We start from the raw sequence: 72089 nt of genomic DNA on the forward strand, positions 1-72089 counted from the left end.
AATCCTACTGGATCTTCGTATCCTAACAGCCAACTATTATATGAGAGGAAGGCTTCCCGATTCACATTGTGAGGTAACCATAATGAGACACATGTCAGAAAAGTGGGTCATGTAGGCATGTGAGATGTTTGCTGTGTTCTTGCATAAGTTACTTGTTTGCATATACACACCAGTTATTATACTTGTGCATACAGTAACATAGAAGTATAGATTCATCTAACTAAAAATCAAGTAATAATATGCTGATATCTGTTGTGGATTTGCTTCAAATAGTATAGTCTAGACAAAATATGCTTGGAAAACACAGCCTCGGGTGTCTTTGGTGTCCCATTCAACCAGCCTATGATAGTTGAAAATAAACTGACCCTGCGCTGGGTACTGAGTGGAATAAGTGTGATGTTAACTTTTGATTCAAACATTGTCTTGGCTGCTAAGGGATCCAGGAATATATTGAATTCTGTGTATTGATTGGAAGGAACTGAAAAGACATTTCCTTTGTCATTGGCATTCCTGCTTATGTGTCCCCCCACTACATAAACCTATTGCAACATTTTGGAATTATTATTCAATCTCATCAGTATGCATATTATAATAATCATCAGAACTGTAATGTTAAATTCAGAATTAAGTTTGAATATTCAATTTAGTGTTTCCTTTTGGCAAAAAGTTAACTTTTATCAAAATGACTCAAAAAAATTTCTGGGATTTCTCTCAAGTCCACCTGCATAGTAACTTATTGCTCTTGTAGATACACAACTATTTCAAAAAGATGATAACAAATATATACTATAACTTGAATTCTAGAGCTTATGTTTTTCACCGCTACAACCTTTGCCAAATTAGTCAAGGGTTCATTGGTTAATACTGTAATCTTAGACCCTAGTTTAGTTGTTTGCAATATAGACTCCCAAACTTCCATAGCTAGTGGTTGTCTGAGTTCAGGGTGATCAGTATCCCGAGGAGCCCCGAATTTCACTGAGTTTTCTGCTGTATACCTGAAATAGTTCTAAATGTGTTAGTCCCTTGCTGAGAACAAACACTGCTAATTTTTAAAAGCGAGCAAACCAGTAAAAATACCTATTACAAAGGTTCCAAGGTTATAGACTGCATGGTGCACTTGAAAAATGAAATACAAGTAGTAACTATTAGTGAAAAAGCTAATAGTTATTAAATAACTTGTGTTAGTTCCAATCGACCAACACCACTAACTCAAGGTGGGCATTTTAAAATCATCAAGCCAAGCTTTGTTAGTATTTGGGTGTCCTAGAGACAATCTTATGATTAAATAAGGACATAGATGTAGACCTTTTTAATATTGTCGCAAATAAATAAAAACACTCTTTATCTTGTTTCATAATTATGTCTCGATATTAATATTAATATATTATGAATAACTTGATAAACCCCGTGGAATAAAATAGGTATCTCTTGAGTATCTGTGATGAGATCACAATCATGAGGATTCAAGAATACCAGATGTTTATTCCTAATTTTATGTTCCTAGTCTAGAGATACTGAGAATGAGGTCAGTAATCTCGGGTAAGACTAGCACGACTTATCTATTTGTATATGGATACAAGGTATAGACCTCATGTGCTACAGATATGGAGATGTCTTAGCTAAAGTCGTGGGTGGACCTATAAGGGTATAGCTCGCACTGAACGGACCCACAAAGAGACTCTATGAGGAACTCTCACAGAGAGTATCATTAGAGTAGTCTCTTTATATTTGGGTATGTCTTTCCTAAGACCAGAAGTTATTACCTAGACTGTGTTCTAGAAGGCATGCTTTGATTGTGCACCTCGTCTGCTTGAAACATGGAGACTCATAGGTATACTGTTGGGCTTGTCCAGAAAGAACACAGGGCTAGGGTGATAAGCTGAAGGAATTCGTCAAATCTCTGTGAGAGATTAGGTTATCTGTAAACCGGAGAAATCGGGATGACATTTACAGGGACTCGAGAATCTATGCATAGTAAAAGAGATCATGAGATGATCTGCCTTTAGAGTCTGTAAATTGAAGATTCCCTATTTCGAATAAAGCTTACCCTAAACCGCAGGGGTTGATACGCTTCCTTACCCTAGGTTTTATGGGAAGGTAACCGAGACGAAAGGAAATATATACGGCAACCAAATATGTTTAATAGGATGATCAAATCATTAATCTAACTAGTTCTGGGGCAACAAAGCATTGCTAGTGCTCTGTGTTGTCATTAGATGGGTTGTGGGCTTATTGGGCCCAAGCCCATTTATGTCAGTGGCTAAGTTGGACCTAATGGGTCACACACAAACACCTAATTGTCTAGATGCTCTAGCATTAAAGGTATTGGGCCTAATAATAGTTATTAGCCCAAGAAGTTGTTTGGAACTCCACCTAAAGGGGTGGAGGGCGCGTGGTTCATTGTAATAGGCTTGGATAGTCCAAGACATTACTAATTAATTTAATTAGTTAAATTAATTATCAAACATTTAAATTTTGAATTTTGGAATTTGAAAGTTGAATTTTGAAATTTTGAATTTTGAATTTGAATTTCGAAATTCGAATTTTGAATTTGAAATTTGAAATTTGAATTTGAATTTTGAAATTTGGATTTTGAATTCGAATTTTGAAATTTGAATTTTGAAATTTGAAAATTTGAAATTTGAATTTGAATATTTGAATGTTTGAATTCAAATATTTGAATTTGAATTTGAATTGCCTATGAAAGGTTGTTTCATAACAAAAGGATAAGATGAGATCTTGTTGGAACAAATCACTAGTATCATGAGAGAATCTTTTGGACAAGATCCAAGGCCATATATGGCGCTGATTTGGTTGTTGGTGAGCAAGATTTGCTCATCAAAATCAGCTCCAGAAGATTCAGTCAGTTGGGAGAAAATCTAAGTGAGTTGATTCAAATTTGAATGCAACTACTCAGATGTATCTGGTCACCTTTTTGGGCTATATGGGGCGCACCATATAGCTGATCTTATGAAGATTTCTGATCAGAATTTTGAATAGGTTTTGAACCAATTCTCAAGAGAATATTCTAGGAGGCTGTTAGCAATTTTTGAAATAAAACAGCTCCACTTCTCTCTCTCCAATCTGGCGCCTAATGATCAGATTTTTAGGAGAAAAATCTGATTGGTATTTTATTTTAAATACTTTCCTCTTATGCGCCTATGTGATCAGTTGTTCCTCCAAGGGTTTTTCTAAAAACCTAGCCTATTCTCTCCTTTCTCCTGCGCCACTTGTGAAACTTTCACATTGAGAGCTTCACTTTTTCAAACACTTTCACCTAGCCTCCACCTTCACACATAGAGCGCCTAGCAAGCCTCTTTGTGGTGATCATCCGGTGGCTTCACAAGAAGGAGTTCTTGCACCTAGACGAGTGGGTGGTGTGGATCAACGTTAGAGGGTCTGAACCCTTCAGACCGACCTTGATCATCTGGTGATTTCACGAACAAGGTAACATCATGCTTTCCTAAAGCATGATCTTGATGTGCATGTATATTCTGCAAAGAAAATTTTTGTTTTTCCCTCTCGCATGCATCGGCCTTCAAGGCCATTTCGAACTTTCAAGCTTAACCATATAAAAATTAGATGAACAGGTTAAGCATATAAAAATTATATTTACAACACCTAATGTTGTAAATATAAACCTAGTATGGTAAATATCTGATTTATTAATTGCTCTATTACACAGGATATAACCCCAAGTATCAGCTTGTTATTTTGTTTTTCTATTGAATCGAAAATATAGTATTTTCTTTATTGTCCATTTGATTTGTTATTTTCTCTTTATTTTGTGAAGTGTGTCAATACTGATTAGCTTTAGCTCTATAGTGAGCAATGCATTGTGTTTGTTGACAATGCTATAGTTGACTATATTACCAGGTACATCTTTTACTCTTTATTTTTACATTATCTTTTTTTAAAAAATAAATAAATTAAAATAAGTATTTATATATATTTTAAAAAGATTATTAGTAAACACAAATAATTTTGTTATTCACTATTCTATTACTTTATCATACTCATTTCTTAAACTGAACTTACAGTGATTAACTTTATTTTTGTTCAGATGATAAAGGAAAGATGAGAAAAGCTCATTTAACGATTAGCGATCTTTGGTTGCTACCAACTACAGAAAGGGTTATTATTCCTTTTGATGAACATACCCTATGTGGTATAGATGTTGATGGCCGATTAGGGATATTTCTGGGTCGGTTACGGGCAGACCATAAATTCCTTCCTATTAGTTTTAAAAGTAAGCGTAAAGTTCCCAAAACATCTTTTAAGGATAAAGTTTGGGTAGATAATAAAGGTATATGTTTTAGTAATTTCTTTACTAATTACATATTTTACATAATTGTTAGCATAATAACAATGTATTTTATGTTATTGAATTTATTTGTTAAGGCAAAATTATGGTGGGAACCCATCCACGAAGCTGTTGCATATGCATATATAATTAAGGATATTATAAGAAGTGGAAGGAAAATAGAAAAAGATTGTTCGATAAGTATCATGATTCGACCAAAAGTCATGAAGAAAATATTAGTAATCCCCCATTGTCAATCACAAAAACTGAGTGGGATTCATTTATAGATTACAGATCGAATAAAAAGACTCACATACAATTGCATTTAATATTTCTATATTTTTCAAATTCTATACAAATGTAATTTTTTTTTTTTGCAGTAGATATGTGAAAAGAATGCTCTCAATAGAACCAAGCTTATAATTAACCACACTAGTGGTTCTAAAAAGCTTAGGAAAAGAGCCGTAGAAATTGTAAGTATTAGATAACATTTCATAATAATGCTCTTTTTACTTCTTTTTTTACACCATTATGTGATGTTGACATTTGAAAATATTTTTAATGCAATAGATGAGTCAAACCAGACAAGTAAATAGGGTAACTTGTATATCATTACTCATAAGAAGAAAGATGAAACATAAATCAATAGAGAAGCTCAAACTGTTTGTGTAAATATTTTATTTGATCTTATTTTTGTAGTTTCAATTCTCATTTACTTATATTTTTTTAATTAACATAACTTTTTTTAGAAGTAAAATTGGCTCTTGAGGTATAGTGAATAAATTTTTCACAAACTTAAAAGGATAACACAATGAATAAATTTTCTTTGAGACAACTAGGACCAGGCAAATAAAACTGAAGCAGAAACTCATTTTCTCTCTCTAATTTTTGCAATTTACGCGTGTCATCTCATAATAAAATAAGTATCCGGGTCGTAGTCTTTTTTCTTTCCTTCCATCGAACACTCCAGAAGCACTATCCAAGGTCAGCACATTCTAAAGTAGTAAACAATTGATTTCCAAAAAAAAAAAAGTAGTACACAATTTAATAGATGATACTCTGTAATACCCAATCAAAATTTTATAGTGTTTTGGCGAAAACTATCCGACTACAAGGTTGGGATTGATGTTGAGTGTTGTGCTAACAACACTAGCAGAGGACCACATAACTAACATATGATAACTGTTAGAAGTATAACTTCCACATCGCTGGGTAAATTAAAGAAAACTTCTCTTGAAATTCACTTAGTTGTTTTTATCTGAATCAACAATAACTATTTTGGATAAAAATTGAAATAGTGGATTTATAAGTTAGTGGATGTGTATTTTTTTTCTTTTCTCCTTGAAGTATGTTATTAATGACTTGATTGAATAACGAGTTATTATGTTGTCCTTTATGGTTGTTAAACTCAAATGGAAAGTCGTGTCAATTTTGAATATTTATCAAATTATTTGTTCACTTTGATATCCTAGTAAAATTGGCTCTTGAGGTATAGTGAAAATTTATTCAAACCCTCACTAGATTGAGATATAGTGCAAAAAAGACCTCTTGAGGATAAAACATAACTAAAGCCCGTGGATCAACCAAGCCTCTCTTTTTGCTTACCTTGGCTTATTGATCTTGGATGACAGTTAAAAATGATGCAGCCAAGATTTTTAGATGGGTCCAATATTGAATAACTTGCTTAATAGCTAATAATATATTGAAACTATCATTTTGACACATGCATTTAATTTTCATAGTAAGTAATAGCCGCAGATTAACATTGGATACCCAAGTCTTTTTCATTCTTAGTTTGTTTCTATTGTTCGGATTTTTTTGTGACTCTATCATTATCAAGTATCTGTCTCTGGATTTTTTGTAGTTAGTTGTATTAATTTTTCTATTTTTTTTCTATATTATAAACGTAGAGGGATCTTGTATAGGTATTCATAATGTTAACAGAGTCTTTTTACCTAGTAGAGGAGAAATACGAAATTCATGATGGTTACATTATAATCATTTATTCTATATATATTTTTTCTCCAAATGTTCTTGTTGATCTAACTATTTTTGATTGACCATTCTTTATTTTTTTATTTTTGGATAAATTATTCTTTCTTGTAACCTTAATTATATAGGAGAAGATTAACGAGATTGAAAGTGAAGGAAATGTGACTTCAACGGTCGTACCTAATGATTCTCTTGGCCAAGTGTTTGGCAAGGAACATCCTAGACGAGTTAGAGGTGTACCTGGTGTTTGTCCTTCACAAATCTTTGGATTTGGTTATCAATGGTACAATGTTAGTAGTTGTTGTAATTCTATTGGAGGATCCTCTACCGACACAAGCATGCAACAAGAAGTTCAAGAGCTAAAGTCACAGCTATAGTTAAAAGTAGGGGTCAAACTGGGCCGGGCCGGCCTACAGGGGCCTACGGCTCGGCCTATGTCAGGCCAAACCTAACCTAGTATATTTCGTAATATAGGCCGGGCTTGGGCCTTGAAAAAGCTTGTTTAATAAAAAAGCCGTAGATCCACTTTCACAAGGCCGGGCCTATAAGCATACAGGCCGACCTATATTGTACTATTTATTTTAAATAAAATAAAATAGAATAAGTATGCCTTGAAGAAAAAACAAAAGTTATAAATTTATTCAATTGCAATTATTTATAACTTAATTATATTCAATTATATTTTAATAGAAATCTGATTTTACTTCTTATATAGGAGGAACCCACATCTCAGCATATTAGATTGTGTATATGAATATATTAAAAGGTTTCTGGGAGAGGTTATACTTACTACAAACATTGTGATGTGTCTGTTGGATTCATGTAGTTATTTTAATTTACATAGCTTGGATTTGTTTGTTGGATAAGGTGAAATATATGTTATTTAGTTTGAGCATTTTGCTTTTGAAAGTCACTTAATTACAGATTGTATAAGTATTGATGTGATTCATGATTCTGTTTGGACGTTAAAATTTTGATTTTTTGGTTTATTTGAGTATTTTGTAAAGTTGATTCATGGTTCTGCTTGGAAGTTAAAAATTAACAGGCTAACGGGATAGGCCAGGACATTTGTTTTTTTATAAACGGGCCAAGCCAGGCTAACAGTTAGACTCGTATTAGGCTTGGGTCAGGCCAAATTGAAATTTTTTTATGTAGGTTTGGGATTTTCGGGGCAAAGCTTGGCCCAGCCCACCCCACTTTCACCCATAGTTAAAAGTAGGGATGGCAAAAATGAGCCAACCCGTCGGGTTGGCTCGTAACCCGCACAAAACGAGCCGGGTTGGGTTGGCAAAAATGAGCTGCCAGCTCGATTTAGCCCGACCCGAGCCAACCCGAGCTCAAACGAGCCAGCTCGCAGGTTGAACGAGCCAGCTCGCGGGTTACTCTTTTTTTTTTTTTTTTTTAATAAAATACAATGGACTTTACTGATGGATTCTCCACTGATGGACTTTACTATATTGGTCGCTTTTGCAGGTCCTTTTTTTTCATGATTGGCTTTTGATTTTAGATGCTTATCGTTGAAATATATAATGGATTTCTTTTATTTTTTGGCTTTATATACGTTTTATGGTTATCGTGAGTTAGAGTAATTCAGAAAATCATGATAAATGACTCCTGTGATTAGTGGAGTGGTTTGTGTTTCATTTAATGTTTTTGGATTTTGTAAACTACTCTACTTGTAGTTGGACTGCAAAATACAATAATTTTATACAGGAGAACAAACCACAAAAATTAAAGTTTTTGAGCCAACCCGCGAGACAACCAGCGAGCCAATATTTTGAGCTAACCAACCCGCGAGCCAACCCACTAGCATCATTTCGAGCTAACTCGCGAGCTTTTTTTGAGCCAACCCGTAAGCTTTTTTACGAGCCAACCCGCGAGCTGATTATCGAGCCAACCCGCGAGCCAACCCTAACCCGGCTCGGGTCGAGCCGGGTTGGGTTTTCTGGCTCATTTTTTTTTTCGAGCCAACCCGACCCGACTCATTTTTTTCGGGCTGAATGCGGGTCGGGCCGGGTCGAGCCGGGTTGGCCCGTTTTGCCAACCCTAGTTAAAAGTTCAGAAAAGAAAATCAATGGGAGTCATGCTTGCTAAATTGTATCAAAATATGTCTTTACCTATACTTGTTGAATTAACTACTGTTATTAATGATCAAGTAAGTTGGGATTTCTTTTGTAAGTATTTAATTTTTTTTTTGTATTTGTGCTAAAAATATTATTCATTTAATTTTAATGCAGGTAGCGGAGCAATATTCTCGTGCTCAACCTACTTCACATTCTATTACTCATTAGCCATAATAGATCGCTTATGTTTAAACATTTGTAGTTGTATTGACATTGTGACTAATTTTATTATTAATTTGCAAAAGACTTATGTACTTTATTTTTGTAATATATTTGGATCTATTAATTTTTAATGTTAGACTTTTTAAATTGATTTTATTATGTGTATTTATTTTATAATTGTATTTAGTTTTTTTAATATATTTAATGTTATAATGAAGGTTTGATTATAAACAATGAATGTATTTATGATCAATGAAATCACTGCAAAAGTTTGAGTCAAATTATATAATTTAAATGAATTATATAATTCAGTGTATGTTTAAAATATTTATGTTTACTAAAAAAATTATATATAATCTTTGTAACCACCACAAAAATTTAATTAAAAATATAAAAATTAAATGAATTACATGATTAGACGGCGGTTCTAAACCGTTGCTATAAATACAAATTATTTATTTTATTCTAATAATTGATGGCGGTTTCAATACATTCTTCGTCGGTTTTTTTAGCTGATGTTATTTTGACGGTTTCAGTAAATCATCGCTTAGTTATTTAACGTCACCATTTTCAGAGTTAGTTTTGAATTGGCCACTGGATTTTTTAGTGGTGATTCAAACCGCCGCTAAATCCAAAACAAACTGCTGCTAAATCCCGCTTTTGGTGTAGTGATTCCTTAGTTCATTGTGAAGACCTTTGTGGTGAGAAAATTTTACTTTCATCTTGTTTTGTGGTGATTTAATATCTAGGTTTTCATGAAAGATGTAAGCTTGAATAGTGATGTCAAAGTGGTTTTTGAACTTGGTTGCAATTGGAAAGAATGATAAGGATTAAAAATAATCGGTGAAAATATGTTCAAAATATCGTTTGGAAAACCTTTGTGATTCTTGAAATTTTTGAAGACATAATGGATGTGTATCTTAGTGGGTATAGTTTAAGAGGTTTTATGGCTATGTCCCTTTGGAATTTATTGTTTGTATGGATAAATAAACGGTAGAAATCCAATAAAAAATTAAGTGATTTTGGTGAGAACACTTGGACAAATTTTTAAGGTGAAAGACTGATGATTTATGAAGGAAATTGTATGGTGTAATTAGATTGGTAGTTGTTTGAATCATAAATGATGAGGTTTAATAAGAGTTTTAAGCTTGTGAATTGTTAAAAATTATCTTGGCCCTCATTATGTACACATTCGGCCATATTGAGAATTTTTAGGAAAATTGTTGTATATTGTGTTGTGGCTTGATGGGAGGTGTGTGAATGTATTAGTGATTTGGTTGACAAGGTTATTGAAGTGATGGGATTGATTTGTTGATATTAAAACACCATGGAAGACATTTTTGTCTTGTTGGCTGTCAGCTAGATGTTTGTGTGTGGGGTTATTTTTTTGTAATTTGCTTGTGTTTATCAAGCATATGTGTTGATCATTATGTGTATAATCATTGTAGGTTGTCTTTCTCGGATTCAATTGTAGAGGATTGAGCTTGGAACTTTTTACAGATAAACTTCTTTGTCCTGCGGTTAGTCCATTTGTGTGCTCCACCGTGTCCTTAAGGAATGGTTGGAATTTGTGACCTGTGATAATGTTTAATAAAGTATATTCATGCATATAATATGTTGTGTGAAATATGAATGTTGTTTGTGAAGCCTGATTGCTTGTGGGGCCTGATTGCCCGTGAGAAGCCTGATTGCTTATGGGGTCTGATTGCCCATGCGACCTGATTTCTTATTCTTTGATCAGTAGAAATTGGGGGATTCTTTGTGAGGGTTCCCATTGGCGTTGGTCTTAGAGTAATTAACACTTTAGGAATATCTCGGGAGTTATATGATGGGGTCTTGGAATAATATCCCTAATGGATGCTCTCAGATTTGTGTCCAGTTGGTTGTTGATTGTTTGATGGTATGATGTGTGTAAGAACCCGCACCGTTAATTTAGGAAATTAAATTGATTTAAATATTAGAATTAGGAAATAATTCCATAATTGACCCTAATAATTATGAGAAGGCTTAAATAAATATGGTAAGTAATTAATAATGCTGAAAGTCGTTTTTCTGACGAAAAGTGCAGATACCAGTTCTGCTACTTCAGTATAAATGCGTACCGGCAAAGTATCCCGAAAAATTATAATAAGTGTGGGAATATTCCTAAAATAATATATAGGACTAGTATGTCAAATTTCAGGTCAAAATAATGAGAACTGGTGCCAGAACTGACATTGGCTATGTAAAAGCGTGTACCAAAAAGGTGCTGCGAAAAATAAAATAAAATTATGAAAAATCTTAGAAAAATGAGTAGGTTCAGAATTCTAAGTTTGGGATTAAAATGCTAAGCGTAGCTATTAATGCTAATAGAGTGTGGATTAACTTAAGTGGACTATAAATAGCCACTTGCACACAACCCTAGGCTGATACTCAGCCATTTCCTGCGTGGGTTGTGTGTGTGTAGCTGCTGCCTCTCTTCTTCTTCATTGTTCCATTGTCTTTTCTTCACAAAATCCTTCAAGGCACCACTTTTATGAGAGATTATCCACCTTTAACCTTGTAAACACTGAGTAGTTGGTCTTGTGAGGGTGTGTGATGCTTCATTCTGAGTTGTAGCATCTGTTCGGTGGGGTAGTGTTGTTGTTTTAGTGGTTGTGTACGGGAAGGAATAGTTTCATCCTCTATAGTGCTTCAAGGACCCATCTTGGTGGGGAAAGGTCCAACCTTGTAGTACATTTTTGTGGCTTGGCAAAGTCAGAACCTTTGAGCCTTGTTGGGAGCTTCAAGGAGGAGTCATTTTCTGAGTTTTGAGCATTGGAGGTGAGACATGATCACCTCTTTGTCATTTTGATGATTTAAGCTTGTTTAATCGGTTAAAAAGTAAAACTTGGACCATTTGAATAAAGGAATGTGTTTCTGAGTTCATAACATGCTAATGAACATCTGTTGAGGGAGTCTTTGGACTCGAAATCACGTTTGGACACTTAAAGTTGGAATTGTGCAGAGGACAGTTCGAATTTCTGCATTCTGAAGGAAAAGTATTCGAATACTTTTCGGGTAGTATTCGAATACTTGTCCTCTGGTAATCGAATACTCCTTGCTGGAGTATTGAGATACTTTTCTGGGAAGAAAAGTATTCGGATACCTTGAAGAAGTATTCGAATACTGTATTGCAAGTGTTGAGAGAAAAATAGTTGTATGCCAAACCGTCTAAGTGTGAGTTTTGGCTATCTAAGGTGCAATTTTTGGGTCATGTGATTTCTGCTAATGATGTTGCGATGGACCTTGCAGGCTTGCAGAAGAGTGTATTTATGTTTTTTTATAATAATCTTCTTCCTTTTGTATATAAAGGAATATTTGTTTCAATTCATTTGTTGTGTTTGGATTTTAGAATTGGGATCATAATAGAGAGCGGATAAAAAAATCCCAAATGTATTTATGGATCTATACAATTATTGTAAGTTGTGTTAAGAATATTACCTAAGTGGCCATTTTTTTTTTTAAAAAAAAAAAGATGCTATTTCTACATTCCACCAATAATGAGCAGTACAAAATCATCCCTTTTAAAATATCTATCATTTAAGGTAATTGTACAAAGGTTAAATTCATTCAATAACCTCAATATCATAAAAACATAGCTTCCTTTTATAATATTTTAATATAAAACATTCAAAATATTATCATATCATTACCGCTTTATTTTATTTCATTTAATGATGCCAAGGCAGAATAATTAAATTAAAAATTTTAATATCTTCTTAAAAATTTTAAAGCAACAGCTATAATGAAATTAATAAGTGCACTCACTCCCTATTGTATGACTTTTTCAACATTAATAATTGTTGTAATTACTTAAACTTATGATCTTTTATCCACATTTATTATCCTTCACATAACGAAAATTATATGACTAATTAACAACACGCATAAAAATATTATGTGATAATTTTTTTTCTTATATAAAGAAGTATCATTTTAAAACAGTAGATAATATATTGAAACAATAAAATATTCAAACCACACTAATAAACATATGGGACAAAATATGTATATTTCTTGAAATCGTAATCTCTCTCTTAGTGTCACTGTATGCATGTGCACACCTTTTTTTCACATGTGATTGCTTCCTTCTTAAACATCGCTAGCTTATCCAACAGAAACCCCAATTCATTAGAATCAAACATTTCCAAACCATTTAATTAAGCTACCCCATACTATCTCTCAATGGGGATAGGACTAGTGTGTGGTGTAACATCTCGTTCCGGACCGGTTTGTTAACTCATATATGATACATCTATACAGTTTTATACCTGTACATATTCTAGACCTGATAACCAATGATCATGACTGATGATCATATCACTATTCGAATATGATATCATGTACCATTCCTGATAGATCCTTATGGACAGCATAACGGCTGTAAACTTGACTAATCCAGGGAATTGTGATCCCACTAAATAATCAACATCTGATAGACAACAATTCTAAACCATATAAATGAATAAACATCCATAAGATAGCTCCACACCGGTACAGATATGAACCTCTATAATGACATACTTACTTACACTTAATTCGTACATATAATGTTCTACAAACCTTTTAATACGATAATCCTGATGACAACATAAATATGTCTACATACATAACCAAAATGTCTAAACATCCATCATCCTGATATATGTATCCCTGTAACACTTTGCACTGGTCCCTCGCCCTTTGAAGGCTCTCTGCTATTGATGTACCTGTAATTTAAATTACAGTCCAACGATGGGGTGAGAAATGAATCCCAATATGACTATGGGTTTATGGAGCAGTCTCCACTCAATAGTTCACTTACTGCATGAAAGGTCAGATAACATAGCATAACATACATCATATATTTCAACATACAATATATAATTCAACATATACAAACATATCTAGTGACTATACTCTAGGGCTATATCCCGCATTAGGAGAATCTAAAATATACTTATAATTATCACGGGCTGTACTCCAGGGCCATGTCCTACATTAAGAGTGACATTATATACTTTCCGGCACCATGAGTCCGACATATGGAATCTATTTCCCAGTATGGATCTGACATATGGAAATTTACTTCCCGGAACCATGAGTTTGACGTATGGAAGTCATACACATAATTTACAATCTATACATCACATAATAACATAACAAATCACATCACAACATATCACATTCCAATACATCATATCACAATATACCCATAAGCTACATGAGTGCAACTATATTATTATCTAACGTACAGTCACACAATTATAAAACCAAAGTCCTAACAGATCGTGGTGGAACAACATAGGTAAGAAAACCCTTAAACCGGAAGCTTACCTCTCGAAGCTTCTATATCACGCTTACTTGAAATACAAGAAAGCTAATCCAAATCATGTGAACCCTGATCTTGAACCACAATATCACCCGATTCATATCATATTACACTACTTGCTAACTTGATATACATGACAATTTTATTATTGACAATTCATGCTCATACCACAAGTCAGGCCTAATAACCCTTAACTTGACATTTGTTCACATAATGTTAAACCAACATAAACATATTGACAATGATAAGTTTAACCCTTGCAACCTACTTGACATATACTCAAAATAGGTTTCTAGGTTTCACTGTTAACTAATTAGGTTTCCAACCTAATTACCCACTGTATAACCAAATTACCTACATATAGATATCTTCACTTATTTCTTTACAATTCCAACTCATTACTCTTTGTACAATCCATCTCCATTTCACTTATTAAATATGATTTCACATGCAAACATGATTCAACAACTCATTCCCTAATCAAAACCATGATGGCCTAAACATATATATATGTTTCATATAATTCTTTTACACCTTTAATCTTTATTCCAATCACCTTTTACTTACATTTTAAGCATGTTTCCACACACTAGCATCAACTTACCAATCCCTAATCATGATTCCTCAGTAACATGACATTAAAACAACTTCTTAGACAATTAATCTAAGCATGGCCGAAATCATCACATAGGTTTCCAGCTTTGACAGTCTTCACCAATTAATTCACGAAAACTTCATTTCTTATCCGATTGCCCTGAATTTTTGATATGTTATACTAGACATGTGTACCTTTAATTTGCAAAAAAAACTCAATTTGGAGTTCTACAACTCCATATATAAATTTTCCAAGACAGGGCAGATTTGCCACCTATTAGGGTTCCACAAATTTTCAACAACTTCCAATGATTCTTACTTGCTTCTTTCAACTCCATAACCACTAAATACCATCAATACACATTAAAAAATATCTTAAACATATGATACAACATCATTCTTTTTCATCCATATTCAAGAAAAAACTTTAGAATTATAACTTGAAAACTAACCGTTTAAACTTTAATTTTTCAATTAATTCGATTATCAATTTTTCGATTATAGATTAATGAACACAACTATTAATAAACTTACGGACCGTTTTGGGAAAGTAACAAAGGAGCAGTTCCACCGCAAGTATTTAGATATACCAGTGCCATTTATAAAGTCGGTATGTAACAGTAGCACATACTTTTTTTTTTTTAATTGTCACATTAATATTTGGGCACAATAAACCATGTGTAAGTCGATCTTAGACAATTAGCTCCAATGAAATAGAAAACGTGTTTGATTAAACGATAGGAGCAGTATAAGGATAACCATGAACATGATATGCTTCACCATCAATTGATGTGACATTCGTTAAAATATTATAATTTAATGGTATTATAATTTGAAAATGATATAGAATTTTTGTCTTATTTCCATCGGGCAATAGTGGTTTTTGAGATAATACATATCACCTTGACTCAGCGTACAAAAATATTAGATTCAATCAATCTTCACAAAACCAGAAGGCATGGTAAAATACAAATTCTGAAGCTTATATGCGTATTTAAACTCTTCGACTAATTTACACAATTTATCATATTTTTTTATAAGAGCAGAATATATTTACCATCGAAAAAATGTATCACATTTACAACCAACCAATCACTGTTAATTTCAAATTATAACCGTTAGATTGAGAAAAATTAGTGATAATTAAATTAGTTGTAAAAATTATAAACTTTTTTGTGGTAAATATATCCTTCCTTTTTTTTAATATTACAAATGCTAGTTATGTGCTTATTTTTTTTATTGTATTTGAACCTATGCTCCTAATTTATTCAAAAACATTTCTTTTTGAAAGACAACTCATGAGATTTGGAACACCATCAACAGCAAGAGCATTAGCAAAACACGACTCAGAAGACGAAAAGTAAAGGTGGACTTTGATTTGACTCTAACTAATTTTTTTATTTTTATTTTATAAATCGAATCGAACTGATTTAAATCAGTTCTATTCAAAGAACCAAACTATTTCATTTAATCAAATCTCGTTCAAAACTAGCTAAGAACTTGTTCATGTTTCGAAAGCAATTCATAGTTTATAACCGATTCCAAACCAATTCGGATACACAAACTTGATCCAAACTGAATTTGAACCGATATCAAGTCGATTTTTCAAACCCGACTCTTTTGGTATGATTTATTTTTTAAACTGATTTATAAAATCAATTTGATTCTCAAAACTGATTCAGAAAAATGCATTTCCACCGCCCCAAATTTGAAACAATAATAGCATGGACACCTTTAACTATCAATAATATTGATCACTATTCTCACTTTAATAATGTAATAACAGAGCTTCAGTTTTATATTATTGTAAGAGACTAAAGTGGGGACCGTGTTTTTTGTTAGGGACTAAAAAAGGTATTTACTCGTTCTATAAATAGCCTTCATTATTAGCAGTCAATCCCCAACTAATCATTTACACTTTTTTTTTAGTAACAGAAATTTTAGTTTCATAAACTTTCGATAAGCACAAATGGTATACAACTTGGTGGCCAAAATGACAACACAAGGGTTATAAAATGAAGCAAAAAACTAAGTTCTCAACTAGCAGTACCCTGACTCTTGCTTTAATGGATAGACTCTAGACATTGCTTGGCTCGATGAACTTTGGACTGGAGGTAAAAACTACCATTCTTTGCATTTTTCTCAAACAAAGTGTCATATTTCTGCAAGGAAGAAATGTTTTTAGGCAAATCATTGAAACAATTAATGGGTCGTAACCACAAAATAGAGTACTAACCCTCGCAATCTCCTTCCAGGGAGTTTCCTCAGTAACACCAAGAACCTGCCGAGCCTCTTGCTCTGTCATCACTTTGCCAGCTCTGCGAATAGTATTTTGTATCGTTTCTTGTGCAACACCATTTTTTGAGGCATCTGGAACAACATAATGTTGAGAAAATGAGAACTCAATACAAGTTAATATTCTGTTATTAACAGAGTTAGGTCCTAATTCCCTCCTACCAACCCTCTTATTCTTGCTAACCTAGATCTTTCTAATTCGGGCCTCTGCTTATCAAAAATTTTGCCAACTATAAAGGAATGATGATAAGTCACACCATAAAGCTACAGAAGCAAGTGATATAACAGATGTTAAGGAAGGAGACTAGTCTATCAAAAAACAGTTTGGTTACTGCCTATAAGATACTACTACGTTGATCCATCTGCAGCGAATGATCATAGAGTGTTGCCACAGTAGGAGGCAAGATCTTTACAGTTCATACATTATCTATAGATTATAAAAAAGCCTGGAATAAAATCCCTAATAAGATTCCTCAAGACTTTTGCATCATAAGGGAGTATAGCAGATATTCAAACGAACATGGATACGTTTGAGGCAATGACATCTTCCAACATTTGGTGGTGTAAGAAAGGGGTTTCCAATACAAATAGGTGTATGGAGACCAAGGAAATACTTAAAGAGACAATAGTGATTCCAGTTGAGTGGATCAGAGGGCAAAGGGATTGATTATGATGTCACACATTGTACCCAAGTACAAGACAGATAGATGAAGATGGAAGAAACCTAAAATATCTTGGAGACCATAGTGCCCAAGAAATTGAAGAGAAAGTTTTACCAAACTTCAATTAGATCTGCAATGTTGTATGGAGAATGTTGGGTGGTGAATAGTAATCAGATTAAAAGTTTTAAGGTCAAAGAAATAATGGGTAAATGGGCACCGTAGAATAGATAACATTAGGACAGATCATAAGGAAGAAAGTTGGAATGGTTTCTATAGAGGAAAAATTACATATAACTGTTAAAGACGGTTTGTTCACACAAAACAACACAAAAGCCCCAATAAGTTGTGAATTTATAAACTATTGTGGTTTCATCCTTTAAAGCCAGGTAGGGGGAGATGCAAAAATGAAATGGTAGGAGAATATTAAAGAGGGTTCAGGTAAATGTAGCTGAATCTATGATACAAAATCAAGTACAGTGGCTTACTAGAATCCATGTAGCTGATTCTATCAAGTCGAAATAAGGTTTGATTGATATTTTGTATAAAAGCAGAATGATTACGAGAACGAAGGGAAGTGCAAAGGAGGAGGATGAGAAATCCCTCCTAGAGGTTAAAAAAAAAAGTGCAAAACCAAGTAGAAGAAGAAGAAATGAAAATATCTCTCTGATAAAAAGGAAGTTCCTTGGAAGGTTTATGAAAGGAGGCGTCATGCTGGATTACAGCCAAGTCAGAGTGCTAAAATTGGTTAATTATTTATCCCTTGCTGACGTGATTGTGCAAGAAAAAGTGGAGAATCAGGGAGGATCTTTTCTGTTATTTGTTTTGGGGATATTTGGTATTGAATAATTGGTTATACCTTGGGAGAGACGAGAGACACTCTCTGGGTATTTTGATTCCTTTTCTGTTATTGTTTCCTTTTATTGCATTTCCCTTCAGTCATTTTCAATTCTGGTGTAAGGATCCTTATTATATTAATACAGAATTTCCAGCTTTTGTAGTGTTTCTTTTTTATTTTCCCTTCTGTTACTTGGTTGAACCTATCACTCTCCAACTTGGATATACATATAAATGGGATATAACCCAAATAGAAGCCATGTAAACTGCTGTCTCATAAAACATGAGAAAGAAGATACGTCTGGTTGAATATTATGTCATTTTGTTTCATCCACAAGTACCAAATCCCTACCGACAAAGCACAATGCCAAAGGGCTTTACACTCCTTCCAACAAAAATGCTATACTATTACTGATTCCAAAGCTTCCAAGCAACTTAACAATACAAAAGGAGATGATTAATACTCTCTGAACTTCAACAACACAAACCACAAACATCAAGAGAAATAGTCATGCAAGGTTTGAGTCCAGAATACCACTTGTATTAATTCTAATAAGTACTACAATTCAAATAAAAGTTTTAACCTTAAATAAACCTCTTAAAGAATCAAAAGGTAAAGTATACTATCATGCGTGAATTTATCAAATCTTATTATACAGATTTCAGATGAGAAACTGTCATTTTATTCAATAAAAATTGGGATGCCCAGGACCTGATTCAGCTCTTGGGGTTGGTAACATGAAGATCAGAATTATGGGTGTATTTAATAGTTCCAAATAAAAAGGGAATTGGTCTATGATCAACTCAGTAACATAACAAGGTCAGCAACCTCTATTATTGAGGTTTCATTAAAATGAATGTTATTTAAAAACGCCCTAAAATGGAAATTTTATAAAACATCTTGTTGAGATATATAAAAACATTAATGTAGCCTCATCCAAGAACTTAATCTTTTGGGTTAAATTAGTTCTTTACATGGTATCAGAGCCTTGGTGTATCGGGTTCGACCCTCACCGCCCCCGTGGAATTTCTTTCTTCGCATAGGTAGGTGGGCCTGTACATTGTCCACTCTTCAAGCCAAGTGGACTCTCGTGTGAGGGGGCGTGTTGAGATATATAAAACCATTAATGTAGCCTCACCCAATAGCTTAAGCTTTTGGGTTGAATTGATTCTTTACACATCTGAACCCTGGAGAGTGTAAAATAAATAAACAAGGTGCTGATGCAAATTGGAAAGTTCAAAAAAGGGTAGAAAAGAATCAGATAAGACCAAATCAATGTAATGGTTCTCCCAAAATGTAAAAGAAGAACATACCTCTATAACGTAGAGTATGCAATGAGAAAAAGGATATAAATAAGAGATGAATTTCCGGAGACTTGCATGACTGTATGAGTACCATTAATGGTGGTTTTTTCATCCAACCATTCTGGTAAGCATCATAAATAAATATTGTTAATTACCTTGTGCCAAAGGGAATGTTCTTTAAAAGGAAATCACCATGATCATTTATCCCAATAGAGCAATGCTCTTCAACAACAACTTACCATAACCCAACACCCCATCCTTTTTGGACTTGCAACAAACTTCTAAATAATCATGCGATGCCTCTTTCAATCCAAACTCCAGATGAAAAGTCTATTAGAAATCACCTATAAACAATATTGGGCAGAAGTTTTGATAATTAAGGATATTATGTCTAGGTTCTTTGTATCGTGCAGATCCTCTATTTACAATATTGTACTTCCTTGTATTGTTAGCTTAATTATTTTAGACCGAAGAATCCAAACAACAAAGAATACATATATTTCCTTGTTTCTCCATTTGCATATAGACAACAGCATATACATGATTTGGTGCTTGAAAATAATTTAAGCAAAATTTGCATATGGTCAAGGAATTAAGGAAACAAACAATAATTAAACCAAACATCTAGAAATCACAGAATTGAATAGAAATCACACAAACAATTATGTTTTGCCACATAAATTGTAAATCTATCCGCAGACGTAAATTCGGAAAGCTTACTAGAAAGCGCTTGACGATATGCTAGAACAACTCCTCTTGCCAAGATTCCTCCACCCATAACAATCAAGTTCGCCAGAATCTTTGCAGCCTGCACAAACAATTGAGTTAAAGTTTCTCTAAGGAACAAAGAAATTCCATAAAATTTATTGAACAAAGACAATTTACAGATAGCAGATTCTAACTACTTCTAAGACCACCTCCTCAATCAATACTTTTCTCTTTCATTTTTTACTTTCCTTTGAGCACACACGTCAAAAAGTTATTGCTATGTCTCAAACCTATGACACCCCAACAAACTAAGCCATACCCAAATAACATTCATAACATAATTAGACACAAATGGCATGCTCAGGGCTATAATTCAAAGAAGCACAAGCTAAACTTCTGGATATTATAAGCTAAACTCCCAGTAACAACTTTTTCCTCCAGAATCAATCTAGGTTGGCCAAACAATACAAGAGAAACACCCTCTTAAAATTTGTCATCATTGTTCAGTAGTGTAGTGGCATTTCATGTTTTTACTGAATGGGCACCTAACATATTCATTTCCCTCGAGAGCCAGACAACAAAATTGATAAGAACAAAGAATAAATGCACGTATGAAGCTTACCATAGCTTGAGAATTAACAAAATGCCCCTGAAATCCAAAAGCTTGGATTTTTCTTCTATCTGAATCAGAAATTTTAGGGTTATGCGACCCAACGAAGAGTGACCGTCTGCAACAAGAACAACAACAACCTCGTATTATCCCCGAGAAGAAAAGGAAAAGATGGCGGCAACTGCGGACGCTATTGTCCCCGAGAAGGCAAGGAAAAGATGCTACGGTTCCAATATGGGAATTGTAGGCCTATTCCTCTTCCCCACGCAATCAAAAAAACAATATTTGGAAAATTTTAGAAATGGGACAATTATTTAATAATAATAATAATAATAATAACTTCTGTTAATAATAAAAATTTGGAAGACAAGTATTTTTTTTAACTTAATTTGTTGTGTTGGATTTTAGAATTGGGATCATAAATCATAATATAGAACGGATATAAAAAAAAAAAAAAAAAAAAAATCCCAAACCTATTTATGGATCCATACAATTATTGTGTTAAGAATCTTACCTAAAAGACTTTTTTAAGAGGAGGCTATTTCTATATTCCATAAATATTGAGCAGTGCAAAATTGTCCCTTTTAATATATCTATCATTTAAGGTAATTGCACAAGGATTAAAATTATTCAATAACCTCAATATCATAAAAACCATAGTTTCCTTTAAAATCTTTATCACGCCATTATTACTTTTTTTTATTTCATTTAATGATACCAAGACATAATAATAAAATAAAAATACATAAATAAATTATTAGGATTCGTTTAGTGATAAAGATTTGAATACTTTACATGAATTTATAGGTTCAAACTTTAGTGGTACTCTTTTATTGGATAGTTTCTATTTAAATTACTAAGTGCACTCACTCTCTATTGTATGACTTTTTTCAACATTGATAATTGTTGCAATTACTTAAACTTATGATCTTTTATCCATTATTGTTATCCTTCACGTAACGAAAATTATATGACTAATTAACAACGCGGATAAAATATTATGTGATAAAAAAATTTCTTATATAAAGAAGTATCATTTTAAAACAGTAGATAAGAAATTGAAACAATAAAATTTTCAATTGAATTAGATAGCAGAAGCCATATATGATTGAATTTTGAATTGTCTGTGCTTATTATCATAAGAAAAGTAATGTATCCGGATTTTTTTTTCTTTGTTCAGAATTTATATTTATAGTTAATTAAGACAAGGTGTCACCGTTAAATGCAACTAGAATGTTATTTACTTAAAAAAAAAATAAGAAGAAAGAAAGGGTAATGTTTATCAAACAAAATTCCCTCCCTATTGTATGATTTTTTTTAAAACATTAATAGTTGTTGCAATGAGTTAAACTCATGATCTTTTATCCAGATTTTTTATCCTTACAATGATCTCTTTTTATTAATAAAAAATGGATTTCATTCACCTTCATCTAAAATCCTTTATAAATAAAGGGTTGAGCCCATACATCATACATGTATATTTCTTCAAATCATAACATTTGCTGTACACGTAGACACTTTTTTTTTGCGGCTAGCTTATATATTCAAAAGAAACCCTCATCCACTAGAATCAAACACTTCCCAACCATTTAATTAAGCTACCCTCACACAACAAAAATCATAAGACTAATTAACAACATGCATAAAAAAAACAATTCTAATGAACATTTTTTTTTTTTTTTTGTGTGTACTTATTTGTTAAAAAATAAATAAATAACAAAGAACTTGAAACAAAATATTCAATTAAATTAAATAGCAAAAACCAGATTCATATCATTTCAATAATTAATCTCTCTTCACATTGCACATTGCACATTGCACACCACAATTCCTTTCTCCTCTGGCTGACACACATATATATATATATAAGAACCAAGTTTATTCATCAGTGGGAAGGTTGTTTGTTGCTAGAAAAGCAATTTTGCTAAGCAACATAATCTCACTGTTAATAGAAGCAATAGTAGGGTTGTTAATCTTCTCTGCAGCCAAGGCAGTATCACAAGTAAAAGGTCCATCACCAGCAACTTTAGCATCATAGTTAGCAGTTAAACCATCCTCTTTTATCTCACCCAATGAACTTTTGAATGAACCAACCACACCATCATAAAAGGTAGTTGCACATTGTTTGATAGCTGGTGAAGGGTTTGTCTTCATCAGTTCCTTCAAGTATTTTTGAGCTTCTGTTCCCTTCTTCAATGCCATCTGCAAGATGAGCTTTGAGAGTTCAACATTGTTTTTCGCCGAGGCGATTTTAGGTTCTGCTTTCAGAATTTGCAGGCAGCGAGCACTGTCCTCCATAGCCTCCTTGCATAGTGATTCACATAACTTGGAGCCTGATGCTGCTTGAGAAATGAGGATCAAGGAAAGGGTGAACAACAAGGTTGTTGAAAGGGTTGAGGAATTCATTTTCTTCTTGTGTAAGAAAAGTGGTGAATTCAATATCCCTTATGTGTTTGAGGAGGAGAGGTTGGATTGTTGAGAATTATGGAGTTCTTTATATATAGTCTATGAAAGTTTTTAATTTTAGGCTAATCGGGTTATTTTTAGTAATGTATATATATATATATAAATGGTTGGTTTAGGTGCATTGATATTACATGTCTTTGCTATTTTTGTTTATGGACCTGTTTCAATTTTTAGCATTGAATTCTTTGAGGTAAGGAAACATGTTTCGGTGTTTACTAATTGTGAGAAATTAATTCAGAATCCCTACGAAGGCTCTAATCCTTTTTTTAAGGGGATATTTGCCACCCCTTTTATCAATTTTAGTAAACTCATTGTTGTGGTCAAATGTGATGGAAGCTTATGCTAGTTAAGCGACAATTACGTATTATTTTAATAGTAGCTGGAATTAGTTAGTATAGTTGTAATAGAAGAATGTTTAAATGGTAGTTTGGAAGAGTTGCCATGTGGAAATATTATCATGTGAAAAGTAGATGGACATATAAATGGTCAAGTACATAGGAAAATATATTTTAATTATTCACCAAGATTTTTTAAATGATATAATCATATTAATAAAAGACAGAGAGAGAATTAATTATATTCAATTGAAGAGGATCGTGATGAATTTGTAAACTAGTAGAGTCTATGAAAGAGATGACCGTGAGAAATGAAAGATCATTGTGCACAAAGAGAAGACTTGTAACCAAAAGAATAGTGTGTGTGCATAGTGACATTAAAAAAGAGTAGGATTTAAAAGGTGTGTCCCTATAAGATTTAATCCTTTATTTTTAAAAATGGGTTTACCTAGAAACGTGAGAGTTTGGATAGAAATCAAACTCTTAATGGATGACTTGCCTATGAGATGGGTCCGGAACAAACTCCTATCACTAGCCACGTTCACGTATTATGTATAGCTACTATAAAAAGGGTCATCCCTGTATGTGAATGGTTAAGTCAAAGTTTCTCTTCTATCTTCTTTCTCGTTCACGAGTTCCAGAAATGGTTCCAATCACCCTTACATAAAAGGCATAATGTGAAGGATAGGGTGAAAGAGGCAACCATTCAGCCACAAATTTTGCCCAGTTCATTGACTTCATAAGCTACATAACTCAAGATCTCAAGCTCCTTAAAAGTTCCCAAACGCAAACCTTCATTGGTGAGGTCAGGATTTTATCTTCATGGTTGAACTAGAGATCAAGACTTTAAGCTGCTTGCCCAAATGAAATATAGCACGACATCTTGAGCCATTATTCATTTTCTTTTCAAACAAGAAGAAGAAACCAATAGCAAGATATTCTCAATCAACAAAAGAAATCACCCAAAGATATAGATGTTCTCCAATCTGTTGTATCAAATAAAATACGATAGTTCTCCATGATCAAGAGAAGAATAAACCAATATAAATTATAAGCTCAGTAGCAAGAACAACAGTAGCAAGAACAAGCCAATAAAGTAAGAGAGGAACCAGTTTTGACAGTACCTGAAACGTAGTACGAAGAGAAATTTTTTAGCATCACAACTGGTTATTTACGCAAAGAATAAAGCCAAGTAAAGATGCAGTGCACATACTAGATTGTAGCAAATCTTTTTTTTTTTTTTTAAAAAAAGACACTATTCCTTAGTCTCTGGAGCAATAACACACATTTCTATTCTTTCCAAAAGAGCTAAAATTACCAATAAAATGATCAAATAAGTTTTTATACTTAAACTTCAATCAATTCAATTCCCATTCCTATAAAGGTAAACTATGATCAAGGAAGCATTTCCTTCTCTATCTTTAATATCAAAATAACCCATCATCTAACGTTTTGATGCTGTCCAGAAAAAAGAAAGACAACCACCTCACCCACCCCCCCAAAAAGCCCCCAATCATTGGCGCATGCTCCTACTTTCAGTTACATTCGAATTGGCAAGGAACTCTGGCGCAATTTCAAAGCTTCCACTTCTACTTCTTCCCCAACTCGAGTGCCTTGCTTCAGATCGAATTGTTGGAGCTTGACGATCTGAGCCGAAAACAGAATCAACTTCAGATGTATTATGGGGAGCTCCATTGCTCCCTCTGCTCCGAATATCCTCATCAATTTGTTCAACATTCCGGCGCTGTGAAATCTTTTTTAAGTCTTCACCAATATCTAGATCATCTTCGACCTTAGGACGACGATCCCCACCTGAATCAGGTTCAGGTTCCTGGGCAATGACTGGAGGGTGTGGCCTCTGTACCTCTTCTTGAACAAAAGCCCGGAAATTGTTCCTTGATGGCTTCACTTTTGTACAAAATACTTCCAGAAAATTATTTAAACAACCGCGATTATAAACATTGAGCCTGTTATCAGACCTGTACCTGAAGTTTTCATAGGTGGTCTGCAAAACAAGGTATATAATAACCAACGCGATGAAGATATTCTTGAAACATGACAACTCTTGAGAATCAAATTTCCAGATAAAAAACCAATATTATTATAAGCTAAGTGGATATAGAACATGGTTCTATTTGGCCACTCAAGACACCACCCAGGAGATATATTGTGTGTATCTTCCATAACACGAAAATCAATTAGTAGAAATCTTTTCACATCTGGGTACAAGTGAATCAGGCTTAAACTATCTTTGGAGTTTTGGGAAGAAAATAGAGAACCAACCTTCTGAAAATTTAAAAATTATCACTCGTTTGGGAAATGAAAAGTATGAGGGAAAAAAATGAGTTTCTCAAACTTTCTTACTTCTCCATCATTAAGGCTAGATTTTTTGCTACCTTCAAAAACAACCATTGACTCTACTAAAAAAAAAAAAAAATTGAGTATTTTTATGCCCAATTATACTTCATGATTTTGTCTGTCCATCCAACATGAACTGGCACATGGATCATAGAAGAAAATAAATTGAACTGCTGGCCTTTCTACAAATAAGGTGCCTGGTAGATTAAGAAGTTCACAATCTTATGGCATATTAAGAAATTTTTTTTTCTTTCAATAAAGTGATTCAAATTAATTCCATCAAGTACAATTTTACTAATATGTGTCTACGTGTGGGCATACATACATATAAATATGTGTCTGCAGGTGCAATCAACAATGAGAAAAACAAGATATTAGAATCAGAAATGTAAAAGACATCGACTGACCTGATTTGTGCCAATAAGGTACAAATGAAAGCCAGTTAGTCCACCAACAAACCACAATGAGATAAAACAATATGCCATTAGTATGACAGATGCAGGGGATTCTTTCATTGCCTTCCAAACTGTCCCATCATAACGATCCATCAGAACCTTGATGTAAAACGCTGAGATGGAAAACACATAGATACATAGTATGGTTGCCGACGACACAAACAGAAAAAAGAAACGGTAGTTCCTCTGCGCATTGGAAAAAGCCAAAAATAAATTAATAAATAACAAGAAAACAAACATGTAACAAGCCAATTATGAAGGAAACAAGTATCATAAAATCAATAACATGGTCAATGTCAACTATCATACCTCTCCAATACATTGGCCTACCCAAGGGCAATGGTGATCAAAACGTTCAATACAATTGTTGCAAATGGAGCAATGCGAGCAACGAGGAGGCCGATACAGCATGCAAGTGTCACAATACTTTATCCTTACAGGAAGGCCATTGACCATTACTTCTTTTGATCGAGGGAACTGAAGGCTTGGTGTTTGTCGTCCCCCAATATCAACAGATACTGAAGAGTCATATCGTATCTCTTCCTCTGGTGGATGTAAATTCCTCGGAACAATGCCCGGATCACGAGAAGAAGTAAGAAAGAGAAGAATCAATACCTAAAGATATAAACAATAGAATTATATTCCATCAAGCCCTAGGAGATCAGAAAAGAAGATTAAAGAAGAAAACCAATATCTTACTAAGGAGTTTTGCACAAAAATGTTGGTTGAATTAGACAAAACAATATTGTTGGAAAGCATGAAAAACATCTCATAATATCTTGATTGTATCTTAAAGTAATTTAGAGTATCTTAGATTATCTTTTAAGATTGGTTTCCAAATATTTGTATATTTCATGATTTATTTCCTTATTTAATTAGAATTTGAAGTCTCATAATAGTATAAAAAGGGATTGGAACTTTGTAGTTTGTATCATATCATAACACATCCTTCATATGCAATCAAAATCACTTTCAGATTATTTGGTTTTTATTCTTTATTTTCTTCCTTCACTACATAAATCCCTATAATTTTTAACATGTTATCAAAGAGGAACCATCTTCCATGACCTCTCCTATCATTATTCACTTCCTGAGTTCCCTAAGATTTTGAGCTTTACTCATAAGGCAAAGTTTGAATTTTGGGGGGGTGATAGTAGAAAAGTTGACAAATAAGTCATCCTTACTGCCACTCTACAAAACCACATAAGACTTTCACCTCAAATGACTCCTAGTTCAATTCTTTCAAAGTCATTAGATCCGTTCAATAATCTCCCCCCTTCTTCCCTCGATCCCAAAGGGCAATTACAACCAATTCAGTTACGTTTTCATGTTCCAATTGAACACTTTCCTTTTTTAATTATTCTCATAGGAGAAGATTATTCTTTTTACCAAACATACGTGAATCCAATCATGATCTTAAAATAAGAACAAGAAATTTTATCATGGTATAGAGAAGAATCATCTTTCGTGACCCATCTCATCACTATTCAATTGCCGAGTTTCCTAAGATCAAGAGACTCAAAAGGAAGAGTTCAGGATTTTTTGGAGTGACAGCGGAAAAGTTGACAAATAAGTCGCCCGTACTGCCATTCTACTAAACCACATGAGACTTTCACCTCATACGACTCCTTGTTCAATTCTTTCTAAGTCATTTGATCCATTCAATAATCTCCCCGCTTCTTCCCCTCTATCCCAAAGAGCTACTAGGACCACTTCAATCATGTTTTCACGTTCCAATTGAAGACTTTCCATTTTTAATTATTCTAAAACGAGAAGATTATTTTTTTATCAAACATATTGTTGAGATATATAAAATCATTAATGTAGTCTCACCCACTAGCTTAAGTTTTTTGGTTGAATTGGTTCTTTACATGGTATCAAAGCCTTGGTGTACCGGGTTCAATCCTCACCGCCCCCCACTTTCTTTCTAGTAGAATTTCTTTCTTCGCACAGGTAGGTGGGCCTGTGCATTGTCCACCCTTCAAGCTCAATGAACTCTCGTGTGAAGGGACGTGTCGAGATATATAAAACCATTAATGTAGTCTTACTCACTAGCTTAAGCTTTTGGGTTGAATTGGTTCTTTCACATATGAAGACCCAATCACGATTTTTATAATAAGAACAAGAAATCTTTCCGACTAATCCTTAAGCCCCCATTCGTTGAGAATCAAAAAGATCCTATTCAATCAAGTTTGAATTTGTTCGTTTGGAATCTACTGCATTTTTATTCTTTTTTTTTTTTTTAACTTCCATCATTCCTTAAGTCCCACAGGTTTAATTCTATAGAAAGTGACCCACTTTCTCATTGAGTGCAAGGTATGAAATAAATCAGATTGATTTTCAATAAAAAAATAATAATGTGGTAAATCTTCAATTTTTTTCCTCTTTCTGTATCCCTATATCGTAGGTATAGGGTTTGAATCAATATAGAACCCTTTCTTTTGTATTTGTACAAAGCAATATTATTACATTCTAATTGCTTCCCAATATCTCCCAAACAATCTCCTTAATAGGATCCTAAATTGACAAGTTAGTATGAGCTTATCCATGAGGTTATGCACCATTCAAATAGGAATCCATTTTTTGAAAGATCGTGGCTTTCTTGCTTTGATGGGTCTTAGAGATCCCTTTGATGACCTATATTATGTTGAAGGAATGTCTATATGATCTGATTGATTGCGTAAAGCGCACGGTAGCAACAGATTCACTGTGTGACTATTTTCTTTCTTCAAATTACCTGTCTCTTCTGTCCTGTTTTCCTTCTGACACCCTTTCTATCTCCACCATGCTACGATCAAACGCTCCTTTCCAAACCGGCTATTCTCGATGGTTTTAGGCTAATCCAACCTCATCTTGCTTTCTAATGACTTTTTCGGTGAATTATTTCTACTACTGAGACATGCGGTGATGAAATAGCAATGACTTCACTTAGAATACTAACATTTATGTTAAAATATTAGCATTTAAGTTAGAAAGTATAGTCAATTATACTTATGCTGATTAAATTATAATAATCAATTAGTGATTATTAGGCTACATATTAGGATTTTTGCCAACTAAGGTTACTATTTAATTGATTGTAACACAATTAATTAATACCAAAACATGTGTAGCCTAACCAAGGTGGTTAATAGTGGCACTTTGCACTACTATAGTGATACTAGAGTGAGTCACGCAACCTCTCAACAATAATAAGCTCAGCGTGTTAGGTTTTTTGGGCAGCCATGGTTGCCCCACTATAGTGTCGTCACGACCGCAACTTTGATCAAGGGTAAAAACCCCTCCACATTTCCCTCCTTTTCAATCATCTTCCACCTAATTTTTGGAGTGGTCAGAAGCATTTTAGAGTTGGAAACCTTCACCTTCAACCAAAATCATTTGGCTCCCCCTCATGTTTCATCATCTTCCTTTTTTTTGTTATTATTGACATGTAATTTATGCCTTAGATTGATGGTGAGTGTGTATAGACCATGGTTGTTGAATCACAATATATATCGTGAATCGTTCAACTGCTTTTTTATCGTGAATTTGTATCAAATGGTAAGATTCAGAAACATAATGAAAAGTGATTTAAAAGTATATGATGAAGTTGTTCTCTGTTTTCCTGAACATAGGAACTGAAAGTCTCTGTTGAAGAGTTTTCTTAGCAAATCTCTGTTCCCAAATGTCCTAAACATAGTTTGAATGTTTTAAGTTGTTCTCTTGCACAAGTCTCTGATTAGAGTTTTCTTTTTTAAACATATTCATTTGTATTAACTTGAATGACTTTCCAGATTCATATTAATTTGAATTTGAACGTCTCTGTTTTCCTAATCTTAAGCGACTTTCCAAATTCGTATTAATTTAACTTTTGAATCAAATTGGATTGGATTCTCCATAGTTGTCTTGATACGGTCGGTCTTTCACAAGGAGGTCAGCCATTCGAGGGGAGGGTATATTCCCATAGGAATAAACCAAGTGTAAGTCAAAAACACATGGAGAAATAGTTTAGTCACTTTTGTAGGCAATTAAGGAGTGAAAGAGTACAAATGTATAAATGGAGGAGTTAGCCAGGGTACTTTTATGATATTTTTTCTAGATTGAGTTGAATATCAGACAGAAGAAAACTACTCACTTGTGAAGAGTCAAAGCCCTTGTAATAACTCTTAAAGAAGTAATAAAGAAGTGTTCTTTCCGTGCTTTTGCACTTTCCTTGCATCGTTTCTCTGTTTATTGTGCATTCCTATAATCTCCATTATCACGGCCATAACATGTTTCAATTTCTAAATCTGAAATTGAAAATCTTGAATCACAACTCATGGCCAATTCTGATAGATGTCTCTGATTTGTATCGTTCAACCTTCGTATCAAACCGTATCGCAAGATACATGGCCAATTCTGATAGATGTCTCTGATTTGTATCGTTCAACCTTCGTATCAAACCGTATCGCACGATACAAATTGCGTATCTTGCGATACTAACGACTATGATATAGACTACAACTTTTGATTATTAATAATAAATGTATTTAATTTTCAGTTATTTTTTATTTGTCAGCATTTATATGAGTATAAATTATTTATCTCATATCCATAATGTTCGATATGGTGGCCATCCCACTATAGCGGTTAAGTCGGCCACTCTGCGTCGCTATACAGGATTGATACCTATGAGCCTAATACACAATTTCTCTCAATAATTCTCTCTTCAAACACGTGATGTTCTCACCAAACTGTTATCAACTTATGAGCTTAAAAGGAAGGGTAGGAAGCACAACAAAAAGAGATATAAATAGAGATCGGATAGGAATATTTAGATGAGCCAGTAGCAAGCAAGTTCTGTATAACATAAGATAACCTAACTATGGGGCATACAAAATAATAAGTTTTGGGTTCATACGTGTAAAAAAATTGAATGACAAAGAAAGATAAAAATTAATAGAACTTACATAAATATTAAAGAGAACTGCCACCACCAAAATAGCATATCCTGCATTATATGAAGAAAATTCATGCCGAAGATGCCTTGCTACAAATACACAAAAGACGATAACTGGGACAATAATCAGCAACAAGGTGATAAGCAGTGACCTAGCATCAGGCCCAAATATCAACCTTCCACCAAATAGGAATTTCTGTATAAGATTAGAAGAAAAGTTTTAAGTTAAATAAGATTTTATGACAGAAAATAATTCATTAAAAAATAAAACTTCCGAATTTAGCTAGAAGTATGAACAAATTTAGTGAAATACTACATCATTCAAGAGGATAACATCAAAACTTTCAAACAAATTTATGTTTAAATAATAGGGTTTAGGCAGGGAAAGAAGAAAGAGAGAATACAGAGTTAGAGACTCTGAATAAGAGGATATTAGATTGATATAATGTACTATGATGTCTCACAAAATACCAACCCGATGATCCTATTTATTCAAATAGTTTGGTCAAGTACTAGTGTAGTATTACTAGTTCAAGCCCAAGCCAATAAAACAACAAAACTACTAACCCTAATTAAATAAGGTAATAAATAAGGAAACATAATAAAATTAGGAGACAATGCATAAGATTGTTGTCTAGGAAACAAAACACGAATGATTCCACAATATATTCCAAAGATATTTTAATATTATAAAATATTTTAAGATGCACAGAAAGTATTCTAAGATATTTCTTAGATATTCTAACAATTTTCAACAAAAGCTGCAAAGTATTACTATTTTCCATTTAACTTTCTTAAGAGGGAATTTTCATTATTTTCCTTATAAAAGAAATTTTATTAAAAAGAAAAAGAAAGTACACTAGTGGAGAATAAGGAATCCTCCTAACTCAAACAGACTCAACACAACGATTTGAACTGGCTTATACATGTAATAGAACCGTTCAATCCCTCTGCTTATCTGTAATAGAAGATCCCCTGAAGCAATCATGAGCTCAGTAAACAAGGAAAGCCATCAACACAATCCTATCCCGTAACAATTGACAATCGTCATGGTTTCTCTACAGTCTCAGTACGCTCAGAAAGAAGAAAGGATCCTTAGTAAATAACTTTTGTGTATGATCCAGTAGCCCGAGGTTGAGATCTAATCTTTGTCAGTATCCTCTCTTTATAATTTAGCATCTCTATATCACCGTCTGATTACATAGAGAAGCTTCAGAACTAGAATCTGTTCTACATTTGATTGGCTTGTTTTCATGCTCATTTGAATAACTAGTAGGATTTGGACTTAGACTCATCTCGAGTGTTTTCTATTAAACCCTATTTTGAGTGTCCAACTTATTCTCCTATTGGAGATATATACCATTTTTGGGCCTCCACTTAACAACTTAAACTTTTGGGAGAGTTGGCTTTTGTCCTTGACAAGGTATGAAAGCCTTTACGAAAGTCGTCAACCTTCGATCCTCATTGCCCCCATTGTACATAATTAAATTAAATTTCAGTATAAGGTAAAGTGGGTGAGTGCTTTATCTACACTTCAACTCCGAAAGGGCTCTTGCCACCAAATAATGTCAGTGGTAAGACTCCCTTAGCAGCTAGTTATAAAATAGAAAATGAATTGCATAACTCAATAAAAGATGAGCCACTTTATTTTCAAGGCCTCCAATATTATGGACAACATATCTGATGTTCAGCAGATGGAGCATAGCAAGCACCATACTATGCCATGCGTCAATTGTGCAACATTAATTACCCAACCAACAACACCAGCAAACATCACTAGCAATTGTCAATCTCCAATAAAATCACTAGATTATTACCTTATGCAAGCAAGAAAGACCATAATATACAAGACAATTGAGCATTGTGTTTTTTCTCCCCAATAGAAAAATAAAATAAAAATAAAAATAAAAATAACCAAGACAGTTTCTCATAAACCAATGAAGCCTTGTCACATAGTTTCAGCATATCATCAAAAGCCATTGCAGTGCACATAGAAGATTCCCCATGCTCTAACCCATTAATGCACCCTAAGCCTTAAGCAAACTTCCTTTTTATCCTTTTGTAGTTTAATATACCAAAAATCTCTTGACATCATACAGAACATAGCATGGACCTTTCTATGCTGCCATAGTGTTCCATATGTTAAGGCAATATAATCAAAGCAAAAACCAAATCCACACCATTTTTCATTCATTCAATAATCATTCTCAAACTTTTTCAGGTTATCTTTAATCAGAGAGGAGTTTCACCAAGAGAAACATAAAATCCTCCATGATAGCTTAAGTAACACTACCTCAAGCACAGAATCACATAAAATACATCTGACACGAATGCCATCCTCATTCAATATAAATCATGAACAAAAAAAATGAAGAATCCAGTGATTGGTAATCCTATCTGCCTAACACAAGTTTGGTTGTATATAAAAACTATCATCAAAAGATGCATGCAGAAATTGATCTCAAGCTCAAACTCATGATACTTCTTATCTTTATTCAATTCCATAAACCAAAACTAAACACACACCTTAAGAAGATGGTTTAGCAAAACAAGAAGAAACTGTCAGATTATATGTATTTATTAATCATTTATCCATAAGACAAAGCTGCTCACCAAGTTGAAGGTAACAATTCAAATGAATTAAGACAACACAAGACTCACACATCTTTCCCCTATAACAAAGTCAAACTAGAAAACTAACTGCAGCCAAGACAAGTAATTAATCAGGGAGATGGTATAAAGTCAAATAATCATATAATAATCATATTAAATTCTTCTTCCAACTGATTCCAATGAACCACAATCAAGGCTTTATCAGTTACTGACAAAGCCAAAGCTTCCTCAAACAAACAAATACAAAAAAACGGTCACAGAAGACAAATGAAGCAGCTCATTCATAATTGCACAATTCCCAAAGCACATTACACAGTTCCTGAATTTTGAAACTAAACTCCCAAAGCCCAAGTTCAATTTTTTTTTCTCTCTCTTGACTATCATTTTCAACATTCAAGCAAAAACAAAAAAACAGCACTAGAAATTTAAAACCCAGAATTATTAGCTTAAGCACCTTCAATAAATAAATAAATAAATCAATCAAATAAACCAAATCACAGTTTCCCCAACTAACACAAGAAATCTAGAGCATACCCATATGGCATATCAAGCACTTAAAAGCAAAATTCATGAAGAACCACGATAGAAAAATAAATAAATAAAAAAGCAAAGAAAAATGAAAGAACATTACGTTACTTCCTTTCCATGCCTCGTACACGCGCTTCCCTGCCATGAAGAAGAAGAAGAAGAAGCTCTGCTGCAAACTCTTCCTCAAAACACTATGCAAATTCAAAACATGCAAGTTCTTCTTATCTCACCAACGCATTCAGCCACTCACAAAACCCCCCCACTACTGAATGGTACTTCGATTCAGCGATTCAGGGTTCAAAATCTGAGGCTTCACTGTATATAACGATATGGGTTTCTCTTGGAATGTGATAAAAACGCTTCTATAAGAAATAGAGAGAGAGAGAGAGAGAGAGAGAGAGAGAGAGAGAATGGGTGTGATTCAAAGATGGCGATTTCTGGGTTTGGAATTTGAAAGTTTGGTTTTTTGGGAAAACGAAACAAGAATTAGAAAAAAAAAAGTGAAAACACTATTGAAGAAGGAAGAGAAAGAAGAGAAGAGGGTGTTTTGTGTTGAGACTTTGAATTGAACCTCTTCTTCTCTCAAGTGAAATTCTGATATTCACCACCTGAAAGAAACAAGCGTTACCCTTTTTTTTTTTATGAGTTTAATAATTTTTCTAATTTTTTTACCATTTATTACAATTAATTGAAACTATGTTGGGGCCCACTCTGAGGTGGCATAATCCCAACGGTTATGATAGAGATAGTCCATTTTCTCTCTCTATTAATAGTTCACTCTGGAGTTTAGAGAGAAAGAGAGGCTCAAAAGGTTGAATTGAGAAGTAACTGAAAAAAAAAATGAAAAAATGAAATAAATGAACTTAGCAAAAGAGTGGTCTATGGCATGAACATCAGAGAGATACGTTGAGTTTTACTACATTTATTCCAACCTTTTCTCTCTCTTGCAAAATAGTATTATTGTAATGTTGTTCCTTTTTTTTTAAAGTAAACTAATAAATATTCCATTCCCAACTTGTTAAATTAAACCATCGCAAATTCCTAGGCATTCACTTACCATATTCAGCTTCTTCTTTTTTAATGTAAATGATTTTTTTATTTTATTTTTCTATTAATTCATCACCTATCTAATTAATTGGATTTGAATTGGGCATGATTACAACAATTATAATTCATCACTTACCTTTAAAACCTCAACATATTTTTAATGGGTAGATTCTAAGGCAATCTCACTAGAACTGTAAAGAGTTTACATATTCCGCAATGAAAAACAACAACAAATTTTTTATTTCTCACCATCATGAATGTGTATCTTATATGAATAGGTACTCTTATTTTAACTTTTATATGATATCAGAGCCGTGCTCATGACCATAAGCCACGTGAGGTTGCTCTCTATTAGATATTCAAAAAGTGTTTTGAATTCTACAATTTTATGAACTCAAGTTTTTTAAAAATTATGTTTTTTTTTTCAAAAATCAATTCTTTTATGAGAAAAAAAGTTCCACTTTTAATGGTAAAACCACCACCTTATGGGGTGGGGACAAAGGTGGCAGCCAAGAGGGCTTTTAGGGAAAGGGTGGTTCGGGCAAGCCTAATTGGATTAGGGATGGCTGAAACCATGGTGGTTAAGACCACTATACCCTAGTTGTGGCCTAAGTGAGGCAAGGCTACCCCTATTACATAATAAAGTTTGAATTTTTGTTTATAATTTTGACTAATCATCAAGTGTTGATGTTTTGCTTGTAGGTGATTCAATAGTTTTAGGATTTACAAAGCGTTTGCTTGCTTGTTTCTAAGATTTCTTGTAATTACATTAAAATAAGGATGATCATGGAGCCTTGTCTGTATGATTTAAAATTTAAATTTTTCTTTTAATTTCCTTTGGTTAAATGAGGTTATTTTGCCCCGATTTAAATTCCATGGCCGATTTAAATTCCAGCCGAGACTATACAACCCAAAATCATCAGCCGAGACTATACACATAGGGCAATGATTTCGGGTTGTTGCATGGTGATGCGACACTAAGTGACAAAAATATGTCAACCTGATGATCTAAGAGAAAATATATAGATGTTGTTGACTAGATCAACCGACTAGATAAGTTAGTTTTGCAGCCTCAGCGAAAAATAATCACGCTAGTCATTCTTTTATCCTATTATGGATGTCCTTGAAAAAGATAACCTAAATCGATCATAGAGGGTTATTGATTTTAGAAAAATAATGGGAGGGTCATTTACATATTTAAAAATCTTAGCAAATAGTTTTTTTTTAATTCATGAAATACTTGTATAGTATGTCTTTATGTTTCAGCAATTTGAGTCATGACCGATAATTTTATTCTGCATTTTGTTTTGGACCCAATAAGTTAACTGGACCTAACTTTAAGAATTGATATCGGAATGTGAAAATTATTCTGCACTTCAAGAAGGTAGCTTATGTCTTAGAATATCTTATTCTTGTTGCTCCTGTCAAAAGGTTGGATGGATATACTTAGTATGATTGGGAAGCCCATAGGTAGCACCATGCGGACAATGAGCAAGCAATTTGCACATTGTTGGCGTCAATGTCCCCGAGGCTCCAACATCAGCATGAGCATATGGATGTTTCCTCCATCATCGTGCATCTGCAAGAACTTTATGATAAGCAAGGGAGGGTTGAGGGTTGTGAGACTTGCAAGTAGCTGTTTGAGGGCATGGCAGTTGAACCGCATGTCCTTAAGATTATAGGGCTGATAAAGAAGTTGTATTCTCTGAGCTTCATCATGAATCGTAAGTTGAGTGTTGACTTGGTCTTGCCATCGTTGTCACATTTGTATAATGAGTTTGTGGTCAATTATTATATGAATAAGGTAAAGTATAACACCTCGCATAGTTAAAATACATATTAATAATTAAATTAAGGGTTAGAGAGGATGTTTAGTGAAAATCCTAAGTTTTGGGTCAAAATACATATGAAGGGTAAAACGGTAAATCAACAAATACGTAACCTAAATTGCAAAATGATAGAATTAGGCCTCAAATGATGAAAATAATACTGAAGATGGATTCGGAACGAAAAATTGAGTGGTTAGACAAGTTTCTGGAAAATTGATGAATAATATTTTTACCGGATGAAATATTGTTGTACAGTTACACTGAAAAACGTTCAAAGTGAGATTAGTACTCTAGGATTGAATATATGTTAGAAAAGGTACTTAGAACCAAGAAATGTGATTATTGGTACAATTTGATGGATTTTAGGATTTTTTGGGAAACATGCTAACGGTTCACAAATAGGGATAAAACAATAATTTCACCAAATTATCGGAAAACTCTGGATTCATCTGTTCAAGGATAATTAAAGGATTTTGGTGAATGTTAAAATTTTTATTTAATGGATAGTTCATGAATTAATTGGAGATTAGAGTGTTAAGTGAATGATTTAAAATGAGTGAGATGACATGTGAGACCCACCCCACTTAAACTCACTTAAGACCACATGATCTTGCACTATTCACTCATCTTCCTCACCTCTCTCTCTCCAAAAGCCGAGGCCTCCATCTTTAAAGAGGGCAAAAATTTTGCTTCTATTCCTTTGATCCAAACACTTAACAATCTACATGAAACTTCATCTAATGAACAACTCTCATGTTGTGTATTTCTCTTGAAAATCATTGTGTGAGGAGATCCTTGGCTCTCATTATGGACGAAATTGAAGCTTGGTGTGGCCATTAATGGAGGTTGGTCTTGCTTGAAAGCTAGTATATCACTCCCTTGGACCTTAGGAAGCCATTAGCGGTAAGTAATTCTATTCTTATTGAGTTTTGATTGAGATAATAAAATTTATGACCAAAGAGCATGTGTGGGTTGATTGATGTGGTTGGGGTTCTTTAATGGTAGTGTCCATCTGGAATTAAATGCTCAAAATGATGATTAATGATGATTGAACCCATAAAAATTCCTGTGGAAAAGTTTAATAACTTAGTAAAATTTTTGGGTGGAAAGTGTATGGAAATTGAATGAACTCATGAATGTTGAAGTTGAAAGTGAGTTGTGGGTTATTAAGAATAGTTAATTACATGATGTATGATGCATTGAATGCTTGAGAACCAATTGAGAATCCCTTGGCCCTTGGGTGTTCAAGGTTTGGCCATATAGGGCAATTATGAGTACAATTATGCAAGATTGTGTAATTGAGTTGTTGGTGGTTTTAACCATTGGTAATATGGTTGTATGAGAGTTTTATGCATGTGGATTGAGAGAAAATTCCTTGGAGTTCCATACTCGCATGCCACGACCTTATAGGTGATTGTAGGGAAAAATTGTGCAAGTTTGTGTTTGGCTTGATGAGTTGATTGGTCGGTGTTTGAATCAACTAATGTAGACCTAAGTATGCACCTTGAACCTTGAAAATGCAAGAAAATTTCCTAGCCCCTCGGATGCTTCACATTCGGCCATATAGGGTAATTTGGAGGAAAATTACGCTAAGTTAGGATTTAATGTAATTGTGGGTTGATATGGTGTTATAGGTGGCTAAGGAAGCTATAAGGATGGTTGAATAAAATTAACAACAAGAATTGAGTATTATGGCCATAATGGACGAAGCATTAGTGATATGTGGGAGGTGGTTTTGTGTTGTTTTAATTGTGATTTGTTGGAACAGTTGATTGATGATCTTGCGAGTGTAATCATTGTAAGTTGCCTCCCTTGGATACAATAGTAGAAGATTGAAGCTTGGAGTTTGTGGATTGCCTTTAGTATTTGTCCAAAAGGATTTTGTTAAGTAATTACTTACTTGTTTGTGTGATTAGTTGGATAACTAATTGAGTTATCATGTGACACTTGGTAATTGTTGAAATGACTATTTGTTGTAGGCATTTCTTGTGAAAGTTGAAGCTTGAGGTAACTTGTGATTGAAGCTACCTAGCTTGGGAGCTTCTAACAGGTAATCCCTTGGTACTGAGGTTAATTCACGTGTGTGCTCCACATGCTCAGTGGGATAGTGGTTGAAAGTTGTTGGATGCAATAATATGTGCTATAATATGATCATGCATTGTGTATGTTGTTTAGTATATATATGAGTTTATACTTGTATCTCTCGCCAGTAGATAAACTGTCGTATTTGCCGTAGAGGACTTCCACTGGAGAGGCCTCCGTAGGGAGTTTAATGCCGAAGCAGTAACCAATTAGCTAAACAGAAAGAAGAACGAACACAAGGATTGCGAGAAAATACTATTTCTCTTTTCTTAATTTTATTTAACCAAAAACAACCTGATAATAATAGAGTTCTCTAAGACTTAAATAGGCAAAATAAAATAACAAAAAAATAAATAGCTATAATCATGCGCAATCGAAGGAGATAACGCACAATCAACGCATACTCAAACATAATCTAAAAATAACAAAAAGGGAAACAATTAACAATTGTTGAAAAGCCCTAAACTATGGAATAAATTATAGAAAAGCCCAATCCAAGTCAGTCAGCTCGGGTGCATCATCCTCCCCCGCTAGGAAAAGATTCGCCCTCGAATCAGCTTCGTCTTCATTGATATCAACTTCTTCAGGTTGTAACCCAGGTGGCAACTCTTCTGGTACAATACCACCAAATTCCCTAATTAAGATTAGGACTTGTGAATGCAATTCTTTCTCGATACGCTCGTCTGCATTCATATTAAACTGCTTGGGAACTATAAATATTGCAAATTCTTCTAAGGGAGTAAGTGGACAAAACCCATAAACTATTCCAAAAGGACTATTGCCCACAATTTGGTTCAATGATTGCATCTGTGATCCGTTATTGGAAAATTTTGTCTGATGTACCAGCAAGACCCGTTGCCCTTGACGGTCTCCAATTAAACTTTTATCAAAAGCTAAATCTTTATCTCTATGGAGCATGAGGTTCTTATGCCCGTTGTCCCCAAATTCATAATATTGCTTGCTAACTAAAGACTTATTGAACGAAGGATCATTTCGCATGATATCTTTGGGTAGAACTTCCTCTTTGTCAGAGATATTATAATTTCTAATAACTGACCTTTTACCAAAATCACTACAAGAGATTTCTTCCACCTCTGGATTCTCATCGTCTTGCTCCCAATCATACTCATCATGAAAAAATTGGAGCATCCATAACGGGATTCTCATCATCTTGATCTTCATCATATTCCTCATAGATCGGGACCTTTTGGTCTTCTGTCAAATCTCTGATGTCATAGACTCTTTTGACGGTGTGTAACCCGTTGATAAACTCATCTGGATGAGTTGTGCCCTCCAATTCCGGGATCTCAATCTTCACCCCAATTTTAGCAAAAAAGGATTGATTTCCAAGTTGGCTTTGTCCTCGTCGCTCCTAGTTCTAGTTCCAGAATCTCCTTTCCTCCTCATGAGATGATCTTTCAGATTCTCATCCTTCATCTGACTCGTCCAACTGTGTTTGGGAAAACAGTTGTTCGAGCTCCTGAATTCGTCTACCTTGTTCTGCCATTGTAGCAGCAATTGCTACAATTATGGTGTTTCGCACGTCAATGTGTGGTTGTTCGTCGTTGTCGTTAAGGGTGTTACCACGCCCTCTACCGCTGTCGTTGCCACGACCCCGTCGTCCACGACCACGATCTCAACCGTCATTGTTCTATTCATCCATTTATGTGACAACCAGAGCTCTGATTATCAAATAATGCCAAAGCAGTAACCAATTGGCTAAACAAAAAGAAGAACGAACACAAGGATTGCGAGAAAATACTATTTCTCTTTTCTTAATTTTATTTAAACAAAAATAACCTGATAATAATAGGGTTCTCCAAGCCTTAAATAGGCAAAATAAAATAACAAAAAAGTAAATAACTATAATCATGCGCAATCAAAGGAGATAACACACAATCAACGCACACTCAAACATAATCTAAAAATAACAAAAAGGAAAATAATTAACAATTATTGAAAAGCCCTAAATTATGGAATAAATAATAGAAAAGCCTAATCCAAGTCAGTCAGCTCGGGTGCATCAGAGTTTCAGTTAGCTGAGGGCCATAGAGTCGTTATCCGTTGAGGAGCACTCTAAGAATGTCTCAGTAGTTATAGTTGTGGGTGCCTTGAATAATATCTTGGGGATATATTCTTGGATGTGGACCTAATTGAGATTGCCGTAGGCCGTATCTCGTCATGTCGTGTTATTTTGCATGCTCCATTTATATCTGTATTATTGCTTTGTACATCTGAGTGAACCATTGGGTGGAGTGATCCTACAGAACCTTTGGGTTACTGAAATATATTTGTATATCTCACCCCGCGTTATGTGGCTATAACTCAGGTTCATCTAGCAATGCAGGAGTGTTAGGAAAGAGGCCTACCGAATGATGTGGAGTAGAGCCATTGAAGTGCACTATGATATTTGGCATCTTTTGTATTTTGGGATTTCATTTGGCATGCTAGACTTAGTGCATGAACATGTAGGATTGCATAAGTGATTTATACCATGTCTTGTGTTTGTTCATGTATCATTTTGGGACTAAGTCTAGTGGTTATGTATTTATGATTATTTTGAGCATTATGGTGTAATAGTTATATTTGTTAGTGGATTAAATGTAATTGATGTATTAAGGATCTTGTGTAATTAATTATGAATGTATGTGATGGAAGGGCAATAGACCTATTTTAGGTTATGACGTTGTTCAATATGATAAATGCATGGAAATGATATTGTGTGATTGAAATGATTATCAAATTATAAAGGGAAAAGTTCACCAATGCCCCTGTGGTTTACTTCAGAATCATCTATGTCCTTATGGTTTTATTTTTATCACATATGTCCCTGTGGTTTGCAAAAGGTAAAACCATCATATCCTTTTGCTTAACACTGTTAAATATAACTTTATTCTTCCAATTTTGCCCCTGAAAACATTATTTAATAAAATAAATCTTAGATTCATGAGAGCTTGGAAAGTACCAAAATTTCATCAGATGCATAAGAAATATCAACACCTTTATCCCGAAGTCTCCTTAAAGCTACTTTAAATTCTTTTTCACTGCCAACCTTTGCCTAAAAAAATTTATCCAGTTTATTAATTTGCATTGCCATCTTCTTTTTATGCTTATCTTGAAGAAGAAAACAAAGGAGTACATTGGTCTTTAGATTCTATAGCTTAATGCTTACCAGCCATCTTGGAGACTCAGGGATAAAGCACAAACCAATCAACAAGCAAATGCAAGGCACTAGCCCTTCAACGTTCAAACCAAGAACAGTTAGACCTTTTTCTCCATAATTTTTACACCCTAGGCAACAATTCAAAATTAATGTTATCACTTACCTGCTAGTGCCAATTCTCTCAACCTTATGACACTTCCCATTAAGAATGAGACTGATGCTCCAATAACAATCATAAGCTGCAAATCAATCAGAGTCAATGCCAAATTCAACTCAATGATACTCAACTTTTAATCAAAGAACAAAATACAATATACCCAAAAAAAGAAGAACAAAATACAATAATTCTTAATATTCCCTCACATGATTTGTTGTTGCAAGTCCTCGTCGTAGATTATTGGGTGCTACTTTCTGCTATATATACTGGAACCTGTTCCATTTTGCTGATTTTTATTAGAAATATTATATAGTAGATGCCACATGTAAATATAATCAAGTAAGTTAAACGGCATGCGCTTAAACTTTCTAAATGAAAAATAAACAAAAGTTTCATGGTTATCAATTAGTTACCACGTATGAGATAACTCCAATTCCATATGCTGTACAAAATCTTCCCGAGTCAAGTGAGTAAGAACTCAGCAGTATAGATAGAATAACATAAGTGAACCTATTTTTTATTTTGGCACAACTTTTCTTATGCATCTGATTAAATTCTGGTACTTTCCAAGCTCTCATGAATCTAAGATTTATTTTATTAAATAATATTTTCAGGGGCGAAATTGGAAGAGTAAAGTTATATTTAACAGTGTTAAGCAAAAGGATATGATGGTTTTACCTTTTGCAAACCACAGGGGCATATGTGATAAAAATAAAACCATAGGGGCATAGGTGATTCTGAAGTAAACCACAGGGGCATTGGTGAACTTTTCCCAATTATAAAATAATTAAGTGGTGGATGACACTTATGGATTAAACAAAAAATTGAGTAAATGTTATTGTGGGTTGTAAGAGCACCAATGTATGTTGAACCTTGTGTTCCACCGTTGGTCTATTAGGTACAATTTGGAAGATTGAACACACTTGGAGTAAGTGGGATTAGTTAATAAAACAAAGGAGATGCCATCAAAATTTATAAGAAAATGATCAATTTTAGGATCAACTTTGGGAGACCATATCCCCCTCCACAGATGTCCAAATAAGGTATTCCATACCTCATTTTAAAGCTTGGGATATCAGCTATATTATCCCAAAATTTGGTGCCATTTAGAGTTTTTAGAATCCTGTAGGTCGAAAAGAGTGAAGACTGCCTAGTGTAGGCTGTGAAGTGTCGTCTACTTCGGGTTACAACTTCTAGAAATTATATCTCCCTAATTTCTTACTCATATTAAGCTTATGACATATCAAATTGAAGGCCTAGGTGTCTACCATTCTGTTCAAAAATTTGAGAGAAAGTAGTTGAGTAAAACGTTGGGAATCGCAAAATAGTGAGGGATGTTAAGTGCCCTGTTTGAGGTCAGTTAGCAGTTTTGCTTGTCCAACTTCAAACGGCTATAACTAGAGCTAGAGATCTCCAAATAAGGCATGTGATACCTTGTTGGAAAGGTGGAATAGTCTAGTTTAATATAGTAAAAGATGAGAATTTATTGATGAGTGAATCATGCCCAGTTTTAGGAAAACTAAAGCATACTCTGTTTTGGTAAAGTTGGAAAAATAGGTTTTGTGTTATGTTAGTTTATGGGAATCTCTTATCCACTTAAAATAAGTGTTGTATGATAATTAGGTATTTAGAATATTACTTCCGCATTTAGATTTCAGTTGTGATCACGGTTTGCATAATTGCGTAATACGGTTGTTTACCTCACATACATGATAAAAAGAAATTTTTTTTCGTATTTTTAAATAAACTGATATGATTGTAACTGCACTTAATATCATAATCAATGTTAACACACTGGTCCGATAACGAGGTGTTACATAAAGTCAATGTTGGTTGAAATGTTCAGTTTGTTGTCCAATGTTGAGGGAGCTGTCAAGAAAGATAGAACCCAAGTATTTTTGATTGGTGGGCATTCTTGGTTATGGTTGATGGGACGAAAATTCGTGCCCATCTAAGCCCATTTTGATGGCAAAATGCCATCCGTTCCCTCACCTGATGAGCAACTTTAGCACTAAAAGCATATGTTTAATATCTTTTTGACAAAAACACAGTGGGGAACAGATGGTGATGTAAGTCTTTGGAAAATATATAAAAAGGGGAACGGATTTGGAACATTAAATACACCTGCTCCACTCTTTTAATATTTTTGACCACTTTGCAGGAAGCGTTGGAAAGAAGTTTCCATAAAGCAGAAGCAGTGCAGCAATCAAGCAGGAGGAAACGTGCGCAGTAGAGAATAACCGGTTCATATTGGTTAAAGAGGAAAGCAAGGCATGAGGATGATCAGAAGGAAAGACAAATCTCAACAATAACTGTCTCATGCAGCCACTTGCGCCCCTCAAAGCACTGTTCACACTGCCCCTTCCATGCAGTCAAGAAAATAACTCCAAGAGATTTACAAGCTTGCCATTCACTCTTCTGCCTATAAATAAGACGTTCCAACACGAAGAAACATATTGATTTCTTTAAGAAGAGATCACTTAGTTTATTTTATAGTTTTCTTTGTATTTTTGTATAGTTTTAACTTTAGTTAAGTGACAACACTTCTTCATTCTGTATCACCCACTTGAGACTCCTCACGAGCAACAACCATATTCTCCATTGTTCATTTTGTTGTAATCAAGTTATTTTCATTTAAATACAAGTGTTCTTTATCTCCTTTCCATTCGTTATCTCTGAACTGAATCTCGGGTCTATTGGACTTCAGTTTGGAATAATTATGTTTAAACTAGTAGCCATGGGCTAAACCATTTGTGGAACGGAAAAACTACAAAGTTCTTAAAGACTTATTTTTGAAACTTTTGTATTTAAGCTTTTGGATTTCTCTGGTTAAGCGAGCTATATTCATTGTGTATCAATGAAAATTGAACACATACTGAGAAAGGAACTTTCATAAAGAAGGGATTTCAGACTGCTTAACCAGAAGGGAAAGGTAGTGTTGTGGAAACAACACTGCTGGTTGCCTTAGGAATAAGGGGCCACCTCGTTCATTTTAAGGTCCTGTACCCAGTACCTATTGGAGTCAAGGGAGCCATAGGAATATAGAAACTTGTGAGCCATCCAGTCCATAAACTTGTTGGAATCAACTCGTTGTTCTCATTTCTTACCACGGTAACTCCACCTTTCTCGGGTACCGTTTGTACTGGACTTACCCATGCGCCATCAGATATAGGGTAGATCATCCTTGCATCCAATACTTTAACTACTTCTTTCCTTACCGCCTCTTTCATGGTTGGATTGAGTCTCCTTTGTGGCTGCCTCACAGGTTTAATACCATCCTCCATTAGAATTTTATGAGTACAAAAGGAAGGATTTATACCTTTTAAATCGGATAAGGACCATCCTATGGCAGCTTTGTGTTTCTTCAGCACCTTGAGAAGTTTTTCTTCTTCCATGGATGTCAGCTCAACATTAATGATCACTGGATATGTGTTGTTGTCACCAAGGAAAGCATACTTCAGATTTGGAGGTAACTCCTTAAGCTCTACCTTCGATGCTCCAAGAGGGATATCATCTTTCTTTCTTTCTAGTTCTTCCACCACTGGTTCTTTATCAGTTATTTCAACTTCTTCGTTGATTTGTTCTAACTCGAGTGGAGAACTCTCCTCTTTCATCGTGTCATCAACTACTTCTTGTATTATGTCAATCATAAAACAGTCTCCTCCATCTGATGGATGTTTCATTGATTTGAAGACATCAATGATGACTGTTTCTTCCTTCATTCTCAGCATCAATTTTCCTTGCTCCACATCGATCATTGCTTTTACGGTGGCTAGGAATAGCCTACCGAGCAGTAGGGGAATCTCAGCGTCTTCTTCCATATTCAAAATTACAAAATCTGCTGGGAAGATAAATTTGTCAATTTTAACTAAAACATCCTCAATTACCCCATCTGGTCGTCTGATCGATCTGCCTGCTAACTGGAGAGAAACCGTAGTTGGCTTCAGTTCTTTAATTCCAAGAGCTCTACACATGGAAAACGACAACAGGTTTATACTTGCTCCCAGATCACAAAGTGTCTTTCCTACTTCAATATTTCCTATGGCTATAGGAATACTGAAGCTGCCCAGATCTTTCAGCTTTGGAGGAAGTTTCTTCTGAATGATTGCACTGCATTCCTCAGTTAAGGCCACTGTTTCGCACTCCTTCAACTTGCGCTTCTTTGACAGAAGGTCTTTCATGAATTTTGCGTAATTGGGCATGCTTTCCAGGGCTTCTGCGAAAGGAATGTTGACTTGCAGCTTCTTGAAGATGTCCAGAAATTTGGTGTATTGTTGTTTCTGGATCTCTTGTTTCAATCGCTGAGGGTATGGAACTCGTGCATAGGGAGACGGATCTGCCGGCTTTGTTTGTCGGTCTAGAGCTTTCTTTTTCTCCCATTTAAACAGCTTCCTATCTGGACTGCTCTTTTCAGCTTCTCCTGCATCTTCTTCTTTCTCTTTTTCAGCTTCAGGTTCTGCTTCTTTCTTCTTCTCCACTGGCGGCTTTTCCATAGGTTGGATCACGATCCCACTTCTGGTACCAATTGAATTACATTGAGCATTTGGATTTGTGTCGGTGTTACTTAGAAAGGTTCCATGCGTTCTTTCAGTAAATTGCTTTGATAGCTGGCTAATCTGAGTTTCCAAATTCCTGATAGAAGCTTCTTGATTCCGGAATGATGCTCAAGTTTCATCTTTGGAGGCATATGCATTTTGAATGCAGGCTGATGTGGTCTTGGATAGTTGTGCAAAAGCCTTTTCCCATTCTGAAGTGGTGCCTTGCGGTGAAGGTTGTTGTTGTAAAGGCATAGGAGGATTCAGCTGATGGGTTGATTTGTAACTAAACCCAGGGTGTTGGTTAGGATTTTTCCACCCTTGATTACCATATTGGTTTCTTCCTGGATTGTTCTGGTTCTTTTGATCGTGCCAGATTCCATTGGCCTCTGCTGGTGGCTTTTCAGTTGTTCTCATGTAGTCACAATCTTCAGTCGCATGAGCCTCTGCATAAATACTACATTTAATTTGAGAATTACTAACAGAAGAAACTTGAGAAATATTAAATTGTTTAGTAAGAGCATCTAATTGTTCTTGTTGTTTCTTGTGCATTTGCAGCATTTGTTCATTTTGGGCTAAGATTGCATCATAGTCGTCGAGCTTCATAATTCCTGCTCTCCTTTGTGCAATTGGGGCATTGTCAAATTCTTGAGAAGCTAAGGATTCCAACAATTCTAGCGCTTCCTCTGGAGTTTTTGTTTTCAAGGAGCCTCCTGCAGCAGCATTTACCAGTGTTCTTGTGTTGGACGTCATCCCTTGGAAAAAGATTCTTGCTTTCTCCCATGCTTCAATTCCATGTTGAGGACACTTCCTGAGTAATCCCTTAAATCGCTCCCAAGCCTCGTACAGAGATTTGCTTTCTTTTTGTTCAAAAGAGGTGATTTCCAATTTGAGTCTTGCCATCTTTGAAGCTGAGAAAAATCTGGCCAAGAATTTTCTTGCTAAATCATCCCAACTGGTTATGCTTCCTTCAGGTTGAGACTGCAGCCAAGCTTTTGCATCATCCTTCAGTGAGCATGGAAATAGTTTGAGCAAAATAGCGTCACGAGAAACTCCATTCACTTTTAATGTGTCACAGTAAAATAGGAAATCATCAAAATGACTATAGGGGTTCTCTGTGCTTCCTCCAGCGAACTGTTCTTTTTGAATCAGTTGTAGCAGCGCCGGCTTCAGCTCGAAGTTGTTAGCTTCTATGGTTGGTCTAACAATGCTCGCCGTCTGCGGAACTCGGGCTGGAGTCATATAATCCCCCAAAGTCCTTGGAGCGAGTTGATTGTTTTCTGCCATTGGTTCCTCTTTAGGTTCCGTCGAACTTGGTGCTTCTTTCTATTCTTTTGCGTCCTTTCTAAGTTTTCTTTCTGTCTTTTCTATCTCAGGATCAAACTGTAAAATTCGCGGGTTAAGAGTACCTCGCATAAACTAAGATTGAAAAGATGTGCAGAAAAATAGAAAAATAATTAAAATAAACAAAGAATGCAGAAAAATAAATATGCAAAAAATTGATGCAGAATTTTAATGCAGAAAAATATTTGTGAAGAATGTTTAAAGTGCAGAAAATTAAAACGTCCAATCTAAAAGTTAATTAGTTACTTCTAATGTTGAAGAATTCGATCCCCGGCAACGGCGCCAAAAACTTGTTGCGACTTCGGCAAGTGCACCGGTCGTAAAGTAATAAAGTGTACCGGAGTACGAGATCGTTCCCACGAAGATCAAAATTTCAAGCACTAGTTCGCTAATTGCGTTTTAGTTTGACAATCAAGAATTTAGATGAAGAGAATCGTAATTAAGAAATTAAAATTAAAAACAAGCAATAACATGCAAATAAAAATTCAGAATTAAAAAGGCAATTGAAAAAGATGATGATTGATTACGAATTAAAACAAGCGTAGTTAGGGTTTCAACTTCCTCCAATCTCCTCAATATGTTATGAATTAAACTGCCAAGAATCCGTTCTTAATATAATGCCAATCAATTCTTTCTAAGTTAATTAGGGCTCAATTCCTTGTTACCCTAGATCTATGTGATCTTGAAAGAACTCTAGTTTTCCGGTTATTCCCCAAGAAAATAAGCATTAAGATCAAGAATTCAAAGATTGCACAATTACCTTATGTTTATCCCTAGATCACAAGGATTGTGATAAATTTATCAAGTCAGGGTTCATGCACCAACATCCCTATTGTCATACAATTTCCCAAAATAATTCTATAGGAGCAAACTCATAGAAAGCATTAAAAACAGATAAGTTTATTCAATTATAAAAAGAAAAGAATTCAGAGACAATTTAATTCACAAACATAAAGATTCAATTGGGTTCCATCTACCCCTAACTACATAAAATTTTAGCCTAGCATACTGAATTCAAAAACAATAGTAAAGATAAGAGAACCCCAAGCCTCCATTGGTGTGATGTTGACTTGGTCCCTCAGTGTTCTAGCGCTTTGCAACAGGATTCCTCCTTCAGATCTCTATGTAATTCTCTGGAATTGGTGAATTGGTCTTTGGTCTTGACCCTCAGCTCCTTATTTATAATCATTGGATTTGTATCCTTCATTCAATCCCCCAATGAATCTGTATCAGATTTGTAATTGATTTCATAGTTGTTTCCTTTTTTCAATTAAGATCTTGTAGATTGGTGACAAATTTTTGACTTTGAATCTTGTTATAATCTTTCTTCAATCTTCCAATGCATCTCTATGAATCAAGGTCGATATGTTTCCACTTTAATCTCAGATATCGTGATCTGTATCCATTGGCAAATCTTAGTTGAATCTTGGGCTGATGGGTTCGTACATGGACGTTTTAGCGTGCTATTTGTGCGCTAAAACGTTCTCTTAGTGCATTCCTGTCTGCCTCTGGGCGTTTTGGCATGCTGTTGGGCGCCAAAACGTCCTCTTCGAAGAGTGACTTATTACTGCTGGAGCGTTTTGGCTCTCTGTTTGGCAGCCAAAACGCTATGGTACATGGAGTTATTGTTGTTTTCTTCATCTTGAGCGTTTAAACGTTATTCTTGGACTCCAAAACGTCCTCTTCCAGCTTGTTCATGCTTGAAATCTTCTTCTTTGAGGTTTGAACTCATCTTGTTGTATTCCTTTGACTCCAAAAAGCCATAATAGATGTCAAAAAATAAGAAATATTACAACATGTTAGCAAGATATTCAATTATTGTGACTTTGCGGTATAAAACCCTAATTTCCATGCAATTTCATGATATATTTCAAGTGTAATTAAGCCTAAAAATATGGTAAACCAAGGGTTTATCAGTAAACAAAAAGGGACAATGAACAAATTCAAAATGAGCAAAAAGACAAGAAGAAAAGAAAACAAAGAAAAATAGGAACTGCCATTCAAAAGAATTCAGAAGAAAATACCAGAAAAGCTTCCTCCAAAGGAAGGAAAGAAGGTACAAAAGACAAGGTGTTCCCTCAAGCAGAAAAGTCCAGCTCTAAAAACAGAAAAACTGAAAAATGTTCCCTGGCCCAAGACCTGTGACCATTCCATTTTAAACCTTTCCATTCGTCCTCTCACAAAGATCCTTCAGAATGAAAGACACCTGCACTTCTTAGGAATGCAGCAGATAAGCAAGTTTCAAGAATCACATCCAGGAATGGACAGAGAAACACCAAGCCCTGAGTGACAGTGAGATAAAAGATCAGCAACCTTCACTTACCTGGGAACGAATCCTTTCTACTTGTCACCTATGAAAAGTAGTTCATTCTTTGAAAAGTTTATGAAGTTGAGCTATTCTTTGAAATTGAGCAGCCTAAGCCAATATTTCTGAGTTGTTTGAGGACAACCAACAATTTAGTTTTGGGGTGTTTGATGGGACAAAAATTCCTGCCCATCTAAGCCCATTTTGATGGCAAAATGCCATCTGTTCCCTCACCTGATGAGCAACTTTAGCACTAAAAGCATATGTTTAATATCTTTTTGACAAAAACACAGTGGGAAACGGATGGTGACGTAAGTCTTTGGAAAATATATAAAAAGGGGAACGGATTTGGAACATTAAATACACTTGCTCCACTCATTTAATATTTCTGACCACTTTGCAGGAAACGTTGGAAAGAAGTTTCCATAAAGCAGAAGCGTGCAGCAATCAAGCAAGAGGAAACGTGCGCAACAGAGAATAACCGTCTCCTATTGGTTAAAGAGGAAAGCAAGGCATGAGGATGATCAGAAGGAAAGACAAATCTCAACAATAAATGTCCCATCCAGCCACTTGCGCCCCTCAAAGCACTGTTCACACTGCCCCTTCCATGCAGTCAAGAAAACAACTCCAAGAGATTTACAAGCTTGCCATTCACTCTTTTGCCTATAGATAGGACGTTCCAACACGAAGAAACATATCGAATTCCTTAAGAAGAGATCACTTAGTTTATTTTATAGTTTTCTTTGTATTTTTGTATAGTTTTAACTTTAGTTAAGTGACAACACTTCTTCATTCTGTATCACCCACTTGAGACTCCTCACGAGCAACAACCATATTCTCCATTTTTCATTTTGTTGTAATCAAGTTATTTTCATTTAAATACAAGTGTTCTTTCTCTCCTTTCCATTCGCTATCTCTGAAATGAATCTCGGGTCTATGGGAGTTCAGTTTGGAATAATTATGTTTAAACTAGTAGCCATGGGCTAAACTATCTGTGGAACGGAAAAACTGCAAAGTTCTTAAAGACTTATTTTCGAAACTTTTGTATTTAAGCTTTTGGATTTCTCTGGTTAAGTGAGCTATATTCATTGTGTATCAATGAAAATTGAACACATACTAAGAAAGGAACTTCCATAAGGAAGGGATTTCAGACGGCTTAACCAGAGGGGAAGGTAGTGTTGTGGAAACAACACTGCTGGTTGCCTTAGGAATAAGGGGCCACCTCGTTCATTTTAAGGTCTTGTACCCAGTACCTGTTGGAGTCAAGGGAGCCATAGGAATATGGAAACTTATGAGCCATCCAATCCATAAGCTGAGGAATCAGACGTTGGCAGTTAAGAGACTAGAACAAAGACAAAAATGTTAAGTCTTGAGTAGAGAAAATAATTATTTAAGAATGGAACAGTGGATCCATTTCTTCTGTTAAAACTGTTTTACACCATCCATCCTGTTGTCTCTTAATTACTGTTATTACTATTGTTATTTTTTTTGTTATTTATTTAATCTTGTGTCTATAATCCTCTCATGAATATTGCTTTTCCTTCTCTCAACAGGAAGGATAACATACATAACAAAGCGATGAGCTGTTTACTATCAGATTTCACCTACTGTTCTTGAGGAACGTTGTTAAGACAGTAGGGAACGTTTGACCAAATAGGTCAATTACTAACTTTTCTTTTCATTTTCATTCTTTGTAAAATAGTATAAGGCATTAATTAGAGTTCCATCCTCATGGGAACGATAATCTAGGCATTAATACCCCCATTTATTACTTGATGCGTGCACTTGCGCACTTGCGTTGAAACTAAGAGAGCAACTATGTTTTTTCTTAGTGAACTGAGAAACGTCTTCATCATAACATATTTTTCACCCAACAGCTTTTGACCCAACAATGGTTAAAGGGAAGTATGCTGTGACAGAAAAACTCAAGTCCAAGGTCAAGCCCAAGAAGAAGAAGATCATAAGCAAGGGAAATGAGAAGTCTATAGACTAGGCTATTTGTATGCTTCCATTTACAGAAAGGAGGGCATTGCAGGAAGAACTGGCCATTGTACCTTGCTAGCCTCAAGGGAATGAAGCATTACTATGCTTGTACCTCAGGTACGTTGGCTATTGAAATTATTTTTTTAAGTGTAGATTCGGCTTCATAGGTATTGGATAATGGATATGGTTCTCATATTTGCAATTTATTGCAGGTATTAATGAATCCTAGGAAGTTGGATAAGAATAAGGTGAATCTCTATGTCGGGAATGGAGCAAGAGTTGATGCATTAGCTATAGGAGATGTAGACCTTGTTTTGCCTACAGCCCTTTATTTACATTTGAATAATTGTTTCTATATTCCTTCTATTTTTCAAAACATTGTCTTTATTTCCTGTTAGGAACAATCTAGTTTTTATTTTACAATAAAAGATGTGAACTACTTAGCATTCAAGTAAAAAAACCTAGATTAGATAATTAATCTTATCTTTGGCATTGTAGATTGAGACACATTAATGAGATGAGATTGTCTAGATTACAAAATGATAGTTATCTAGATTTCATGGATTTCGAATTCTATGGGCTTTGTGAATCTTGTTTGGCTAATAAGATGACAAAGACTAAGCTTATGAAGCTTGAGAGTCACAGAGCCAAAAAGTTGTTAGAACTTATTTATTTAAATGTATATGGGCCCATGTCTACTCAGGCAAGAGGTGGATATTTCTTCTTCATCACCTTTACTGATGATAAGTCCAGATTCAGATATGTGTATCTTATGAGGCACAAAGCTTATGTCTTTGAAAATTCAAAGATAGGAATAAGATAGAAAAACAACTTGGCATAATGATTAAAATACTTCAATCTGATCGAGGTAGCGAATAACTGAGTCAATAGTTTCAAGATTATCTAAGAGAGAATGAGATTCTCTCATAGTTGACAACTCCATACACACCACATCAGAATGGTGTGTCAGAGAGGGAAACTGAACCTTGCTTAACATGGTACACTCTATACTGAGCAATGCAAAGCGCCAAAATTATTTTGGGGATTCGCCCTTCATATGACATTACGCCTTCTTAATAGGGTTCTGTCTAAATCTATTCAGAATACTCCATAAAATTAATTTAAACCACAAACCAAATCTTTATTTATTTTTTTATATTAAATCACAAACCCAGAACTCAGAGGCTTCTGGGTTTAACTGCTCTTATAATACCATTTTTTGCAAATTTAAATTATGTTTGTGAGAAATAAAATATGTCAAATGAGATGTCATTGCGTAGATCTCGAAAAGTTATGTGCAATCAAAAAAAGAATTACCTGATTTGGGTACCCGAGTCAAAAGTTATGGCCTTCAGAAGTTTTACGATTAAATTATTATTATTTTTTTGGAAAAAAAATGTGACACGTGTCAACACCTGATGAGTGACGCCTAAATTAAGCGTGATTGCCTCTTTAGTGACGCCTAAATTAAGCGTGATTGGTGATGCCCAAATTGGGCGTAATATTGTGCAATAAATGTGTAATTATTTTCAAAACAGCCATAAATTCGTAATTTTTATTTAAAAAATAATAAATTAATTTTTTTTGCCACTCGTCATGTATTAATATATCGATCATCATCCTCGTTCCTCACGTGACTAGACACATGCCTATCTTGTAGAGTCAAGACACTGCGGTCGATAAGGCCAGGATCGATATAGTTACAAGGAGAATCTTCGCCGGAGGAATTGGGTTGAGGGGAACTCGGATGGGATGCCATGCTTTAATTCACGACAATAAATAACTGAGGGTTAAATTACAATTTTTCAATTGGTAAGTAGAAAATATAAACAAAATTTTCTCACTATAATTACTTAGTTTTTAAAATAAATAAATAAATATTATTTTCCACCTATTAATTATACTATTTAATTAATTAATCATACAATAATTGATTATAAAAATATTAATTATAAATAAATAAATAATTACAATACACAACATAACCTACTAATAACCAATCAATGTCACTACTTGATCTATCAATATCACTACTAACCTATCAATTTCACTACATAACTAATAACCTATTCATTGGCATTATCACCACAAAAGTGCGAACATGAACATTAAATTGAGTATTTCATATTAAAACTATTGGAATATAGAGAATAAGTTAGACCAATTTTGGATTAAAAATAACATAATACATTGATAGTAATCATTAATAAAAATAACAAGGTGCCTAGATCCCACAGCAGAAACAATATCATTTTATTTGCGTACGCATTACAATTACACTGGAGACGAAACCATATTAGTCATGAACATTGTGATAGTCGAATGATCTATTTCTGATTTTGGTTATGTTGGACACATTGTTGGAGTACGTTATATATTATTCTGTTACCTTAGTCTTGAGTATATCAAAATGTATAAAAAGAAATGGTTATAAATCCCCATCCCCTCCCTTTCCCCTGTTTTATAGAGTCTGCCTCCTTGAATTTTATATGATATGATAAGTTATTCTATATATACTAATTTTCGCTTGTACATAAGAACAATATATAGTGGTTTCCTTACTAGCATACTCAATCAAAAGGAATTTTTCTCTTGTAATATCTATTTAGATTCTTAATCAACTTTGAATCTGAAGTTTTCTTTTATTTTTTTAATAATTCCCCATCCACCCCTTTTTTCAATGCTTCGACAGTTTCAAACAAAGGTGACCTGGATCTGGAGAAAATATTGTTGTACTCAGACTCTACAGGATCTCAATGTGAATGTTCTAGTGCCAAATGAAACAAAATTATGGTTTGTCATGCATTAGTTCCAGCACCACCAAAACCCCTCCAAATTCATTAGACTTCTCTAAGCAACTATGTGTTTGATGCCCTTCACAGTTCAAACAGATTAATCATTTAAGTGATATAGAAAGAGCAATTTGAAGGTGATTCAAACTGGGGTAGCAGCCAACAAGCCCATGTAATGTACTAATTAAAGCAACCATTTTGTAAGGAAAAAAATAGAGATCAAGCTTTCAATCATTAAACATAAGTTGATAACAGATTTATTTCTTATCATTTATTACGGTTATAATTACTTCCCAATTCCCATTCAAACAGGGGCTGTAGAAAACCAAAATTATGTGGTTAAGCTATAATTATTCCAACCTAACAAAGATACTCTTTATATGGGCATACTGTTGAAAATTGACAATCACACAAATCCCAAACGAAAAAAGAAAGAGAGAGATTAGACACAGTGATTTATCTTAATTCACCCAATTTAAGCTACGTCGAGCTTGTCTGTACTATATTCACCTCACTGTCACTCGTTACAAGTCACTCGGTTTAATAGGAGAATATAAATAGTATTAGAAAAAATCCTAACAATAGCTATTCATGGGCCCAAACCCAAACTACTAAGAAAAAGAAAATTTACAATAAATCAGAAGTCCACAATAATACCTAGCCTCTACGAGCCTGGAGGCGCTGCTCCCGGGATCCCAGTTGCCTTTCTGTTGATCCCGACAACAAGAATCCTCATCAGCATGCCAAGTATGAGCCATATCCAACCCATACCAGCAAAATGCATCATATTTACATCTTGACATGTCTACAAGGAAAGGTAAAAATGGGGACTGAGTAAAAGGGTACCGGTGAAGCAAACAATCAGAGCAACACTGAAGTCTGAACCAATACTACAAATTTTCACTTAGTTTTAATAAATATGTTAACATAAAAAATAGCATGATTGTCTTTTAAACAACCTATTTGTTCAATTGTACAGGAGGACACTACAACGAGCGAGCCAGCGAGGTAATTGAAAAAAAAAGAGAGAGATGGGGTGGAATGTGGATCAACTTTGATCTTTTTATTTTCATCTTCAAGAACATAAGATGAATGAATAGTGTCAACTTCTAATACTTTCAGCTTCATTATTATTACACCTTTTTTCTTTCATGCATTATATGGATTCCCAACTAAACACTTGAATCTCTATTTTTCAAAAAAATAAAAATAAATACAAATTGGGGGGGGGGGGGGGGGCAAACGTATTCAAAAAATAAAAGTGCAAGTGTTACCTAAACAGAGTAATATAACCATCAAATTTCAATGTGCTACTCATTTAACAAACATCAAGAATAAGATAACACAATAACGACATGGCTCTTCATTCATGTAGCAAAGCAATTGGGGGAGAAGAACCCTAAAACTCACCTGAGAAACAAGAAGAAAGAAATTGATTCGTTTGAAGGTTCAAGCTCAAATGCTTAGAGTTTGGCACCAAGCTTAGGGTATGGGAAGAGCAACTATCGTAGTAAAAAACGTGTTGTAAATTGTTGTAAATATTATTATTTATTTATTTGTTATTTGTTGTATTGGGCTTAGCCCATTAGGTCAAGTATTCTAGGTCGTGTATTCTCTATAAATAGAGAACCTTTTTGTACATATAATTTACAATTCTATAATATATTAGAATACCCTTTTTCAAGTTGGTATCAGAGCTCTCGATCTGAGGGCTTTGCTTCCGCGCATATTATCTTCTTCTTTTTTAACAAAACCCTAATTTCTTTGCCTCTTGCCGCCATCAGCCGCCACCGGAAAATTTTTCTGGGGACCTTTTGGACCAAGGGGACCATTGTTGACCTTATTTTTTCTCCGTTCTATCATTCTACGCACTGTTCCTCCACCACAAACGACCCAAACACCTCCGACCGCCTCCAATCAGATCTGTCTTCACCGTTTGGACCACTTTCCGGCGACTTTTCAACCGCAACCACCCACAGACAAGTGCGAGCTCACCAGACGACCACGCCAGAAAAATCTCAGCCGGAGAAGCCCCTCTACGCGCTCTCACGCGCCGCCCCTTTCCCAGCAAGTGAAGCCCACGCGCAGCTCCTTTCTCCGGCGCGTGGAGGTGCGTGCGACCGTGTTTTTGGACCGGACCACCACCATTCTTCTCGTCTCCTTGTCTTTTGTCTCGATCTATGATTATTTTTCTGATCGGAGGTCATTTGATATTCTGTTTGGTTGATTTTATGCTGGTTGTTAACTTTTTTTATTGAAGAATGGCCGAGCATGATAGTTCTTTGATCTTATATGGTAAGAGCACACGTTCTATATCTCTTCTTGCTTCTTGCACTGATTTTAAAACCTCATGGATTTTGGATTCTGGTGCAACTGATCATATGGCTTGTCGTCCTGAGTTGTTTTGTTCTTATCATCCTACTGTTGGTAGTCATACTATATCTGTAGCTGATCGATCCCATAAATCAGTTATTGGTTCTGGTAACATTCAAATTCAACCTTCCTTGTTTCTTAAAAATGTTCTTTATGTTCCTAAGCTTTCTACTAATCTTATCTCCACTCAAAAATTTACAACTGATTTGAATTGTTCTATCACATTTTTTCCTTCTCATTGTGTTATTCAGGATCTTACCACGAAGAAGACAATTGGAGTTGCTAATGAACAGGATGGGTTGTATCATCTCCTTCCAGACCATGCTAGCAAAAATCAGTTATTAATGACACGTCATCCTGCTACTGCAGAGTCTATGATTTGGCTCCATCACAAGCGTCTGGGGCATCCACCATTTAGTCTTTTGAAGTCTATGTTCCCCTCTCTGTTTCTCAATAAGTCGATTGTGACCTTTCATTGTGATGTTTGTGAATTTGCAAAACACCATCGAGTGTCATTTCCTTCTAGCACTATTAAAAGCAGGGAACCTTTTTCTCTTATCCTTTCTGATGTTTGAGGCCCTTCTAAAGTGCACATTGTTTCAGGTGCAAGGTGGTTTGTTTCTTTTATTGATGATTGTACTCGGGTAACATGGATATACTTGATGAAAGACAAGTCTGAAGTACTAGAGATATTTATTCGGTTTCATCACATGGTTGAGACTCAGTTTGGTAAGGGTATTAAAAGACTCGGATCTGATAATGGTACTGAGTACGTCAATCAACGCCTGTCACAATTCATTTCAGACAGAGGTATGATTAATGAGCTCATATATGTTGATACCCCTCAACAAAATGGGATTGCTGAAAGGAAAAATCGTCACCTTCTTGAAGTTGCTAGAGCACTACTTTTCCAGACATCTGTTCCTAGTTCCTATTGGGGGGAAGTAGTGTTAGCTGCAACTTTTTTGATCAACCGTTTACCTTCACGGGTCCTTAACAATATCAGTCCTATTCATTCCATGACTTCCTTCTTTCCTTCTGTTCCCATATTGCAGAGCCTTCCACCAAGAGTGTTTGGATGTGTTGCCTTTGTCCATGTTCATAAACAACAGCGGAGTAAGTTGGATCCTAGGGCTCTTAAGTGTGTCTTCCTTGGTTATACCCCTTATTAAAAAGGGTACAAGTGTTATCATCCACTAAGTCGAAATTTTTTTGTTTCTATGGATGTCACCTTTCAAGAATCTGAATCTTATTTCCTGGGGGAGAACAGTTCTTCAGAAGACTCGTCCCCTTCCTTCTTTGAGTCTGGATCAATCTTCTCTCTTCCTAGTGTGTCTGCTCCTGGTGTGTCAGAACCTTCAAATACACCTGAGATACGGAAAATTTTGACACCTGAATTGGTATATCAGAGGAGGAAATAACCCATACTGTCTCACCAACAACCTCAATCGTCTGAACCACTGGTAAGTTCTGAATCTCCTATTTCTTCTGAGTCTCCTGAATCTCCTGTTTCTGATTTTAATATTATTTCCTCTCATGATTTGTCTATTTCTTCTGATATCTCTAATGACTTACCCATTGCTTCTGCTTCTGATGACTTACCTATTGCTCTTAGAAAAGGAAAAAGATCTTGTCACAAGAAAACTTGTTCCTCCTGTCCCTCTTGTACTCAATACCCTATCTCCCACTTTGTTTCCTCTGCTAATCTTTCTGTGCAGCACAAAAGCTTTGTTTCAGCACTTGATTCTATTGCAATCCCAAAATCAGTACATGAAGCCTTGAAAGATAGGAATTGGGCTCAAGCCATGCAAGAGGAGATGAATGCTTTGGAGAAAAATAAAACATGGGAGGTTATTGATAAACCCAATGGAAAGAAAGCAGTAGGGTGCAGATGAGTTTATGCCCTGAAATATAATTCTGATTGCACTCTTGAGAGATACAAGGCTCGATTAGTGGCCAAAGGTTACACTCAAACCTATGGCATTGATTATGAAGAAACCTTTGCTCCAGTTGCAAAGATGAATACAGTGAGAATCTTGTTATCCCTTGTTGCCCATTACAATTGGGATGTAAATCAATTTGATGTGAAAAATGCTTTCCTCAATGGTGAGTTAGAAGAAGAAGTCTACATGGAAATCCCGCCTGGTTTTGATTCTGTGAAGGGGGAAAATAAAGTTTGTAGATTAAAAAAGGTCTTGTATGGATTGAAGCAGTCACCTCGTGCTTGGTTTGGAAGGTTTACTAAGGTTATGATGACCTTAGGATACAGACAGAGTCAAGGAGATCACACTCTTTTCTTCAAGCACTCCCAAAATGAGAAGCTTACTGTGCTCCTTGTATATGTTGATGATATTATTATCACAGGTGATGATTTTGTGGAGAGACAGATTCTGCAAATACGGCTTGCCTCTGAGTTTCAAATCAAAGACCTTGGGAAACTGCGATATTTCCTAGGGATAGAAGTAGCTCATTCAAGCAAAGGAATTTTTATCAGCCAGAGGAAATATGTTCTTGATCTTCTCAAAGAAGCAGGAAAGCTCGGGTGTAAACCCTCCAATACTCCTATTGAGCAGAATCACAAGATGGGCTATGAAGAAGAGAGTCCTCCAGTTGATAAAGGACATTATCAACGGCTAGTTGGGAAATTGATATATTTGGCCCATACTAGACCAGACCTAGCTTATGCTGTTAGTGTTGTCAGTTAGTTTATGCACGATCTAAAGGAAAAACACATGCAGGCAGTAGAGAGAATTCTTCAGTATCTTAAAGGTACTCCTGGTAAAGGATTGTTATTCCGACGTTATGGAAATCCATCTTTAGAAGTCTACACAGATGCTGATTATGCTGGATCCGTGACTGACAATCGTTCTACCACTGGTTATTGCATGTTTCTTTGCAGTAACTTGGTGACATGGAGAAGTAAGAAACAAGATGTGGTTGCCAGATCAAGTGCAGAAGCTGAATTTTGAGCTATGGCTCAAGGTATTTGTGAGTTATTGTGGTTGAAAATTGTACTTGATGATCTCAAAATAAAATGTGAGGGACCTATGAAGATGCTATGTGATAATAAGTCCGCTATTTGTATAGCTCATAATCCAGTTCAAAATAAAATGTGAGGGACCTATGAAGCTGCTATGTGATAATAAGTCCGCTATTTGTATAGCTCATAATCCAGTTCAACATGATCGGACTAAACATATTGAGGCCGACCGCCATTTCATCAAAGAGAAACTTGATAGCGGGTTGATTACCACTCCATACATTCCCACTGAGCGTCAATTAGCTGATCTATTAACAAAGGGGCTTTCTTCAGACAGATTTCAAGAACTTACTAGCAAGCTGGGAATGATAAATATATATTCCTCAACTTGAGGGGGAGTGTTGTAAATTGTTGTAAATATTATTATTTATTTATTTGTTATTTGTTGTATTGGGCTTAGCCCATTAGGTCAAGTATTCTAGGTCGTGTATTCTCTATAAATAGATAGTCAACTCATTGTCTTTAAGGATATCCTTTCGTAACCAACCTAGCTTTATAGGTTTGAACGTTGCCATCTGCATCAGTCTTTTTCTTAGAGACCCATTTACATCCAATAGGAATCATTCCTTCTGGATGTGGAACCAAGGTCCATACCTAGTTTTGATGCATTGAGTCTATTTCAGACCTCACAACTTCGAGCTATTTGGAGGAGTGAACATCCTTGACTGTCTCCTCATAGTTACAAGGTTCGTCATCCTTAACGGTTTGCTGATTCTCAATCACATAACAGTACCTCTCAGGTGGTTGACTAACCCTAGTTGACCTACGAAGTTGTGTGTTTACTTCTCCATTGGAGAACGTCACCTGCATAGCAGACTCGGGTTCCTTAATCTATTCTTGTGGGCTTTGAACTTCTTCAAGTTCAATTTTAATCCCACTAGCTCCTTGAGAAAGAAGATCCTCTAATGTCAGCGCTTTGACATATGCTGGAGATCCCCAAACCTTGAGGTAGCTCAAGTTTGGTCTCCTACCAGTCCATATCTCATATGGAGTGGTCTGAACAGATTTAGAAGGTACCCTATTAAGAAGGTATCTTGCAGTGCTTACGGCATACCCCAAAATGATTTTGGGAGTTCTGTCTCACTCATCATGGACCTAACCATATCCAATAAGGTTCGGTTCCTCCTTTCGGATACTCCATTTTTGTGTGGCGTGTAAGGCGCAGTAAGCTGTGAGAGAATCCCATTCTCCTTTAGATAATCTTGAAACTCGTTGCTCAGATATTCGCCATCACGATCTGATCGTAATGTCTTAATCATCTTGCATCGTTGTTTCTCTACTTCACTCCTATACTCCTTGAAATTTTCAAAGGCCTCAGATTTATGTCTCATCAGGTATACATACCCAAATCTTGACATATCATCAGTAAAGGTAATAAAGTAGGAATATCCACCTCTAACCTCGACAGATATTGGACCACATACATCAGAGTGAATGAGTCCTAATAACTCACTAGCCCTATGACTTTCAAGCCTTTTGGACTTGGTCTGAGTCATTTTCCCAGCTAGACAAGACTCACAAGGTCCATAGGATTTTAAATCCATGGAATCTAGGTATCCATTTGCATGTAGCCTAGACAGTCTTGTTTCGTTTATGTGTCTTAGTCTACAATGCCAAAGATAAGATTGATTATCTATCCTAGGTCATTTCACATTCACATTGAGGACTTTATTTTCCATTTCTAGAACATATAAGTCATTTACCAAAGAAGCAGTAGCAAAAACAATATCATTCAAAATGATAGAAAATTCACCACTCTTAATAGTAAATATCAAACCTTCTCGTTCTAAACAAGAAATAGAAATAATGTTTCTAGAAATATTAGGAACATAAAGACAATTCTTCAAATGCAACATAAGCCCCGTAGGCAAAACAAGGTCAACATCTCCAATAGCCAATGCAGCAACTCTTGCTCCATTCCCAACTCGAAGATCCACCTCATTCTTGTCAAGCTTCCTCGAATTCTTAAGCACCTGCAACATATTGCAAATGTGAGAACCACAACCGGTATCCAATACCCATGAAGCCGGGTTAGCACAAGAAAAATTAACCTCAATCCTGTAAATACCTGAGGTAGAAGCATCACTATGCTTCTTTTCCATCACACCCTTGATGTAGTCAGGACAGTTCCTCTTCCAATGGCCTTTCTTGCCACAATGGAAGCACTCAGCGTCATTTTTGTCCTTACCCTTACCTTTGGCCTTGCCCTTCTTCTTATTGGACTTTCCTTTGGGCTTAAGAGGATTGGACTTCGCAAGCTCTTTCCTTTTACCCTTATCTTTGGTCTTGGAAGATCCACCAATAAGAAGAGCTTGTGTCTTATCTTTTTTTATAGACACCTCAGCAGTAGTTAACATGCTTAACAACTCAGGCAATGTAACATTCATCGAATGCATGTTATAGTTCATAATGAACCCACTGAAAGAAGGAAGAAGTGATGATAGAACTAAGTCATTAATTAATTCAGCATCCATTATGAATCCTAGACCCTCTAGCTTCTCAATGAGTGCTATCATCTTCAGGACATGGCTGTTAGCAGATATGCCTTCAGTTATCTTGCATAGGAATAATTCCCTAGAGGTCTCATACCTCTCATGCCTACCCTTCTTATCATACAACTCCTTGAGATGAAGGATAATGGAGGGGGAATCTATATGCTCGTGCTGCTTTTGTAGCTCGGGTGACATGGATACCAGCATAATGCAACAAGCCAACACATTATGGTCATGTTCGCCAGTCTATTTGCCTCAAGGACATCCTCTGTGGCCTTCTGGTTCGCCTCTCGAACGACGTCCATCATTGCCACATTGGCCAATCTAGTGGCCTTTGGATCGGCTAGTCTAGCCGCCTGCATCTCAGCCAATGCAGTCAGGACAGGATCCGGCTGATCCTCGTTCGTCTCGCGGTTTCTCCTAGGATTTACCATGACTCTGCACAAGTTACACAAAGAATAAGTTGATTAGGCCCACGCAATCTGGTCACACATGCATTATCATAGCAAAACCCAACAGAGGAAACACATAAGACAGACTCGCAACAAAACATCCTAAGTTATTGCAATACATACAGGCTTTTCCCTAGAAAGTGCTCTGATACCATAAAATGTAACACCCCGTGTATACCCGGTTTGTTAACATGTCATTGTATTAAGCCACGCTTAATAAAAATGCGGAATATATTTTTCTTTTCAATTATGACGTCATTAAACTTAGCCAAGTTGATTACTTAATCAATTTCATAAAAACATCGCCTGTATATAAATTGCAAAAGACAGTTACTGAAATACCTCAATAGATAAATAAGTGAGTATCTAAGTCACAGATCTACAACACGTAGTCTGGACAATATCCTGATACATTAATACAACTCATAACTAAAAACATAAAGTCAAGTCAATGTGGCATGGACAATCCCCATGCTCACCAAATAGCAACATAATCAATAGAGTCTCACCTTAAAGATCCATAACATGAAACTCATAACATAATAGCAACAAATATCATAAAGCTAACAACAAATAGCAGCAGGCGTAATCCAACATCCAACATAATCAGCATAACAACATATAAATCAGCTAAGCTCCGACCTCCTACCGCTAGAGGTCTCAACCCCTGGGTTACCTGAACTTGAAATAAGCGCCCCAAACGTGGGGTGAGATCTCTGAACAGAAATCTCAGTAAGACAAGGGGTCCTCAAGGATCTTCCACCCCAAGTTCACTTACATATGCAATATAAGTTCCAAAACACTTAAACAGTATAAGTTCCAAAATAGTGCAATGCAGCAGATAATCATGTCATGTGTGTTATAACTAATCTGCTGGCCAGAGAGATGCAGGAATACGTTTATTACCTATACTAATGCAAGACACCACTTGCACCTACCCACAGTGTCACCGTCGTGTATGACGCCACATACTCAGGCTAACCGTTTAAGTAGAACAACACATACATATTAAAAGCCCTTGCACATAAAGCTCAAAAACATTTTCAATTATCAAAGCATGTAAACACATCATGCATATAAACCATTCCCCCATGGGGTATGGTGGAACAACACAATGGCTAAACCGAGGACACAAAAGCTTACCTTGCAAGCTAAGAATCCAAGCCAAGAGTCCACACAAGCTCAAAGTCCAAACGCAGCAGAATCACAATCTGTTTTGGACCAACAATCATATCAATATTCAAACATACAAGCATAAGACATAAAGAAAACGTCTTTCCTTTACGTTTTATGTCTTAAGGCTTCTCACAAAGCCACAAGCCCTTAATCACTTGATTCTTACTTAGTTCAATTATTACAAAAGTCCCACTTCATCAATCTAGGGTCCACAAACCCAAAACAGCCTTCTGTATGAACAGTGCAACTACTGTTCTTTGAAAACCCAGAATATCTGGATATATGTTGGGGGCATATCCGGATATCAATATCTGGATATTTCGCGACAGAATGCAGTTTCTGCATTTCGCGAGATATCACTTCCAAGGTGGTTTATTTCACGATTCCAGAGGCTTAAACATGCATTTTAAGGTGTGTTTAACCTTACCCAACCACAAGTTATTAACTTTAGTTCATTACATGCATCAAGGTTCTATTTTTAACCAACAAAACTCATGATCAAAGATTGAGTCTGTTTACCAAGCTCTCAAAACATAAAAAGGCAGTGATTTGGAGCTTCCAAAGTCACTCCACAGAGCAGCAACCAAAGGTCCACAAAAAAGCCCTTCAAGGTGGGTCCTTTCTTCACAAAGGTCACCACTTGAAGCTCCCACAACCAAGGCAAGGCTCCAACAACACACCAAGAACTCAGCCCCATACCTTCACACAAGACAGCACCCTCAACTCAGAAGATGACACCTTTCACCCTCACCAATGCTCACACCCAAGTGTTTACTTGTTTAGAGGTGAAGAAATCAAAGAAAGGAGGTGGCTTGGAGGTTTTCTCATGCAAAGGTGACCAAGGAGAAGGATGGCAGCAGCTCACACACAAGAACTCACGTAGAAGAGGCTGGAGAATGCTAAGGATCAGCCTAGGGCTTAGTGCCAAGCCTATTTATAGGCCCACTTAAGTGTAATCACACAGTATTAGCATTAATAGCTACGCTTATCATTTTAATCCCAAACTTAGGATTCTAAACCTACTCATTTTTCTAAGATTTTTCGTATCTTTATTTTATTTTTCGAGCACCTTTCCAGTACGCGCTTTTTTCATAGCCAGTGTCAGTTCTGGCACCAGTTGTCATTATTTTAACTTGAAACTCGTTTTACAAGTCCTATATATTATTCTAGTGACATATACACACTTTTCATAATTTTCCGGGATACTTCATCGGTACACATTTATACCGAGTAGCAGAATCGGTATCTGCACTTTCCGTCAAAAAAACGACTTTCAGCATTATTAATCACTTACCAATATTATTTAAGCCTTCTCGTAATTATTAGGGTCAATTATGTAATTATTTCCTAATTTCATATAATTAATTAATTAACTTCCTTAATTAACGATGCAGATTCTTACAAAGAGGTCCTTGCCAATTCAGATATTTCTGAAAGTAGAAAATGTTACTTCAAAGGAAATATGCCAATGAGGGTTGTGGTTTGTATTTATGATATTCTTATGCATAAAACAAATGCTCTGGAAGTGGAAAAGGAAATGCTCCTTGGTAAAGATTTTACCGCTATACAAATGGCGTTGAATTGTTTTGAACTTTTGGTATAAAAATTTAGTTTTCCTTTTTGTGATAATCCTAGTACCTTGGGAAGGCATAAAAATGTGTCTGTAATTGTTTAAGACGAAGGAAGTGTCTTGATTTTATTTTATTTTATTTCATTTTTTTAATAGTGGAATATGTGAATGTCATATTTTATTTGGTTTTTTATTCTTTGTGTAAATAACCAGTTCTGATACTTGAAAAGCCTCCCTCCATATACTGCATTGTAGGCACTGTAAAAAATGGGTCCTTTGTTCGAATTGCTTTAATCCTGGCTGTTAATGTGATATAGTTTGTTTTTTCATGTTATCCACCCTATCCTTGATTCTGCTTTCCCATTCCTCATTTCCCATAATGTATTTCTTGGGCAATGCTGAGAACTATTTCTAAAAATTCATCAGACAAAAATTATGGTAATCTTTGAAGAATAATTCTTATAAATTGGCCTAAAGGATGCAAACTTAAAGCCAATACATTCCTTGTGTCTACTGTTCCAAAAATGAAGTTGTTAGATCATTTCAAGTGTGGTTTGGATGTGCTAACTCAGGATTTTCTATTTACTACACATATGATACAAAAAATTTAGGAAATTAAAGTTTATTTGTGGCCAAAAATGCAATCTTGCTAAGCAACAACATTTCCCCGTTAAGAGCAGAAATAACAGGGTTAACTATATGTTCTGTAGCCAAGCCCCTCTCATAACCTTTACTTGGTTTTCCTTGCTCTTATTTACCACAAAAAAATCTCATTTGAGAAAGAAAAGACACAAGATAAGAACCATATTAGGTCACACCTGATGCATTATCACATCACATAGTAACAAAAAGGATGTCCTATTATACACAATATTGATAACTACCAAAATTGCATACCAGCAAGTTAATAATAAAATAATATGAGAAGCTAGATAAATACAAAACAAAGCATATCCATTTGGGCAATTGAGGGACAGGAGGAGCACCAACAACAAAAATTCCAATTGACTTGAAGAAAGTCCAGCAACAGAAAGTCCGACTGAATAAATTTTGATTTTTACGAATAAAAAACTATATATCTATAAATAAAGAAATAAATAAAACTTTGTCATAAATGCATGTGCAATAACTAACTAATAGAAATGGCAATGGTCAAAATCATGAATTTGTCAATTTAAATCATGAAATTCATCTTCCACAATCATGGCTTGTCTGGCCCTATATTACTTCCAAAAAAATTGTTGTTTGACACATTAAAAGAAAGTGAAAATTCTAATTTAAAGTAAGATGATATTTAGAAAAATTATAATGCAGTAATACATGTGTATATGGTACTTGACAGATATATGGAAAACAAAATGTTGTTGGAAGAGTATTATCATATGGTACTTGAGAGATATATGGATCGTTTGCCAGCTGAGAGATATGCATAAAACCAAAAGTTGGTGGAGATGTTGAAGATGTGCTAAAATCTTTGGCACTTGTCCTTGTAGCTTTGCCTAAATCACAAAAAATAAAATAAAAATAACCATATAATTTTATAAAAAAAACTATGATCATAATTATATTATTCATTTTACCTTTATCAGCATGATTATGCCTTTGAGGTCTAGATGTATTAGCACCATGAGATTTGCTTCGAGCTTGTGATATTTTTTTTTACATCTTTTCTTCTCGAGTTGACTTTTCAGTCTAGCGTTTGTAACTCCCCTTGCTCAAACACGGTTCAGATCTAATATCCTTTTTGAATTTAATTTACTATGCTCATCTTTCTTTCATCAGTAGTCATATCATCCACTTGAGTAGGTTTGCTAGTATTTTTTAACATCCTCTCCAATATTTTTATCCCTTACTCTAGATGATCTTCAGCCATTTTGATGGATTCATTTGTCAATGCACCCTTGGTTACAAAATAAATGGCTTTCCTCATTATTTGACTCATACGTAGATTAATTCTTTGTGCTGAAACCTCACAAGCTTGGGGTGGAATGCTATCAATTACATTTAAACCTTCTTTAGCATCTTTTGTCCACCTCTTTAAGATATATTGAGAAAGTATATGAAAAATATTGTAAAAGTTAAGTACCTTTAATGCATGAAGACATAAGAGACCAATCGATTCAAAATTCTTACAACTACATTCAACCACGCAATTTGTAGATTCAAATGTCACACCATATTGTTTTTTATCACCAGCTTTTACTAACTTTTAACCAAAAAGGGTACCATTTTCATTGGGTTTTTCAATTGCCATATATAAAGATTCAATAAGTTCTTCATAAAATTCTTCATAAACAATATGAGTATATACTCGTGTAGCTTGTTCAGCCATACCTGCAAGTTTTTTTACCTGAGGAGGTGCAGATTCACTGCACTCAAAGTTTTTTTTGCAACTTTGACCAATATCTGCACTCCAAAACTTTTTCATAACGAAGCACAAATTGAGTAAGAGATTGTTTTACAAGTTGCAGTACGAAAAATATTATTCATACTCTCACTTCTTTGTGTTGATAAGATGCCAGCTGAAAAAAATAATTCTTGCTATATCCCGGGCACCAAGCTTGTCGTAGCTCATAATATTTTTTCAACCATGAGCATTTGAAATATTAACTTTTGTGAGTAAACGAGCCCACACTTCTTCAAACTTTTGCTCATATTCACAATTATAAAGGTACCTAATAAAAAGAACCTTAAAGTCAGGTTGTCTCAGATAATATGAAAGATGCTTAGCAGCATTTTAGCTAATATGCCACTAGCAAAGTCAATATTGAGATTCAGGAAGAACTCTTTTAATAGCATTGGTCATTGCTTGACACTGATCAGTAAAAATTATTTTAGGTTGCAATCCACTCATTGCTTCCAAAAAAGATTCAAATACCCAAATAAATGACTCTGTTGTCTTATCTAACAAGAAAGCACAACCAAACAGAACACTTTGTTTGTGATGATTCACCCCAATGAAAGGCACACAAGCCATATTATACTTGTTTGTTCGGCAGGTTGTGTAAAAAATGACTATATCTCCAAAGTGATTATAATCTGTCCTTGATATTCCATCTCTCCAAAAAAATTGGTCATGCGATTTTCACAATCAACTTGCATTATGTAGAAGAAAGATGGATCATTTGCTTGTAATTTTTTGAAATGGCTAACAACACTTTGTGCATCTCCTGCTTCAAGAGTGTTGCTTCTTTTGCTTTGTAAAAAATTATCACAATCATGTTTTAAAAATTCAATATTTTGGGCTGCTCTAGCAACTTCAACAAAATATGAATACATACCACATGGTTTTATACCAGCATTATCCATATCTTTAATCATATTAACATGTATTTCATCAACATGTATTTGAGATCTTAACATGGCTCGCGCGCTTGATTTTACAAGATCATGATTATGATTTGGAATGAATTTATGAACAGTCCAATTTTCCTTCTCAATTTTAAAGCATATCATAATTGGACAACCCATTCTTGTTTCTCTTCTATTTAGTTTGTTCACATGTGAAGGGTCTTTCAACCTTCTATATTCTTCTCTTCCACAAACAAATGTTCTTTGGCTTATGGTTCCATATGCTAATCTTTGATACTATGATTTTCTAACAATAAAACCAATGATTTTAGCATATGTATTATAGAACTTATATGCTTCATCTTTAGATGAAAACATCATTCCAATTTTTTTGGCTCATATCGATTTTCTTCTCTACTCACAACCATTGGCATTTCTATTTGTTTATCATCATATTCACTTTCTAAAATGTCAACTTCACTATATGACAATGATTTGGAATAAATCATATCCATGCCGCAATTTCCTAAAAGAATGCAACACAAATAACAATTGCAATTTTTAAAGAACAGAAAAAAAGGACTGAATATTAGAAAAAGAGGGGAAGAGAAAAATGAAAGCATAACATATCATGTAACACCCCGTGTTAACCTGGTTTATTAACATGTCATCGTATTAAGCCACGCTTAATTTAAATATGCAGAATAACTTTTTTACTTTCAATTATACCGTCATTAATCTTAGCCAAGTTGATTACTTAATCAATTTCATAAAAACATCGTCTGTATGTAAACTGCAAAAGACATCTAACTGAAATACCTCATAAAATAATTAACAATGAGTATCTAAGACACGGATCTACAACACGTAGTCCGGACATAATCCTAGTACCTTATTCAACTCCAAACTAAAACAGCAAAGTCAAAACATTGTGGCATGGACAATCCCCATGCTCACCAATAAGGCAACAAAGCCCAACAGAGTCACAAATCAAATAACATAACAATAATATAAAGCATGTCAGCATCCAAAGTATATCATCATAAACAACATATATCTCAGCTAAGCTCCGGCCTCTTGCCGCCAGAGGTCTCAACACCCGCATTACTTGAACCTGAAATAGTGCCCCAAACGTGGGGTGAGATCTCTAAACAGAAATCTCAGTAAGACAAGGGGTCCTCAAGGATCTTCCACCCCAAGCTCACTTACATGTGCAATATAAGTTCTAAAAGCAGTAATTCAATATCAGTTCCAAAATCAGTGCAATGCAACAGATATTCATGTCAAGTGTGTTATAACTATTCTACTGATCAGAGAAATGCAGGAATACGTCTATTACCCACATAATACAAGCCCATGCTATACCCAACCACAGGACCACCCCATGACTTCCTGTTTAGATGGAACACCACATACATATCATATAGCATTTGCACTTAACAGTTCAATAGCATTTCAGCCAAACAATACATGAAAACACATAATGCATAAAACCATCCCCCCATGGGACATGGTGGAACAAATAATGGCTAAACCGAGGACACGAAAGCTTACCTTGCAAGCTAACAATCCAAGCCAAGAGTCCAACCAAAGCTCACAGTCCAAACACAGCAGAATCACAATCTGATTTGGACCAGCAATCATATCAATAAACATAGCTCATAAGCATAAACATAAAGACAACGCTTCTCTTTTACGTTTTACGTCTTAAGGCTTCACACAAAGCTACAAGCCCTTAATCACTTGATTCTGACTTAGTCCAATTATTACAGAAGTTCAACTTCCTCAAACTAGGGTCCACAAACCCCAAACATCAGTTCTGGATGAACAGTAAGCCACTGTTCCTCGAAACCCAGAATATTCGG

General features: G+C 35.0%; 3 protein-coding genes and 1 non-coding gene across 6 annotated transcripts; 1 reads left to right on the plus strand and 3 right to left on the minus strand.

The window, feature by feature from the left end:
* Positions 1-16316: 16316 nt before the first annotated feature.
* LOC133298564 (mitochondrial import inner membrane translocase subunit PAM16 like 2-like) lies at positions 16317-21172 on the minus strand. 2 transcript variants are annotated; one of them, XM_061497888.1, is made up of 4 exons: positions 19612-19705; positions 19273-19485; positions 16743-16876; positions 16317-16668 (listed from the first exon to the last, which is right to left on the minus strand). In XM_061497888.1, the coding sequence occupies exons 2-4, from the start codon at positions 19337-19339 to the stop codon at positions 16570-16572; spliced, it is 300 nt and encodes a 99-aa protein (XP_061353872.1). In that variant the 5' UTR covers positions 19340-19485; positions 19612-19705; the 3' UTR covers positions 16317-16569. The 2 variants fall into 2 exon arrangements, with proteins under 2 accessions (XP_061353872.1, XP_061353871.1); XM_061497887.1 differs by lacking the exons at positions 19273-19485; positions 19612-19705 and adding exons at positions 20323-20410; positions 20933-21172 and having other exon boundaries at positions 16325-16668.
* Positions 21173-22798: 1626 nt separating this feature from the next.
* Positions 22799-23326, minus strand: LOC133298563 (uncharacterized). The gene has a single exon (XM_061497886.1). The coding sequence runs from the start codon at positions 23324-23326 to the stop codon at positions 22799-22801; it is 528 nt and encodes a 175-aa protein (XP_061353870.1).
* A 1716-nt stretch (positions 23327-25042) lies between these two features.
* On the minus strand, positions 25043-35184 carry LOC133298558 (protein S-acyltransferase 8-like). 2 transcript variants are annotated; one of them, XM_061497882.1, is made up of 5 exons: positions 34697-35184; positions 31463-31648; positions 26865-27149; positions 26487-26720; positions 25043-25726 (listed from the first exon to the last, which is right to left on the minus strand). In XM_061497882.1, exons 1-5 carry the CDS (start codon positions 34736-34738, stop codon positions 25235-25237), a joined length of 1239 nt encoding a protein of 412 aa, XP_061353866.1. In that variant the 5' UTR covers positions 34739-35184; the 3' UTR covers positions 25043-25234. The 2 variants fall into 2 exon arrangements, with proteins under 2 accessions (XP_061353866.1, XP_061353865.1); XM_061497881.1 differs by having other exon boundaries at positions 26844-27149.
* A 13012-nt stretch (positions 35185-48196) lies between these two features.
* On the plus strand, positions 48197-48303 carry LOC133298566 (small nucleolar RNA R71). Its single transcript, XR_009749819.1, has one exon. It is a non-coding gene; the product is annotated as a small nucleolar RNA R71 (small nucleolar RNA).
* The last annotated feature ends 23786 nt before the right edge of the window (positions 48304-72089 follow it).

This window comes from Gastrolobium bilobum, unplaced genomic scaffold (assembly GCF_033153095.1).
Source record: "Gastrolobium bilobum isolate Gb01-03AN ecotype WA unplaced genomic scaffold, APGP_CSIRO_Gbil_v1 utg943, whole genome shotgun sequence".
In the NCBI taxonomy this organism is placed as follows: Eukaryota; Viridiplantae; Streptophyta; class Magnoliopsida; order Fabales; family Fabaceae; genus Gastrolobium; species Gastrolobium bilobum.

Coding starts and splice junctions, on each gene's coding strand:
- LOC133298564 (XM_061497887.1), bottom strand. Junction 16,877..20,322: donor ATATCGTCAAGCGCTTTCTA/GTAAGCTTTCCG, acceptor ATGTTGTTCCAG/ATGCCTCAAAAAATGGTGTT. Junction 16,669..16,742: donor CCTGGAAGGAGATTGCGAGG/GTTAGTACTCTA, acceptor TCTTCCTTGCAG/AAATATGACACTTTGTTTGA.
- LOC133298558 (XM_061497881.1), bottom strand. CDS start 34,738: ATGGCAGGGAAGCGCGTGTACGAGGCATGGAAAGGAAGTAAC. Junction 26,721..26,843: donor TAGGCCAATGTATTGGAGAG/GTATGATAGTTG, acceptor TCCAATGCGCAG/AGGAACTACCGTTTCTTTTT. Junction 25,727..26,486: donor ACCTTATTGGCACAAATCAG/GTCAGTCGATGT, acceptor CTTGTTTTGCAG/ACCACCTATGAAAACTTCAG.
- LOC133298563 (XM_061497886.1), bottom strand. CDS start 23,326: ATGAATTCCTCAACCCTTTCAACAACCTTGTTGTTCACCCTTTCCTTG.